Consider the following 65,247-nt stretch of genomic DNA (forward strand, 5'->3'; position numbering starts at 1 on the left):
AATTCCGCACGTTGCCAGGCGGACACCAAAATTCCGCCTGTCTGGGGCGGACACCAAAATTCCGTCTCTCTGGGGCGGACACCAAAATTACGCCTCTCTGGGGCGGACACCAAAATTCCGCCCCTCTCAAACGGACATTTTATTTACGCCTCATCAAAGTTATGAAACATGAAATGAAAATTTTCGAACGTTAGAATGATAAATTTTTCGAACGTTGGCGTTGGAGATTGCGTAGCAGATTTTTGACCGTTGGTAAGATATTTTTATCTTTCGAACGTTTGAAATTGAATGTTAATAACGGGTTTATTTTATACCTATATATACCAGATGAATTCCTTTCACATTTTCATATCATTCGTTTGTATTCGGCAACAAAAAAATAGTATCAGGAAGAAAAAATAGTTTTCCATATTTCAAATCATTTTGAGAATTTTCATCGAATCGTTTTTAATGTCAACACCACGAATAGCAAGAGGTCCAAATTTTACGACAATCGAAGATGTCACGATGTGTAAAATTCATTTATCAATATCTCAAGATCCCGGCGTTGGAGCCGATCAATCAGAGATTGCGTTGTGGACTCGTATCAAGGATGATATTGAAGCTCATTTACCGGATAAACCAGAGCGGTCTTGGAGTTCCTGGCAAAAACGATATCAGGGAATAAGTAAAGAAGTGGCGTTGTTTTCGGCAAAACAGGCGGAAGTGGAAGGTGAATATCATACGGGATGGGGTCCGGAAATGACCGTGAGTATTCTCTCTGTTTTGAAACAATTATTTTCTAATATTGAGATGCCCATGAACCTAATTGTTTTTAAAAACATTAACAGCTCGAAGAAGTAAACAAACGGTTTAAGGAATGCAATCATGGAAGAAAATTTAGGCACGAAGAGTGCTACCCAATTGTCATAGAAATATAAATATAATCGTCGATCGACTTTGTTGTTGATACGACGCACGATTTGGATATAGCGTGATACCGAGGAAGATGGCACTCAAGTCGAGTCCGGTAACGACACAGATAAAGGAGACATAGAGAATACATACCTTCGTCAGATGGGAAAAAAAGCAGCTAAACGATGAAGAAAACCGGGCGAGAGAAATCCACGCCAAGAGGAATTGATGGGAATAATTATTACACAGCAAGAAAATTTCAATTCTCATTACCGGGAACAATCAAGATTCAAGATGGAACAAAAAAAGGCCGAGTTTGCACAAAAACAAGCTGAGCATGCGGCTAAAATAGCCAAGGAGGTCGCAGACGATGAATTTCGCATCATGATGATGGATCTTTCCAAATTGGATCATGTACAAAAGGAGTACTTCGAACTTCGAAAGGCTTTAATAGTACGGGACAAAAGGAGCCAATTATAATCGTCAAAACGGGATAGTTCGAACCTTAAGTATTAAGTCTAATAATAAGTGATAATAGTTTTAGTAGTTTATTTACGTTTTAATATGTATTAATTTTGTCATTAGTCGTATTATTATGTAATATTTGGGATTTAATTTTATCTTCATTTAATTTAATCAACTTTAACTTATTTTGTAACATCTTACTTTAATTTACCAAGTGATGAGTATATGAAATAGAGTTAATACATTTCAATAAATTATTCGTTAAAATAAAATCACATAATTTTTTCATATGGGAAACAACATTTAATTCAATATTTTGTCCTCGTCTCCAACCTTTTAATTCCCATATTCTGCCCATATATGTTCGATTAAGTCATCGCGCAAGCGAATATGCCTATCTTTGCTGCGCATATGACGTCGGCGTTGCTCAGCTCTAATTTGGGAAAACTCCTCACTGTTGCCTCTTAATATATTAACCGGTGTCGGGTTGCTACGATGATCATAAACATGTGGCCATTCACCGGGTAGACGCTCATCCTCGACTATCATATTATGTAAGATAATACACGTTTTCATGATATAGGCAAGCACATCTGGATTCCACATTCTAGCAGGTTGTTTGATGATTCCAAACTGTTGTTGAAGTACACCAAATCCCCGCTCTACGTCTTTTCTTGCACCCTCTTGCATCGCTGAAAATATCTCTTTTTTCCTACCAAGCGGATGTTTAAACGCCATAATAATAGTAGCAATTTCTGGATATATTCCATCACCTAGATAATACGGCATGTCATAAGAATGACCGTTTACCACATAGTTCACCGGTGGTGCTTTTCCCGTGACCAGACTTCGAAAAACATATGAACGGTTCATCACATTAATATCGTTGTTAGAGCCTGGCATACCAAAAAATGCATGCCAAAACCATAGATCATACGACACCACCGCCTCCAACACGATACTTTCGCTCCCTTTATACGCGGTGTAAGCCCCTGATTCGGCAGACGGACATTTATCCCATTTCCAATGCATGCAATCTAGGCTACCTATCATCCCTGGAAATCCTCTATCTTTGTTTTGGTTGAGCAACAACTCAACATCACCAGCCGTAGGTTCACGCAAATATTCTTTCCCATACACATTGACAATCGACTTGCAGAACCTCCGAGTTGCTTCCAACACCGTGGTTTCGCCTATGCGTAAGTACTCGTCTATTGCATCTGCCGCACATCCATAAGCTAACATTCGCACCGCTGCAGTTACTTTTTGATGAGGGTTTAATCCTAAAACTCCACACGCATCGGGCCTTTGCACAAAATATCTGTCTTCGGCTGTAACACCTTCCACTATTCTGTTAAACAATTGTCGACGCATCCTGAATCTTCTGCGAAAAACATTAGGTGGTTGGTTTGGATACGGAGAAAAATAGTCGTTCCACAGAAGTTCAGCACCAGTCTCACGATCTCTTGGTATTTTGATACGAGTTTGAGGCCATTTAGAATTGGTAACAAGGACTCCCATACTAACGGCCATGTTATTTTGCATAATTGCTATTGAATCATCATCCGAGGAATAAAAACTACTATTAGAAGAAGAGAAGAAGAAGATGAAACAGAAGAACAATAGTGAGCGGTATTCTCATATGCTTCCATATTCTATCGAATCAGAATAAGTGTGTGATTGTAAAAAGAGGTGTGTTGGTATTTATAGAGTGAGTGACGGAGATCACATGCTTCCATTTTGTAACATCTTACTTTAATAAATAAAATAACATAAAGTATTTGACAAATTTTGTAAACTGTTTGTCAGTGAGGTGTTTGTCGTATTGAAATGACTAGTCGGTGAAATTTGATAAAGTATTGAACTGACTACTCGCTGAAATTTGATTGCCTATTGAAATGACTACTCGCTGAAATTTGATTGCCTATTGAAATGACTACTCGCTGAAATTTGATAAGGATTCAAATACCACTCGCTGAAATTTGATAGAAATTTGATTGAGTATTGAACTGACTACTCACGGACTACACATAACAAAGATAAATAACATAATAAATGTCTAGTATGACTACACATAACAAAGATAAATAACATAATAAATTCAAAGCTAAACCATATAAATAGTCATCACCGGCTAAACATTTCCCGTATCCGGAGGCGCCGATCGCGGTGGGATAAAAGCCGTTCTCGGAATGGGCCTGACCGAGGACGTTGAAGATGATCCTTGACTCATAGAACTCCACACTTGTGGGGGCAATGTGGGGGAAAAGGCGCCGAATCCAATGGAAGGTTGGATGGTGTGTGGCGTTCGGAAAAGAGACAGTTGATACTCCAATTCCGTGATCTTATTATTCTGGTTTCCTATAAGTTCATCTTTCGCTAATAGACACTCCATCCTATCTTTCGTTTCTCGTAATGTAAAATCTCGAAATTGTTTAGTAAAATCAGCATATTCTTGGAATAATGCATAACTATCGCCCTGTCATGAAAAAATGAGATAGATGAGATTTTTTTTTTTTTTTGAAATAAGCAATGTAAAGTTGAACGAACACTTACGGGCGATAATTGTTGTTGCGGTGGAATAAGAACATGTTCATCTGGTTTTCCAAGTTCGGTAGAATAGAAGTCACCGCTGTACCCAAATGTTTGGACCTCCCAATCAGGATGTGTCACATATTTTCTGAAATTAGTAACCTTTTTCCAATACTCTAAATATACTTCATACTGCACAACTTGCACCACCTCGGTTGCATCAACAAAACCGTCCGCTAGCAGGAGTTTTGCTTGGTCATCACCCAAATGCCCAATAATTACATGTAGTCTCATGGGAACAGCAAACGAGGGATGGTTTTGCCTCCAACATCTTTCTCCTAAATAAACATTATGCTGTATAACCAAAAAGGAATATAATTGTAGTGAGTACGTTATTAATTAGATAAATAACGAAAAATAAAAAACTATGTTATTGACGATTAATATTAATGATATAATATAAAAAATCATGTCTAACTCACAACGCCATTCCAAGAAAATATCCATCTCGAGTCCGACAGCTTCCTAGCAGACTTTCCCATCTCAGAACTGAGGACGTCGGTGTATGATTCCCATGGGTGCCATGTCACTTGGTCAATCGTCAGCTGATTCAGTAAAATCCTACAACGAATAATATCATTCTGACACCTCCTTCCATTCCATCTGGAAATTACAGGCCATTTCTGTTCATTACCGTCATTGAGATGTCTGGTCGACATATGCCTAGGTATTCATACCCCCAAAACTAGTCCATAAAATTAATGAATCAAATTAATATATCCAAGGAAATAAACTTAAATGAAAATATACTTTACGTTGAAAATTAAAATAAAATCGATTACCAAAATACCTCTAATATTTGGAAGGGCCCGCTTAGTGCCTTCTGTTGTTTCCTACAAGCTTGTCGGAGACCTGCATACAATCTCGAAAAGGCACTACCGCCCCAGTCAAGGTCTTGTATTTTATCAATTTCTTCGAAAGCAGCTAACCATCCAGCATCAATATAGTTCTTTGCATTAGGAAAGAAAAATTGACCCAAAACATACATAAAAAAGGCAATTGCTATTCTATGGGCGAGGAGAGAATCTTCATTAGCCGCCACCAACTTATCTTCTTTGAAGTATGAGCTTAAATATGTAATTGTAATTGAGTTTGATATCCACGACGCGCCTCTTGTTCCCTGTGTGATATCCGGAAAAATCTTCTCACGGACATAGTCAAATTGGTATAGGCTCGAATCATACGGAACTACATAACCATCACCGATACTCAGTCCAGTTAACATGACCCAATCTAATGGCGTGAACCCCATCTCACCAAATGGAAAATGGAACGTGTTGGTTGTATCCCAAAACCTCTCAACAATATAATCAACAACGGCATGTTGGGTAACGTTACACTCTATGTTCAACAATTTTTCCCACCCCGCTTTTTCAATCAAATATTTAACTCTAGGACAATGTATTGAAATAAATTTATAATAATGAATTACCGATGCCAGACATCCACGATGTTTAAACTTAAATGTTGGTGCGTCTGAAAATGTAATGTCTTCAGTAGCGTGCGGCTTATCATCTTCCACTATAGGAAACCTCCCTAACCCGGGGACGTCGACCTCCTCAATTTGACCGGTAGAGATTAAGTTGTAATCAGCTTCGGTAGATTTTTGTCTCTTGTTGGTCTTTTGGCGACCACTAAACCTCGATATAAACTTGTTCATTCTACGCACAAACATGTTAAATACAATTTCATAATTAAAAGACCAATCCACGAACCATAATAGACATAAATTTAACCGAACAAAATTTCAACATCATAAAATTCCATAAACATAAATTTAACCAAAAAAATAATTATCCAATTAACTATATTTATAACTATTTATAATTAACAAAAAATTCAATTAAAATACGAAACTAAATTAACAAAAAGATAAATTAAATTAAATCACGTAACTAAATTAACAAAAAATAATTATCCAATTAACTATATTTATAACTATTTATAATTAACAAAAAAATAAATTAAATTACGAAATTAAATTAACAAAAAAATATATTAAATTAAATCACGTAACTAAATTAACAAAAAATAATTATCCAATTATTAATATTTATAACTATTAAATAAAACAAAAAATTAAATTAAATTACGATTAACCCAATTTTAATAACATTTGATTAACCCAATATGAATATCCAATTAGTAATAAAGTCTGATTCAATTTTCAACGTAAAAACCCTAAATAAATTCGAACAAAAAATACAATACCTGCGCATATTATTACACAAATTGAAATAAATTCGAACAAAAAATACAATACATGATATTATTATTACACAAATTGAATAAAGAAAGTAGAAAATACATACCTTATAATGGAGTTTTTAGGGTTTTTGTGGAGTTTTTAGGGTATCTGTACGGTTGGTAGATGGGAATGGAGAAGAAGAATATGAACTGAAGAGGAGCGGTGAAGCAAACAAGAATATGAACTGTGTAAGAATATGAACTGTGGAAGAAAATGAACTGAGAAGAAGAAGGCTCGTGTAGAAGAGATGGGTTGTGGTTGGGAAGGAGAGGCGGTATTGGTGGAAGGTGCGGTTCATTAAGATTACGCCCGATTTGATCGGACGGAGAGGAGAGTACGCCATAACCCTAAACCCTAATGAAACGGAAATTTTGGTTACGCCCGTCTCAGGCGTAATAATATTTTACGCCTGACAAATTCATCACGCGGACAGAAGATGTCCGTCCGTACAACTCATCACGCGGACACCAAAATTCCGCCCGTCTGATCTCACACGTGCTGTGTGACCGTGTTTAACTCGGACGGAATTTAGTTTTACGTTTCTTCGAGCGGTCATTTGGAATCCGTCTGATCAACGGGCGGAATTTAAGATTCCGCCCCTTACCAAACGTAATTTTTATTTACGCTTGATAACAAACGTGATTTATATTTACGCCCGTTTGAAACGTAATTTATAATTCCGCCCAGAAATGAAACGTAACTAATACTTCCGCCCGTCTTCATGCGTAAAACTGTTTTACGCGCGACCAAATTTGGTCTTCTCCCCATAACGTCACAATACAGATTAAACTCATATTTAGTCTTTTTTTTTGGTCTTTGATCTTTGAGTTTAGTCGTACCATTGCAGTCGCTCTAAGGTCGACAAAATCTGGACCAAATTGATAAACTTTAACATCATCCAACTCCAACGAAGACTCCAAGTTGGAGTACTGTCAGGATGTCAAATCAACACAATACTCAATTCTCCATTAATTTAAGAGTGGTGCTAGAATCACTGAAGCTTTCCACCGAGAAAGCCACCGTGAACAGATCTACATTAAAGAAAATTTAAGCATGAAAAGTTCCATGAAAAAAACAGAAATAAAAAAGTATTAGAAAAGTTTAGAGAATTACTTGGTTCAATCGGACGAAGGTACATAGAAAATATTACCATTGAAGACAATTGAATGGTACAGAGAACATTCAATTGGAACCAACTGCTTTCGAGAATCTTCAGAACAATCCAAGACGATCGTTGACCGTGAAATCATAAATTATTGGAACCAACTGCTTTCCATGTTCTCATTGACGATGTAACCTATGAACATTCACAACAAATATTAGTTGAAGGGCTATCAATTCAAGAAGGTAGGAACGTTATAAATTTCAGATATATTACTTTAAATTTGTAATTTCTAGATATATTACAAATTCAAGATATCCCTCCTTAACTATCGCTTTTTTTTTCCAGACGCACGAATTTTTAAATGTCTGTTAAGAGCCAAGATATCTTTCGTTCACTCTCTGGTTTTCCTGACCTTTTCGAATTTGGTTTCTGAAGTCATCTAATTCCTGCAAAAATATACTGGGACCAAATATAAAGACTGATGCAAAATCATATGACATGCAAACATTTTTCTGCTGAAGCAATTTCACGAATACTTAAAATGCAACAGCAAAAACAGATCTGCATAGTAGGGGGAAGCCTTAATCCTATACCGACGATAGTTCTAATAACAGGGAGAAGCACTAATCATGTATCGATGATAGTTTCAACTAAAAGCAGAAAAACCCAAAATTTCAATTAATGAATTTTAACCCGGCGAGATTGGATATGCTCAAATTAATTGAATATATTCAAATTTAAATGGACATGTAAACTAATTGGGATATACACAAATTTAAATGGACATGTGCCCTTATTAAGGAGGGTCAAAACACGATGAAGTTACTTTAGTAGCCCTGCACTAATTAACCTAACATTAAACCCTAAACTTAAAAACTAAAAACTGATTAATCTTCCTCTAATCTATCTCTCTAATCCCTCTTCTCTTCTCCTTCCTTCATCTTATTCCATCAACCAAAAATCAACCAAAATTTTCAATTTTGATATTCTACCAAAAATGGTTCGATCCAGTAGCAAGAAAGATTCAACAGGTAACATGAGAAGATCCAAATCAGAAGGAAAAGGTAAGGAAAAAGTTGGAAATAGCAAACCCGAAAATCCAATCCCTGTGAAAGTTGAAAAAAACCCTCCACCGGTGAAAAGAAAACTGTAAGTGATTTCTAAACTCAAACCCATTATTGTTTAGTGTTTTCTGATTGTTATATTAGGTTAGAAATCGAAAATCATGATTTTCAGGGATTTTGGTCGGCAAGGTCGATACTTTAAAACCACGCCGACCGTTGTTTGTTTTGTAAGCGCCGGCATGGTATTAGGATGAATAACCTGCCGACTTTTCATAGCAGCCATGGCGACTGTTAGACAATAACCAGGGTCGGCAGGGTATATTAACAAACCATGCCGGCTTACATCTAGCCGGCATTGTCTTATACTTGTACCATGCCGACTTTAGGTCACAAAAACCTTAATTTAGATTAGTTATAGCCGGCATCTTTCTTGAATAAGACCCTACCGGCTGTGTTTTGGTCGGCTTGGTGAATGATTATTACCATGCCGGCTACGTATTGGTCGGAAATGTATATATTCTATACCCTGCCGGCTGTATTACCAGAACCATGTTTCAATGTTTAGAATTTTCATATCTCTTATTTGTGTATTGTTTAGGTTCCCAGAGCCAAAATAGAAGATACCCCTTGTCTTGTTAACAATGAAGAAGAGTTATTATAATTTATTGACGCAATTTATCCCAATTTAGAAGATCCTAAAGATGAAACTGAAAAGAATTGCCCTGTAAGAAAGTTACTTCTGAGAGATAACGAAGATCCTGAAGAATTTTTAAGGTTTATGGATAGTCCCAGGAATCCCCTCAACTATCAAGAATGCACATCATCAGAGGAGGAAGAAGAAGAGGTTGATCCAAGGACTTTTTCAGGGCATGTGACTTTTCTGGAGTGAACCCCTATTACAATGAGTCCGGTGACTACATAGGTCCAGATAAGGGAAAAACAAAAGTTGATGCTGCTGAAAAAGCTAGTGATGGTGAAGAAGCTAGTGATGTGGAGGAAGATAACAACAACAAGAAGGATCCATGAAATTCTTAAACTTTATTATGTTTCACTTGGTTTAGAAACTTAGATTATGGGTTGAACTCTTTCATTATGTTTTGAACTCTTAGATTGTGATTTTAGACTTGTTAAACTTATGGTAATTTTCAGTTTCAGTTGCTTTAGAACTTATTCTTTTTTGTGCAGTTTTAGATAGTATTAGAGTTGCAGTAAGTCGGCATGGTTTGTAAGCTCGACCCTTCCGGCCATACCAGGATTTATATGCCACAATGCTGTCAGGGAGTGGTGGTCGGCATGGTTAGAAATCTAGACCTTGCCGATGTAGATGTTAGTTGCACTTTTTAGGTACAAAGTACAAGTCATTGAATGCTCAACGGCTATAAATTTCAAAATCAAGAATGCTCAACGGCTAGAGTATAATCATTCATAGCTTCGCAGTTATGTTTTCAATATAGCACGACTTGAAAGATACGTTAGGAATGAAACAGTTCAAGTCAAAATATTACTAACCTTAAGAGGAAGGATGATGTCGTCGATGTAGATCTTTACTTCTTCACATTCTTCAAGTCTTCGAGTAATACTTGTATGTCTCATATACTAATAACTTTCTAGCTAACCTATACGAAGTTGACTCTAGTAAATAATCAAGCGACTCTTTAAATGATTTTTGGTTCACTATAATATGACAACCAAACTTTAGATAACAACGCTTGGTGGGTTCAACCGATCAATGCTCTAACAACATTGACATACAAGACTAAACTTGTGTCCAAAGGATCCAATCAACTAGAAGGTTTATACTACACATATACATTTAAATCTGTTGTGAAACCTACTACAAGCAAACTCATTTTATCTCTGGAAGTGAATCCAAATTGTACTCTCAATCAACTTGATGTGATCAATGCCTTCTTACATGGGTCTCTTAAAAAAGATGTTTTCATGACTCAACCATCATGATTTGTTGATGCAGAACACCCAGAATATGTCTGCAAGTTGTGAAAATCCTTGTATGGCTTGAAGCAATGGACTTGGTATGAAAAGTTAGTTGATGCTCTTTTGGAACTGGATTTCAAAACTTCTTTAGTTGATTCTTCTTTGTTCATTTACTGCGTTGAATCTCAAATCACGATTATTCTAGTTTATGTTGATGACATCACTATTACTAGTAGCTCAACTTCTTTCTGCAATCACATTATCACTCAACTTCAATCTTATTTCCTCTTAATATTTACATGCTCTTCATTATTTTCTCGGCTTAAAGGTGAAAAGATCCTTGATGGAATTTTTTTGTCACAAACCAATATGCTTTAGAACTTCTTGAGAAAACAAATTTGGTATTAAATCTTGTTCCACACCTTATCCTACTTCTTTCAAACTTACCAAGGATGAAGGGGAATTATTATCAAATCCTACTGAATATAGATTTATAGTGGGAGATTTATAATATTTGACTTGGATTAGGCGAGAAATTTGATTTGTTGTCAATCAGTTGAGTTGATTCCTGCATTCTTTTTTATCTTCAAGCTGCCAATAGAATCCTCAGATACATAAAGGGCACACTTGGTCATGGTATTTTCTTTAAAAAAGGTTTCAAAGCCCTTTTAGGTTATGCCGATGTTGACTGGGCTGGAAAATCTGAGGTCCACAAGTGGTTAGTATGTCTTCTTTAGGGGAAATTCGGTTTCTTAGTCTTCTAAAAAGCAAGAACCTATAATTAGATCAAGTACTGAAGCAAAATATAGGTCATTTGGCACCCAGTGCAGCTGAAATAGTTTGGTTATGTCAGCTTCTGAGATATTTACATTCTTTTGTTTCATGATCCACCTTTTATTCTTTGTGACAACAAGAGCTCTGTTGCCAAGCTTCAAATCTTGTCTTTCATAACAGTTTGAAACAATTGGAAATAGATTTTTTTAGAGAGTTGGTTCACAACAACACTTTAAAGGTTCGGTACATCGCCACTGATGCTCAGATCATTGTTGTCTTTACTAAGGGGTTGTCTTCTCCAAGATCTGAATTTATGAAGAACAAGCTTCAAGTGCTAAATCCCCTGAAGCTTGAGGGAGAGTAATGAAGACAATATTGTAGTAGGAGTTTAGTATCTTTTTTGACACTTTTGTAACATGTGCCAGTTATTCACCTTAATTGTAGCTCATAGAATACATATGTTGTTTCCTTAGTATTCAATTTTCATTCTCGTATGATTTTTTTTCCAACTGGTAACGTCTTCTTGAGTTACCATTACCTGTCATCTATATCATCTCCATAAAACAAAAGACATTGTACTATTTTCTTCTCAAGTAATTAAAGTTTGTTTCTCTCATATCAACTATCAACTGCCTTGAGGAGAATGCAACATCATTCTTCAACTTGAACAACTAGGATAAAGATTACAAGTCTTGAATATTCAATGGGACTAAAAAATGTAATCATTACTCAGCCATATGAGTCTTCAAATAAGCGCTCTTGCATCTCTTTGCTTTGTCCCTCATTGGTTTAGTTTTTCAACATTAGTTATATCCAGTTTAGAGCAAGGGATACTTCGAAATTAAGTGATATACCTAAAATGATCAAACTGGGCGTCGTAGGTGTAATTGTCTAGTCCATCACAACTAGTGTATGTAGCGTCTTAATACAGTATGGTGTTCAAACTGGACGAGGTCCCAAGGTTTTACTGCTGGATAGCATTCCTCGTTACCAAAATTTATGGTGTCTTGCATTTTTTTCTCCTCCGCATTATATTGTTTATCTTTACACTTGAAATATCACAAGGTAGTACGTTAATTAACCTAAATAGGTTTCATCTTGATAGTGAATATCCTACACGACTTGTTTCTTGTTGAATCCAGGTCTTGGGATAGAGAACATACAAGACTTTGTTTCGATTGAATTCAGATCTTGGAGATTCACGTACATACTAAGTTGACCTTGTAAAGACAACCAAGTTTAATTCAGGATCTTCTTTGTTGAGTTGTATATGTATTTATTGTACAAATATTGTCCATACAGGTTGACGAACGAAAAAATTAGTGGTGTACTAGGTGCCCAATTTTTTTCAGAAAGTTTGACATATGTTATGAATCATACAATATCATAACATACTCAGTTAGTAAACTTAGTAGATATACTAGTAATCTAGAATGGGTCAATGAAAGGAAACCTTTTGATTCCCGATGTACTTAAGATATACAAGGAACTATCGAATATTATATACAAGATATCCACGATACCATAAGGACATGTCGATGCTAGTTGGATTCGATACACTAGGGGTGCTTATCGCCTAACCAATTCCTTCCTGCAAATATGACCTCGTAAAGACTTATGGAGTGTTTGGTTCGAGGAAAACAAATCCCTTCCATAAAATACAACTCCATCCCTACGTATGGTAAATAGAAATAGGAGATATAATAGGATATAATATGATTCCTCTGAAATAAGGAAATTGAAATCCCACGGGGTAGTTGGTTGAGAACTCTCGTTCCCGAGGGAGAATATGAGTCCTGGAAATTGGATTCCCTTGTTAGTTCTTACCATCCAAATGCGTGTAGTATAAGTAAATAAGCCTATTATAAGGATTCCAAGTTTTTGGTTTTGAGGTCTCATATGGATTCAAATATCCTATTTGTAGATAAGAGTGGACCTAATCTGTATACAAAAATACAAAATTACTCCTTAGTAATTTATTTAATTATCCTTTAATAACTAACCTAAATCTAACTTGAAGAAAAAAAACCGTTTCATCCTCTCTTCCTCTCCTCTCTCTTCATCTTCTTCAATGACGATTACTGATTTTGATAAATCCCAAGAATAAGATTGAACAATCAACCAATATGACTTCAATAAGGTAAGAATAAAAAAACTCATCTTTTTAATTGCATGAATATATCAGATTTGATCAGATTAGAGATTTAAGATTAGTTTCAGATTTGTTTACGGTTGGGAATTCATGTTTTCCCAGTCGTAGAGTTGATTTATGGTTGGGAAAAAATAAACTCCCAACCGTAAACCAATTTTATGGTTTACTATGAGTTTTCCTACCGTTGGATTTCCAAAGACGTAGATATTTTTTTACGTTAGGAAAACATAACGCCCAACTGCATTTATTGTTTACGGTAACAAACGCAACCTATTTTAGATATTTAACTTTTCTTTTTACCCTTGGATCTGTATACGGTTGGGAACATATGAACTCCGAACTTGATAATTTATTTACAGTTAGGAAATGGTTAAGTTCAATTTCCAGAGGAAAAAAAAACAATTTCTTTTTTATCTTTGATTTTCTAACACTAATTATAAATGTTATTTAGTTTTGTTAATCTAATCATTAGAACTAATTAACTGATGGTGTTCTAGCCATTAGCAAAATTAGGAGGATAAGGGGTTTTGAAGATTACTATTTCATGACCCAAATTTGTCCTCTTGTGAGCCCTTAAAATCAAAAACTTGGATCCATATAATCCATTTTCTAAGGAAATGTGGTGTGTATGTATGTGGCTCAAAGAGCGGTTGAGATCGTTTGTGATTTGGATGGTAGAGATTATGCCTTGGCCCAACTATATGTAACCTAACCTTAACCAAACCAAACCAAACCGCATGTCTCTGCCCCTACGACCCAGATAGACGAGCTCTAGGAATGGGAACATCCCTCTGACGGTGAAACAACAACTCAAACTCTTCCCACCTCCTAGGTATACATGTTTTTATTAAGGAAAGAAATTCAAAACTTGATTGAAATATCGTAGTCAGGTTTACTGTCAGAACACCTCTAACTAATTTCACCAGTTGATCAATCAATTTTTTGTTCCCATAAATTGATCAATCCGACCCCATGCTTGAATAACCAAAATAAACTACCAACTGTCTTTCGAACTGTATAAACGAAATGTATAACTTTAAGTATAACTTTTGTGACTATAGTTGTATTAACAATTCTCTCATTATTTCATTTCATGTTATATATCCAGTTACGTACATAATTTTTCTGATTCACTTCGAGGGAAGTGCTTAATTTGCTTATTTTTTATGTATTTGGAGCGTGAAAGTCCTAAAATATAGAATTAATATTTTTATGTTTAAGAGAACTATTATAGATGTATTTTTCTTTTTAGTGCATGTTTCATAAACACTAGAGTTACATTTGTATGTGAATTGTTAGTAAATTTTGATGTTATTTTTTCTCATGTCGATTTTACATAAGTATGGGCTTGATGAGTGCAGCTAAGATGCTAAGGGAACAAGTAAAGGATACAAGTAACATATTACTCAAATAAACCACGTTACGACGTTTCTAAATCATTGAGACTGGTGGTGCATTGGAAAGGATTGAATGAAAGCGGCATATCTAGAGTATGCTTTTAAGTTCACAGCTAGGTGAATGAGTGATAATAGTTGTAGAGTAAAATCAGTACAAGAAAACTCAAAAGTACTAAACATACTGATAATAATTTAATTTTGGATGCAATAAATTACTCACCCCATTAGACTTAATAGATAAACGGAGACATGATTAAATGTGATCGTTGTAGTTGTGAAGCAGGGAGACCACTGAAATATGTAAAGACTAATTTGTTGTTCTTATTCCGTGATGACCATATAACTAACTAATAACTACTCAGGCTATGAGGACATCCTTCATTATGTACTCATTCCACAATAATCAGGAAATGGGATAAAGCTTTGGTTTTAATATGCAGGATTGACAATATGTTGGTCACATATTGCAATATATGCCACAAAAAATCAAATTCAATTAAACCGTAATAGTCTAGTTTTATGGATGCAAAAAGAATTTATTTTATTAATCAAGCAAACCTCTAACAGTGTTTGCATCCTTCATTATTGCATTAGCAGTGAAGCTTGGAGGATGATTAATCCAACATTTCGAAACTTTAAAAACTCTAGTGTGCCTTGCTAATTTATCTGCAGGCTTATTACAATCTCTCTTGATGAACTTACATGTCCACAAGGGTTGTTTTTAAATCTAGAAACGACATCTAAAATTAACGCTTGTTTTCCCAACTGCAATCTTGTAATGTTTATTAACTGCATCCACTATTATCCTTGCATCGAGCTCAAAACATACGGATTGCATTATTCCTAGTTCCTCTGCCCAAATCAAGACTTGTAGTAGACCCTCACACTCAACCTCCTCTGAACTCAGATGTCCATCTGCATACTTGCATCTGCCTTGTATGAAGGTTCCTGCAAAATTACGCATGATTAGTCCACGACCAGTTTGAGTATAACTATTATACTTTTTAAAAGACGCATCACAACAAATAGATAAAAGGGGAGATATAGGGGGTATCCATCTAGGCTGGATCATTGGAACTCTATCATATGTTAGGGTTGTATGAGTAGTAGTAACCATGTAACTACCAGTTGAAGAGTTTAAATATTGATCCAGTTTAATAACAACCACAGGATTCGGTTTTATGTTCTCAAAGGTGCATCTACATCTCGCCTTCCAAATTTCCCAATCAGTGTTACCCATCTTGACAACCTAATTTTCATCAAACTGGCACATATTATTATCAAACCAGCTTTTGATCCAGTCTTGCAATGATGCATTAGTATCTTGCATACTCCTTTTTTTCCCTGGAATAGAAAACCAAACTGCTCTAGAGAAGGTGCAGCCACACGGCCCACACATAATATGTTTAGTACGTTGGTTCGATTTCCTGTTTACACATAGGACATAACTCCTCTGAATAACCTAAAACTCAGGCCATGCGTTCATTAAAAGGAACTATGTCATTCATACACTTCCAGATGAAGTGTTTGATACGCGGGAGAGTATTAAGCTTCCACAATTTCTTCCAGAACTGAACTTCAGAGGTAGCACTCTTATTAGTGGAATTGTTTTTTATCTCCACTAGCTTAGTGTAAGCTGATATCACCATAAACTCCTCATTTCTTGTTAGTGTCCAGACCAACTTATCTTCCCTTGAAACTGGTATTCTCATGCTCAGAATTTTTGATGCATCTCCCTGCTAAAAAAGGTGTCTCACCATATTTACTTTCCATGACTTTGTTTGCTCATCAATCATATCTGACACCCTCAAATACATATGTGCTTCATTTAAGTTACCTGCTGGTGTTAGTGGGGATTGGATTCCAGTGATCCAATTATCCTGCCAAATTTGGATGTTGTTCACATTCCCTAGAATCCAAAAGCCATCATTACTTGTAAACTCTGTCATGCCCATGTTGATTTTTTTTTCTTCGCATGTAAGGCTGATGTAGTCGAAAAGTACCTCTCCTTGAGAGCTGAACCCCATAGCTGTTTTGTAGAATGATATAATCTCCATACTGCTTTTGCAAGGAGTGCTTGATTGAAACATTTGAGATCGCGAAAACCCATACCACCTTCAGATTTCTTATTACATACTCTTGGCCATCCAATAAAATAAAATCCTTTTTTCTCATGTTTGTTCCACCAGAAATCACGTTGCACCTTATCCATCTCTTTGATCGTTGCATCTGGAATCTTAAATATACTCATATTATGTGAGGGAATAACATTAAGTACATGTTTAACCAGAATTCCATGACCTTCCTGATTCACAAACTTTTTTTTCCACTTTGTTAGTCAATGTTTCATCTTTCCAACAAGAGAAGAGAAAGAACAAGTCTTCTTTCTTGTTTAGAAAATGTGGAATACCTAGGTATGTTTCATCCAAGCTCATCTTCTTCATCTTTAAACTTCTCAGTAGAATTCTGATATGTCTAGGATGGACATTTCTTGAAAAGTACACAGCTGACTTTTGAAAATTAATCTGCTGGCCAAAGATATCACTGAAGGAATTAATCACTTTTAGGAGATTGTTCATATTATGGATATCTACTTTGACAAAAAGCAGACAGTCGTCCGCAAACAGCAAGTGAGAAACTTGAGGAGCTTTCCTTGCTATCTTGATACTTTCAACCATACCTTCTTGTTCTGCATGTGCAAGTGATCTTGTGAAAACCTCCATAGTGAGAAGAAAGAGATACGGTGAAATTGGATCTCCTTGTCGGATTCCACGAGTGGGTTTGAAATCTTGACATGGTGATCCATTCAACAAATTTGAATCTCTGAGGTGCTAATGCACTCATGGACAAGATGACATCATTTATTGTTAAAACCCAGTCTCTTCATTCTGGCATCCAGATAAGACCATTCAACTTGGTCAAACGCCTTCGACATATCGAGTTTTAGGGCCATATATCCTTTCCTAGACTTTTTCCTCTTCATGCAAAGTATTATTTCTTGAACAAGAGTTATGATATCACTGATTTGTCTTCCAGGTACATAAGTCGCCTGCATTGGAGAGATGAACTTTTCTAGGTGAAGCTTTGATCGAGTTTCCAGGATCTTTGTAATCAACTTATAAGTGGTATTGCATAAAGCAATCGGCCTATAATCTCCAGGTGATTGTGAAAGATTACATTTTGGAATTAGGCATAAGTTTGTTTTATTCATCTTTCTCAACATTCTCTCACTTGCAAAGAAGCTCTGCACCATCTTGATAACAACATCTTTTAATGTAGGCCATTGTGTTTGAAAGAATCCAGGAGGGAAGCCATTTGGTCCCGGTGATTTCCACGGCTGCATCATCTTGAGAGTTACTGATATCTCTGCTTCATCAGGAACCTTAGTCAAAGTTGCATTATCTTATTCAGAGATGCAAGGTTGTAGTAGATCAAGCAAATTGTTGTTGGATGAAGGATTTGTTGTAGACATTATTTCACTGAAACGTGAGTTTAATAATTTCTCCATATTTTCCTTTTCACTGCACCAGTTACCACCTGTGTCCTTTAATGATTCAATTTTGTTCCTAACTTTCCTTTTATTAGCTTGTAAATAGAAATGCTTTGTATTCTGATCCACTTCTTTGAACATAGTTTCCCTAGATTTTTATATGTAAAACTCATCTTCTCTGTTATGCCATTCTTCTATCTGTTTTTCAACATCTTGCACCTTTTGTGTGTTGTCTGTCATTGAATTTGGTTGTTGTAGAGTCGTCAGTTTTTGCTGCAAGGACTTGATGTTGTTTTGTATATTCCCATAAGTGTCCTTGTTTTATCTAGATAGAGTCCATCTAGTTTCACTGAGCTTTCTATCTAACACAAAACCAGCTGAACCTTGGACATGCTTAGACCAAGCATTAGAAATCTGCTCTTTACAAGAGTTTTCACGTAACCAACATTGGAAAAAAAATCCAATTTCTAGAGCTACAAACATCATTAGGCGACAAATCAAGAAAAATAGGACAATGGTCTGATCCTAGAAAAAGTAAGTGTTTAAGATTAGCATCTGGAAAAGATAACAACCAGTCAGCATTAATTAAATCTCTATCTAGTCTAGTTCTGATCTTCCCAGTACCATGCCTATTACTGGTCCAAATATATGGATTGCCAGTAAAACCTAAATCATTAAGCCCTGTATCTTCAATTATTTGGACAAATTTAGAATTATAGGAAGTGCTACCCCTACTATTAATTCATTCATCAGCATGCAAAGTTATATTAAGGTCTCCTATGAGAACCCAAGGAGCATTAATATTGAATTGTTCACAAACATTTTTAATAAAATCATATTGTATATTCCTTTCCTGTGGATATGGAGAACCATAAACACAAGAAAGAAGCCAATGAGGTTTAGCAGGATCACTATGGATAAGGAAATTAATCATATTTTTGTCATGATAAACAATATCCAACTCAAAGCCACCTTTCCATAGAAGACATATACCTCTAGCCCTACCAACTGATGGTACACAAAAATAATTTGGAAAACCAAGTGGTCTGATAAAACGTAGAATTTTATCAGAATTTATTTTGGTTTCCTAAAGAAATATAATATCAGGGTGTAACATCTTATTGAGATCACACATATAATTTCTAGTATCCTTAGCTGCATACCCATTGCAATTCCAAAAAGTTATTTTTATGATGTAAAAATAGAAACTTGAAATTAAATAACAAGAAACAATAGAAATCAAATGATAAGTAATTACCTCAGTTGCATGGTTCTATTGATTCCGGGGGTTGGTTAGCTGTGTTCCAGTATTTGATACATCCTTCTCAATCATTTATACTCCATCCATGAAGTTAGAGTGAGTATTCATAGTACCAGTTTTGTCATTGTCAATTGAGTCCCTTCCATGAGCACCCAGTATAGGACCTTGAATAGAAGGAAGATTTCCATTGGTAAGCATGGGTTGGTTCCTGGCTCTTTCAGTGTTTTTGTTATCTTCAGCATCCGTCATTTCATTCTGGATCTTCTCAACGTGTATATAATCCTCGATTTGCTCTTCATCTTTTTCTTCAGATTCTTCCATATCAGTTTTCCCTTTTTGCATACAGTGTTGCTCATATTCCTCCATTGTCATAGCTCTTTCACTTAATATCTCATCTGCCTCCTCACATATGGCATCATCATGATCCACTATACAACATTGATCACATAAGTTATGGGGTTATTTAACCCAATGATATCTTATCCATACTGGTTCTCCTGAGTTTGAGTTCCACCAATCACCTCTCTTAAGTGGTTTTTTGAGATCCACTTCAATACACGTAGTAATCATGTTTCCATAGCGAGGTCTGCAGTTTTTGGGATTTGTAAAAAATCTTCTTCCCCAAATTTTCAATGGCTTTATCAACTAATGCTACATGGTGATGTTCCAATAACAGATCTTTGAATTGCACACTTCATTCTTGCTTTATAAACTCGTAATCTTTATAAGCTTTTTCAGTTTTATACTCTTGAAGAGCTAACAGGCATTTAAGAACATTCCAGGGTGATTTTTTCATGACATCTTTCATATCTTTTTGAGAATTAAACTTGGAAACATATAGGTTTTTCCCTACTACTTTGACTTCCCTTCTTTTGAAATTCTTCTAGAGAAGATTCAACTCATGTTTCACCTTTATTGGTTCAAATTCATCATCTTCCTCATTTCTAATCATCAGCTTACCAATCAAACTGTTTGACCATACATTAGCAACTTCATTGATAATTTTTTTCAGTACCAATAGCTCCTCTATTCTTCTTGAGATTTGCATGCCTCATCTTTTCAGTTACTTCCATGGTTTGGCTACTTGTAGAATCCATAAAAACTAGTATGAAATCAAAAGAGGTTGTTCTAGGGTTTGAAGGAAAGCTATATGAAAAACTCTTGTTGCAAGTAAATCTTCTTATGTATCATTTTGTACTTAGGGTTAATGTAAAATCCATTAACTCATAAAAAATTTGTTTCCTTAAAAGATGTACTGAATAATACCAGAGATGGAAATAATCTTTTCTCTTAGGTGTCAAATGAATGGAGAGCGAGCAGAGCTGGGATTTCCAAGAATTACAGATAAATTAGGGGGAAATTTTGGGATTTGAATTTTTTGAAGATGAATCAGATGGTGAATCGTTTAACCCGAATGGTGTTTCATGGATTCAAAACAATTGACTAGGAACTTGACAGAGAAACTCATACCGTAGAATACTCAGATCTGATACTTTTCTGCATTGCAACACTGCTGGACGAAGTAAAATTAGCAATAGAAATAATGCTTGGTTCGACAACTTTGTCTTGAAAGAGATACAATACCAGAACACTTCAATCCAATATTGCATGTAAACCATATTAATCAAGAGAACCTTCAAAATAAGATATTAGAAATCCATTAAAGAGAAGATCAAACTACACAGGTAGGGAAAGGGAAAACAACTTAAATGAACAACAGGGAAAGACTGATGTATTAAGATCAACTTTTGAAATATTGGATATCATAATAAAAGGAATAACGAAATAATATGAATCTGAAGTTAGTAAATTAAGACAAATCAGAATAAAGGAAGAACAAAACCAAAAACTATCATGATATTAGAGAAAGAATGAAAGACTGATCTAAGTAATAAGTAACAAGAGAGAAATCATTAAGCATTTAGTGATTGAAGATAAAAAAAAATCTGAGTTGACTCGGTTAATCTCCTCGATTTGCACAACTCGTTATTTTTTTAGTTTTCACCAATCTAGTCATTTACTTCAAACAAATCTCCAATATGATAATACTGATTATGAAGATATAATAGTTGTTCATTATTTGAATTCTTGCATCATTGTTCCTATAATTCATGTTGCACATGCTCATGCATATTGACTTGTCACTGTTATGAGCATTAATGATAGTGGATGAACAATGTAAAGGAAGCGTAATAGTCCGATATATTGGACTATGAGCCAACGACAATATATAGGAAATCGGGGTTGGCAAATTTTCATCGTGCGGCCATTTTGATTGGAACCCAACAAAGTCATTTTAGCGATTATGTTATAAAAACACTTCACGGATGTTTTAAAATTTAATACTCTTTTTTTTAACCTCTTATTTTCATAAAATCATTTAAACAGAAAAGAAGAAAATTGTAAAAGAAGTATTCAAAGACAACTGTTCCTAATATTGTTCTCATTGCTAATAAAATAAAATTCATTAAAAGAAAAGATATTTTGGGGGATATTTCATCCCAATAAATATAACCTGACAGGAACGAAAAAACGAGTCGAAATTGGTTACCTAAAGAAGCCAAAAATCAAAGACTAAGTAAAAGTAATGCGATATAATAATATACGCATTTTCTTCTCAAATTCAACTAAAAGAGCATGGATACTGATAGCTAGGGAATTAAATCCTAAAACTATGGTTATATTTACACCTGCAAGTGCACAGGATCTAAAGTAGAAAGTGAATAAGCAGGGGTTTGTCCACAGGGACTTGGAGGGAGATGGTGTTGTTTTCTAAATCTTTCTAGTGACAGTAACTAAAAGCACTAGGGCATTTGAATCCACCCAATAATCCTAAGCTAAGGCAATACATATTCAACTTATGTTCTTGTTCCTTTCCAGGGAAGGATAAAATGGATAATATGCCAACCATTCTCACTAACTCACCCCTAGCATAAACTGTCTTCTTACAGTACAGCCTATCACAGGTTCATTTGATCAATTTAGTTAACTATCATCCCTAACAGGATAAAATGGATAATAATTCTAGCTATGTTATCTAATTCACTCCTAGCATGAACTGTCTTCTCACAGTACAACTCATCACAAGTGCATTTGAATGCTTTAGCTAGTAATCATCCTACAACAGTGAACATCATAAGAACATTAAATTGAACAGAAATTTTCTCAACATATGACTAAGGGTTTCATCTACACCCTAGCAAGAGTAATTAGAACACACTAGACATGGTGAACAAATACAATTGGAATTACTGAATTTGAAATTAAACAAGAAGTAACAGTAGAGAGCACTGGCTAGTCCAGGCCTCTAAAGTGGTGCTCTGGCTAATCCAGGCATAACCCAATTCGTCACCCAAGCATTCAATTTATACATGCAAGCTCAAAAAATCAAAAACCCCCAAATCAGTGAAACTAGGGTTTCACCAAATACGAAATTCACTCACCTAACTCTCTGATTTCTTATTCTATTTCGTCGACCCATGCTTCCATATCTTCTTCTCTATCTTCCCATACCTTTGATTTCTTCTCTAACTAACCTATATCATCAACCCCTAAAACTAGGGTTTCAGAGAGAAAGAAAGATCGAGAGGTTGATGTAATAGGTAGGTAGAGAAATGGGTTTGGTTGTTATACGTGATGATGGCTCGAGTGGTGGTGGTTGTGGCAGTTGAGAAAGGTGGAGGTGATGATGGTGGTGCGGCAGGGTATGGTGGTGTTGCAGAGGGTGAGGGAGAAGATGGAGTCGATGGGGTTTGAGGAAGGGGCTGTTTGTTTTGCGGGTATAGGTATTTGGTTGTTTGGGTGTTGAGCAGGCTCATCAAATCTTGATGTTTCGCGAAGCTGAGCCGTGTGATGCGGAAATGATAGATCAATCTAACGGCGAGATGGAAGGGAGAAAGGAGCGACCGTTGGATGCTGAAGTACAACGAAGCTGACGGCTCAAGATGGAGTTAGGTGCTGTAGTGTTAGACAGGAGCTTCAGACTTTGATGACTGGCGATGCTGCGACCGTAAGATGCTGAGATGATCCAATCTGACGGCTAGAAAGGGAAACGGGTATGGATATATGAAATGGATTTGGGTGAGGGTTTTTGGCCTTGGGTATGCCAAGCCCATATCTTCTTTAAGAACAATTCTTCCTCTTCAAGCCCACTTCTAGCCTTTTGATCTTGTGCACAACATTCTTCGCGGCTTCCTTGTGTAATTCCTCCCGGCTTTTCACTACTTTTCTGCTCTTTTCGCTCCGCTATTCATCCAAACTTTATTTATTACCTAAAAATGCAAAATTAATTAATAAAAATATTTATTCTTGAAAACAATGAAAATACAGAATATGGGATAAAATGTAGAATTAATGCACAAAAGATGAGTTAAATGCCAAGAAAAATATATAGAAATATGCACTTTTTAGCACTCATCAAATACCCCCAAACCTGAATTTTACTTGTCCTCAAGTAAAACAAACTAAGGAAATCCTACCTATACCACTGTCGCTTGTCTCTCGAATGCATTTAGCATATGCACTAAGCCTTTTAAACCACTAAGTGTCCCTAGTGGACGAGTGAAGTCTCGTGAAGGTTTGCTTAGAACGTACCTACAAAGTTCTAGGACAAAATATAAGCTCAGATTCCATCAAATGTGACATGTGCAAGACAGTTTAAGCTCACAGCAAAATGGAGATGTCAATCTAGCTATCTAAGGCACAATCCTAGCACTGATAACAAATAAAGACATGTGATAAGAGTGTAAAGTGTATCTACACATGTGTAAAGAAAGATCGGATGTTATGACTACTAATCACCAAGAGATAGTTTCTCAGGCTAAGAACCAAGGTCGAAATCTAGCTAGCTGTCCGGACTTTACGAGAATTGTGATTGAGTAGGAGGTATTTCACAATTACTCGCGTTGTACATCAATGGCATACACCCTTCCTTGCTTATTACAATAAAACAAAAGATGACTCTTTACATGACTCTTATTTACATTGACTACTCTCTTTTATTTTTGGAACAAGAGAGGATGGAATTGATAAATACTTGATTTTTATTTTTTCTGAATTTTCTGAATATAACATCGTCTTTTTTTTTTTTTTTTTTTTTTTTTTTTTTTTTTTTTGATAAGGAAACACTTTTGATACATATACAAAAGGAAACAAAAATTACATGACACTTGCAAGAGGTAGCCCTTTTTGATGCACCCAGTTAAATTCGATGGTTGTTTTCTTAATGTAACCTCCACCTTCTATCCCAACCAACCAAAGAACAAGCTAGTCAAGTTTCGTTCAGTATTCTAAAGTGATTGGCAATCGTGACTTCCTATCAAACACCTTGAAGATCGAGGCTATACATGTATTGGTAGATCGTGCGCGTGCAAATTTCTTATCACTATGTGAATTGTGCTAGAATCAGGGTGCCTAAATATCTAGACTAAGACTCCTAATAATTACAGATTTGCACAAGAGTCAACATTTCAAGGTAAATGAGCTCCATTTTTATGTTTTTTTTTTTTTTTTCAATTTTTAATTTTTTTCAAAAAGAAGGAGTTTTGTTTTCAATTATGGCATATTATCAAAGTATCTACTTTTCACCCCCAAACCTAAACTAAACATTGTCCTCAATGTTTCAAAATATGAACAAAATTATAATACAACATATGAAGAGGATCATGTTGAGTAGAGAAAAAGGAAAGAGAATACCCGATTTCGGCGAAAGCAATATTAGAACTCCGTTATTCAAGGCAAGAATCCAACATATGTCAGCCGAGATCAAATTGGATTAGCAAAATATATACAAAAGGAACAAAAAGGTTTTTAAGAAATTTTATCTACTGGATTATATACAAAAATTCACCATACACTAACAATCTAAAGAGTTGAGGATCAACCCAAAAGACAAAGTGTAGAGGTTTCAACAGCTTCGCACAATAATAATATGATAGGCATGCAAGTGAAGCTGTGAAACAAAATGAGCTACCCCCAAACCTGGATTTTTCAACAGATAAAATTTTGAAAACAAAATCTCGCAGTTTTTGGGGTTCATCATGCACAAGGTCTAATTCGAAATGAACTTCGCTAGGGACGGGTACACATGCTAATTCCAACTGTGGTTCCTCAAAGATATTATACTTAGATGCAAAATAGTCCAAAAGGACTTGGGAAGCACACAGTTCCAAACCTAGATTAGGGACTCTCAGAAAAATTGGTTTGACAATATGGGTACAAACCAACTCTAGGTTGGGTGGAAGGCTATCAGATTGTGACTTAGGCAAGAAAGTGACATCTAAGTGTCTCACATGCATGAGATCAACAGTATCAATATTATCAGTCACATCAGCATTATCTAAGTCACACTCAAGATGTGTAGCATGCTCATCATCACAAAAAATTTGCACAAGTCCTAATTCAGAATCATGGTTATCCGATATATTCAAATTATCATCAACAGAAGCAATATATTGTGGCTTAAGTATGGAATCAGACACATCAACTATGTTTTCATGCATAGGATCATTAGTGTCAACAGAAGATTTACCTAAGTCATGCTCTTCACAGGATAATTGCACAATATCTAAATCAGTATCAACATCACATGCATATGGAATATTAGAAGAAATATCATTCATGAAGGTCGGGGCAAAAAGCCTATTGTATTTGAAACCAAAGGTTCCACAACATTTTCAGCATAGACATGTTCTTCTAACATAACATTATCATTATCATCATCATAGTAATATGCATACTTGTCCCTATTAGCAGTTGTGGTGTCATTAGTCAACTCATGTTCCTCTAGATTAGGTTCATATTCAATATCATACACATGAGAAGGACTAGACATGCTATTTTCAAAGTTCAATTCATTACCACCTATATCATGTGATAGTGTCTCAGTTTCCCTAATGGATTCCCATTGACGGGTTTTCTCCGCAATCTCAGCTAAAAATTTCCATGCATCATCCACAGTTTTATCAAGAAATTCACCATTACACATACACTCAACCATGGCTCGATATTTAAAGTCTAGTCCCTCATAGAGGATAGCGACAAGTCTCCACTTCTCAATTCCATGGTGTGGACATTCGCTCAACAAATCATGAAAACCTTCAAAATAATCAAAAACAGTTTCCTCATCCAATTGGACAAAACAATTGATACTTTGACGAATAGCGATGGTCCTATGATGTGGAAAGAATTTTTTGGAAAATAGATCTGTGAGTTGGTCCCAAGTGTTGATTGATTGTGGGCTCAAACCGTAAAACCATGTTTTGGCCTTTTCCTTTAAAGAAAAAGTAAACAAACGCAATTTCAGAGAGTCTTCGGACATATGTTCAGGTTGCATAATCCGGCAAATTTGTTCAAACTCTCTTACATGAATGTAGGGGTTCTCAGCATCGATCCCTCGAAATTTTGGAAGTATTTGTATCATGCTTGCATTTATTTTAAAAGAGTTATCGGTTTGAGGTAAAACAATACATGATAATGGAGTTTTTATTGTGGGAAACATGTATTCATGGAGAGCATGAGGTTGGCCCATATTTGAAAAAAAGGAAACTAGTGTGACACAAAGCCCACTATTTGGTTGATGAAATTTTGGTTTTTAAAGGCAAGGGGCAAAGCCCATTTTGGTTTTTAAAGATGGGGAGCAAAAATTTGGTTTTTGAAATTAGGAGCAAATTTTTTTTATTTTTTAGCCCAAAATTTAGTTAAGTTTGGTTCACAAAAGAGGCAAGCCCAAAATCCAAAAAGTTAAGTTTAGAGCAAGCCCACTATTAAAAAACTACAAGCCTAACAAACAACTAAATTACAGGCCCAAATAAAGAGAGAAATAAAAATAAAACTAATTATTACAAACCCACAAAAAAAAAAAAAAAAAAATTATTACAATCCCAAATAAAGAAAGAAATAAAATTAAAATTAAAATAATTATTACATGCCCAAAAAGATAATTAAAATTACAAGCCCAAAAGAGAATAACAATACAAACCAAAAAAATTACAAGCCCAAAAAAATTTGGGTTTGGGTTTAGGCTTACCTTTTTGGAGGGAAGCCCAGTTGGGCTTTTATCCCTTTTCTTAAGTTGCACAAGCCCAGTTGGGCTTTGGATCTTCCTAAACTTTTGTTGGAGAGGCCCAGTTGGGCTTTGGCTTTCCTTTGGCTTTACAACAGAAGCCCAGTTGGGTCAACCCAACAGCACCAGGCAGCTTGGAGAAGGCAGCACCAGCAAGAATGGCTAGCTGCACCAGGTTCACTCCAACTGCACCAGGGCAGCCTAGCAGGCAGCAGTACAACAGTTACAGCTCCAGCACCAACATCTCCAAAGTTCCAGCAGGTTGCACAGCTGCAAGTCCTCAGCACCAGCAGCTTCTCAGCACCACAGTAAAGTATCAACAGCAGCAGCAAAGCTGCAATGCAGGAAAATGCAAGATAATGTAATAAGCAAAGTGTGCAAGAAAATGCAAGAATGATGCAGTAATAACTTAAGGTGCACTAAAGATGCAGGTAACTTAACCTAAACAAGATGCAAATGTAAAATACTAGGATGCAGTGCAAGAATGCAAGAATGTAGTGACAGGAAAATGAAAGTAAACAAAAAGAACTGAAAGAATGTAGATGTGCAAGTGATATGCAAGATGATGTACCTAAAACAGAATGTAATGATAGAAAGATATGCTAAATGCAAAATATGCTACAGCTATGAAGTTATGAAATGAACTACAATGCAAAATATGCTAAATGCACAATATGCTAAATGCAACAGCTGAATGCACTTACAGCTAAAAATGAACTGCAATGATGAAACAGACAGTAAATGAGGAAATAACTTGTAAGAGTGACAGCAGGAGTGACAGATGAAGATGCAAGAATGAGGTTATGTGCAAGATATGCAATGAAAGTGCAGATATGCAGTGACAATAAAAAGTATGCAGTAAAATGCAGAAAATAAGAGCAAAGATAAAGAGCAAACAACAACAGCACCGCTACCGAGTCCCCGGCAGCGGTGCCAAAAACTTGATAGCTAGGGAATTAAATCCTAAAACTATGGTTATATTTACACCTGCAAGTGCACAGGATCTAAAGTAGAAAGTGAATAAGCAGGGGTTTGTCCACAGGGACTTGGAGGGAGATGGTGTTGTTTTCTAAATCTTTCTAGTGACAGTAACTAAAAGCACTAGGGCATTTGAATCCACCCAATAATCCTAAGCTAAGGCAATACATATTCAACTTATGTTCTTGTTCCTTTCCAGGGAAGGATAAAATGGATAATATGCCAACCATTCTCACTAACTCACCCCTAGCATAAACTGTCTTCTTACAGTACAGCCTATCACAGGTTCATTTGATCAATTTAGTTAACTATCATCCCTAACAGGATAAAATGGATAATAATTCTAGCTATGTTATCTAATTCACTCCTAGCATGAACTGTCTTCTCACAGTATAACTCATCACAAGTGCATTTGAATGCTTTAGCTAGTAATCATCCTACAACAGTGAACATCATAAGAACAATAAATTGAACAGAAATTTTCTCAACATATGACTAAGGGTTTCATCTACACCCTAGCAAGAGTAATTAGAACACACTAGACATGGTGAACAAATACAATTGGAATTACTGAATTTGAAATTAAACAAGAAGTAACAGTAGAGAGCACTGGCTAGTCCAGGCCTCTAAGGTGGTGCTCTGGCTAATCCAGGCATAACCCAATTCGTCACCCAAGCATTCAATTTATACATGCAAGCTCAAAAAATCAAAAACCCCCAAATCAGTGAAACTAGGGTTTCACCAAATACGAAATTCACTCACCTAACTCTCTGATTTCTTATTCTATTTCGTCGACCCATGCTTCCATATCTTCTTCTCTATCTTCCCATACCTTTGATTTCTTCTCTAACTAACCTATATCATCAACCCCTAAAACTAGGGTTTCAGAGAGAAAGAAAGATCGAGAGGTTGATGTAATAGGTAGGTAGAGAGATGGGTTTGGTTGTTATACGTGATGATGGCTCGAGTGGTGGTGGTTGTGGCAGTTGAGAAAGGTGGAGGTGATGATGGTGGTGCGGCAGGGTATGGTGGTGTTGCAGAGGGTGAGGGAGAAGATGGAGTCGATGGGGTTTGAGGAAGGGGATGTTTGTTTTGCGGGTATAGGTATTTGGTTGTTTGGGTGTTGAGCAGGCTCATCAAATCTTGATGTTTCGCGAAGCTGAGCCGTGTGATGCGGAAATGATAGATCAATCTAACGGCGAGATGGAAGGGAGCAAGGAGCGACTGTTGGATGCTGAAGTACAACGAAGCTGACGGCTCAAGATGGAGTTAGGTGCTGTAGTGTTAGACAGGAGCTTCAGACTTTGATGACTGGCGATGCTGCGACCGTAAGATGCTGAGATGATCCAATCTGACGGCTAGAAAGGGAAACGGGTATGGATATATGAAATGGATTTGGGTGAGGGTTTTTGGCCTTGGGTATGCCAAGCCCATATCTTCTTTAAGAACAATTCTTCCTCTTCAAGCCCACTTCTAGCCTTTTGATCTTGTGCACAACATTCTTCGCGGCTTCCTTGTGTAATTCCTCCCGGCTTTTGACTACTTTTCTGCTCTTTTCGCTCCGCTATTCATCCAAACTTTATTTATTACCTAAAAATGCAAAATTAATTAATAAAAATATTTATTCTTGAAAACAATGAAAATATAGAATATGGGATAAAATGTAGAATTAATGCACAAAAGATGAGTTAAATGCCAAGAAAAATATATAGAAATATGCACTTTTTAGCACTCATCAGATACTAATGAAGGTACCAATTTACTAGAATGGGATCAATCCCTGTATAAGACAAAACACTTTATATTGAACACATATATGCACCGTTTGAAAATTCTTAGACAGTTAACCTAATCGTTTTCGGTTTAACTTCCGGGCCAGAATCGACCTACTATTTCATGACGAAGGATGGTTAGAATCAATGACATTCGTGATACCACGGCCCAAGCAAAGCTAATTAAACCTTAAATGTGGACGAAATTAAACTTCAGAATCTTACAAAAATCCTAACTAACAAGTCTTATAATAGCGTCAAAAAAGGTTGAGCCCGGCCATGGCCGGGTGATGCCTAATAGACTTCTAAGTAAGAAACCTATTATAGAGGCTCCAAGAAAAAAGTTTTGAGGTCTCCTAAGGATTCAAATATCCTACAATAAAGATAGGGGGACTTAATTCAGAAGAAAAATGCTAAAATATCCTTAACCTATTAAATATTGAAACCTAAAACTAATTTGTTTTCATTCCTTTTCTTTTAACTATTCCATTTTCTTCTTCCCGTCACCTCCATCGTCTATTTCTTCGATTAATCGTTAATTCTCAAAATAATTCATTATCGATTAACACCACTTAATCCACCCGCAATGACTTTAATAAGGTAAAAATAATAAAAAAAACATCTTATTTCATTGGTTTCAATGCATGGATAGGGGGAATCGACCGAATTAGGTTTTTGAAAAAATAGTTTCAGAACTGTCTACGGTTGGGAAGTATGAATTTTCCCAACCGTAGACAATGCCTACGGTTTGGTTTCCACGCCGTAGACAATACTTACGGTTTAATTTCCCAACCGTAGACAGTGCTTACGGTTTGGTTTCCCAACCGTAAGTAATCTACGTTTTGGAGTTCTTAACTTCCAAACCGTATACTCTGGGTTCAAAAATCCTACGGTTTGAAACAATCATACTTACATACCGTAACTTCTACTTACGGTTGGGAAGTATGAATTTTCCCAACCGCAGGTTAGGTTATGGTTCGAATTTGGGGGTTTTCAAAAGTAAAAATAAGTGATGGGTTTTCTTAGTTTTTTCATTTTGTGATCTTGTTCTTCATCGCGACGGAGAATAAGAAGAGAGAAAGAAGAATAATAGGGTTTTATTTATGATCATCATCTTCATCATGATTTATGAATGAAAAGAGAAGGAGAAGATAATAGATTTAATTTTTTTGTATATGATCATCATCTTCATCATGATTTATGAATGAAAGAGAAGGAGAAAGTAATAAATTTAATTTTATAATTCATGGAGGATATTTTAGCCACTACAAAAAATAGTTGGATATAGGATTTTGTTGATCACTATTTCATAACCCGATTTTATCATCTTACGAGCCCTCAAAACCCAATGTTTAGAGCTCCTATAATAGATTTCCTAAGTAAAACCTCGGGTGTTATACAACATGAGTTGGATTCGGTTTAAAGTACCAATAAATCTGGCTCCAAAAAAGAAAATGTGTGCCGTCGAAAAATACTTGAGCACACCCTACCCTTTTCCTTTTTCTTTCATTTCATGTTGGAAACAATTTACAATATCAAAACGGATCTCAAACAGCTGAGTCGGGGACTAGGTCGCTATCTTTAAGGTGTTTCGCGACTCTGCCTCTTGATTGTGTGCTAGCAGTCGATTCTTGTCGAAAACCCTATGGGATAAAACAACTGATAACTCTCTTGTTCGATTTCTCTGCACTGTGAGAAATCGAACCAACAACAACTCTTTCTACACTTGCTTAGAACTCAAAATAGATGAAAAACAATTGTGTTTTATCTTCTCCATAAACTGTTCTTTTATAACTCAAAAGAAATTAATACGGTTTTAATGAAAATCAATTTTGCAAATAGTACTCACTGAAAATCCTCCATAACAGTCACAAAACGGTAACAATATAATTACCAAAAATTAATAGAACTAATTGGATAATATTAAATTGAAAAAACCGTTTTTGGAAATCAAGAGTTAAATCTGCAAAAAATCAATTTCTGAATCACCAGACCTCCAAGACTTGAACCCAAATCTATAGTATGGGACCCCAAAATAATACCACCACACTATTTTTCTAAATTTGATATAAATTAAAAAACTATATTTTTAAATATATATATCTCCCAACATTTCATATATCTCAACCTTTCGGTGGTCATCTCTTCTATTTCAGACACAGAGAAAAACTTACAGATAAAAAGAAAGAATTTAGAGATAAAACTTCCTGCCTAGAAAAATGGATGAGAAATTGATACAAAGACTTGAAGCAGCAGTATCTCGTTTAGAATCATTATCTTCATCTGGAATTCAGTCAAGAGGTTTACCTAATGTAGATGCTGATGATAATGCTCCAATAGATCCGTCGATTATTGCTTTTGATGATCTACTGAATCAATATTTTGTTAAGGTTTCTATTGTAGCTGATAAGATTGGTGGGGAAGTACTTGAAGTCACTAAGGTTCTTGAAGAGGCATTTTCTGTTCAGAAAGATCTTCTTATCAAAATTAAGCAAACAAAGGTTAGGTTTTTGAGCTTTAGTAGTTGAAAGTTGATTGATTTGAATTGCATTTTGATAAATATGGTCCGAATTTATAGGTTGACTGTACAATTTGAACTGATTTAACATGAAATAAGAGGGAAATGTGGCACCTTATGTTGTAGGAGGGGATCTAGGGCTTTTTTTTGTTTGTATGTGTAAAAGGAAATTCGATCCTCAGATGTTTGTAAATTAGTCAGGTAGGTTTAGAATTAATTTCCTTAAAACCGATTTGAAATGCCAAGTCAAACTGAGCAACATTTGTGACTAAATTAGTTCACATGTTCACTGCAATCTTCTTTGTCAACAATGTTTAACACGCGGAACTAGCACTAGCACTACTGTGAATATTTAGTTGTAGTACATCTAAGGTGTATTTGAACGTCGGACTCCTGAGTAGCTTTGATCTCTTAGGAAACATTGATTGGTGGTCCTGTGTAGGCACATACATTTTTATTTTTAAGAACTGATTGACTTTTTTTATTATGAATGCAAGAGTAAACTGGCGTTTCTCTTAATATCTCTTATTTGCAGAAACCTGACCTTGCAAACCTTGGTGAATTTTTGAAACCGTTGAATGAAGTAATTATGAAAGCAAATGCCTTGACGGAAGGAAGGAGATCTGACTTCTTTAATCATTTGAAAGCTGCTGCTGACAGTCTCTCAGCTTTAGCTTGGATTGCTTATTCAGGAAAAGATTGTGGTGAGAGAAATTTATGTTAAATTCATATCTGTTCAAGTAACACAGCCGAGTTTTGTATGAATTTTCATATCGGAAACACTTGACACGTGTATTAGCTTACAATGTATTTCATGTGGCATTTAAGTAGCTGCTTAATGAGAATCAGTTTTCTAAACTAGTGACATTGTTAGACTGATAAAGTACATTTCTCCTAGTTTTTTGTGTTAAAAGATGATTCCTTAAGTTAATGTCAATTTTTTGCTGTTTCAAGGAATGAGCCTTCCTATTGCACATGTCGAGGAAAGCTGGCAAATGGCTGAGTTCTATAACAATAAGGTACGGGAAAAGTAACACACTTTTGATGTCAATTTATTGAGTTTTTAGGTTCCCCACTGTTTCACACAAGAATGTAGTAGATGCTATTAATGGTTCAGTAGGAACTGTCAAATGGACTTCTGTGGTGTAATCCAAGATTGTGTTTTCAAGTTAAAATTCTTTGGTGATTGGAAATGGTCTTCCATTAGAAAAGCAGCAAATAGTGCTGCTGTTACTTCATCTAAATATGCCAGTCGTGAACCCATAATAAAGTTAGGAGAGACAGACCATTCACTACAAATTAAATTAGAACTAACATATTTAGATTAGAACTCGAGGAGGATTACCAAATGAAAGACTTTAATTTCAATCAATTGACCTTTCTATCCTATAAAGAAAAAAGGTCAGATTGATGATAGGGCCTGTTTGAACCAGTAATTTCTATTTCAAAGTCAATTTTTTTCTTCTTATTTTTTTGCAATCAACCTTACAGGATTGTACATTTATCTCTAGACTGCATAGTTAGTGACATTTCATATTTTGAATCAGATACTTGTGGAATACAGAAGTAAAGATCCAAATCATGTTGAATGGGCCAAAGCTCTGAAGGAGCTTTACCTACCTGGTTTGCGTGATTATGTTAAAAGTAACTATCCACTGGGTCCTGTATGGAGTACAACTGGGAAAACAACTGTTTCTCCCCCTGCATCAGCCCCATCAAAAGCACCAGCACCTAGAGGCCCTGCTCCTCCACCTCCTCCACCAGCTTCTCTCTTCACCTCGGAATCCTCTAATGCTTCATCATCACAGCCGAAGAAAGGGATGGCTGCTGTGTTTCAAGAAATCAGTTCTGGGGAAACTGTGACTGCAGGTAAACCAGGCATCCATTTAAGCAGACAAAAAATATGTCTTCTAGCTTCAGATGACGAACTTTCTTTATTTTCTGATTTTAATGTATAATCTTTATCTATGCTTCCTAGGTTTGAGAAAGGTAACTGCTGATATGAAGACAAAGAACCGTTCAGATAGGACTGGTGTTGTTGGTGCCAGTGCAAAAGAAAAACCGACCAGTACATCGTCCTTTTCCAAAACAGGGCCTCCTAAGCTGGAGCTTCAAATGGGACGCAAGTATGTATCATTTAGACACCAAACAATGAAGTTGTCTCGAATTTAAGGAAGTCCTCCTTCCCTGTTTGGCTTGACTTCATGGCAAAGGTTCTTATGCTATGTTTTGTGTTGTTCTATTTATTCTCTTTCAGGTGGGTTGTTGAGAATCAGATTGGAAAAAAGAACTTGGTTATTGATGACTGTGATGCTAAACAGTCTGTTTATCTATTTGGATGCAAAGATTCAGTTTTGCAAATCCAAGGTTCTTGTTGCTTTAAAATCTCTATAATACTTCCTTGCTAGGCTAGGCTAGCTCTTTTATTTGGTTTCGACATTCGTTATATGCAGCACATCTGGTGTAGGCTTTGTAAGAGAAATGCAGATAACTGATCACTACGCTGGTTATTTGCAGGGAAAGTAAACAACATAACTGTTGACAAGTGCACAAAAATGGGAGTTGTTTTCACGGTTAGAGTAGATAGTTTCTGGATCCATACTTTTAGCTGACTTTTAGCTGTATATGATTATTAATATACTCCTAGACCGTCTGATATTTGGTTCTTGGAATAACAGGATGTTGTAGCAGCTTTTGAGGTTGTAAATTGCAACGGCGTTGAGGTGCAATGTCAGGTATCCAATCCATTCTTATTCTTACAGCAGTCATTATTAAGTACAGATGGGTTTTACTTTTCTTCATGCAGTAAGAGAACTTATCACCTATGACTTCACCCTTAGATATTTTAAACCTTTATCGCGGAAAGAATATATATCTACCTAGTTTGCTATGGCATCCTGATCATATATCATTTTAATATTTTCAGGGGACGGCACCAACCATTTCGGTTGACAACACAACTGGTTGCCAGTTATATCTGAGCCAAGAATCTTTGGCCACCTCTATTACAACAGCAAAATCAAGTGAAGTCAATGTATTGGTACCTGGTTCTGGTGCTGATAGTGATTGGGTATGTGACTCCAACATAAATATTATTTCCCTTTTCCATGATAGATAACATTCAGATTCCTTACGATTTTATTTCGCAGGCGGAGCACTCATTGCCACAGCAGTTTATTCATGAATTTAAGGATGGTCATTTTGTAACATCTCCAGTCTCTCACTCCGGTGCATAATTAGAAGGATAAGATTTCTATACATCCTTCTGTACTATTTCATGGGAGGCTGAGAGCTGATTGTCAATACTGTATTCTTTTCATTCCATTGAGGTTTGTCTTTGCATGTGGCCTGAATGGGTAACTGTTGATATTTATTCTACACGTCGTCTTTTAGGTTGCATTTGTGATTGTCTTGCTGCTTGTGAAATTTTCACTAAGAAATTGTTTTTTTTTAGTAATATGACTTTATCTTGTATAAACATATAACGGTTTCATCCTCCTTTTTAAATCTAATTACAAGGAACAATTTGATTGTACAAAGTTGGTGTGTTTCGAAACGTTCATTCCCCTGGTGGATTTCTTGCTGTGCACCTATGACCACTCTGACTGGCAATAACTGTCAACCCCACAGCAGTGGCAATAACTGTCAACCCCACGGCAGTGACATTCTATACGGTTGGAAACTTTTCTGCCTTGTAGTTCAATTATTTGAACCTAAGCGGAAATATCATTATGTGTAACCAGGTTGCCATATCGCGTAAATAATACTCCCTCCGTTTGTTGAAAAGAGATTTTACCTCTACGAAGCAGTCATGGATTAGTCTAGAGATCATCAGATTGAGTATTGCCATCGCTAATTGAATGGGAAAAAAGATTCTACAACAGGAAAGCATAGAGCTCAGAGATCAAAATTTGATTAAACAAAAACATAACTGAAGAACAATATTAGTATGGTCAACTAACCTAATACAATTCTCTCCGGCCAAAACAATTAAAACTCAATACATTAGAAACTAAAACAATTAAACCTCATGGGTAAACTAGAAATTAAGAGAAGTGAATGCCTGCTTTGTTGAACAAAGAAAGAAGGTACAAAAAATCCACTTGTGTAAGCTTTGAAGACCTCTTCTCCTCAAAATCTCCTTGCTTAAGAATCCCAATAATCTTAGCCTTAAAATCAGATCCATCTCCCCCAGCATCATCATCCTCCTCGACCTCCATTTCATCATCATTTCTATCGTCAATTTCCATGCTCATATCTTCACTAGTATCTCCTAATTCCGAAACATCCATTTCCCCTGCCATGTCTTCAGATGATCCTTTCAGTGCTTGGAGTGTTTCGTAGTTCTTCTCCAACAACGATAGTACAGATTTCTGCCTGAAAACTGAACCTAGAGTTTTATTCTTGCGGTTAAAACAAAGGCGGATCAACCCATCCCACTCCTTGAAATTTACAGGAGGAAGTGGTTTTCTAGGTTCAATTCGGACCACAGAAGAGTCAACTTTAGGTGGAGGCCGAAAATTGTTTTTCCCTACTTTGAGGAGATGGGAGATACGGGATAAGAGTTGAGTGTTAACTGAAAGGCGACAATATAGATTGTCACCTGGCTGAGCTACCAATCTCATGGCAAATTCTCTCTGAAACATAATAACTGCACACCTAAACACAGGTCTATGTGCGAGTAACTTAAAGGTGAGAGGAGAAGAGATTTGATAAGGAATGTTAGCAACACAAATATCGAAGTACGGCAAATCGACCTTAAGCACATCTCCTTGTATAACCTGTAAACATAAGAAGTTGCAAAAAGAAAAGGTTTAGTTCCATTGATCCTTCACAACCCAACCCACGCCCTTTCAATAATTTACCCATTAAAAGTAAGAGGTTTAAATATCATTTATATATATGCTATCAACACCACAATAGAGAGACAGAAAGCAGAGAAGAAGATACAGATGATGTCGGACTAAATTAAAAGACCGAGTTATATAAATATTCACTTCATAACATTTGTTATTCAGCTAATTGAGAAGATACTAAGCTACAACGCATCAGGACAGCATTTTCACTCGTTCAAAAATATATATCATGACTGCTGTTTTGACAATGAATGTCATTTACTTGTGTTAAAAACAATAAATTCAAATCTACTATAAAAGGAAGGTCTAGCAGACAGTTTAACTTCAACTGATGTTCAAGCTAGCTGAATTAACTTGACTACACTGATAATAAATTTCCTAATCATGTTTATCAATTGGCCAATATGTAGCAGATATACTTAGTTACTTACTGATACAAAAGGGTATGAGTGGCATGCAAGAGTTAAAGCACCAATGGGACTGATAATATTCATAAAGAAATTCCGCTAGCTATCAAGTTCTTTACTTCATTTGCAACTCAAGTTCCCGCATGTCTTATATTACACCCATTTGATCGTAATTGCGAAGGTTGTAAACTGGTGATTGAGAATTCCAAAACATACATGAAAGATAACTTAAGAAGCAGACGACTATAAGATCTCACTAGTCAGCTAATATATAATTCAGCGACAGAACTTCTTTGGTACATGGAAATACCTCTTCAGGTAATATGTAGGTTGCTTGTCGAAACACCATTTACGCGTATATAATAAATACATTGAATCGCGTGATAAAAAACAAAAGCATTCAACTGAACTGCTAAGGCAACAGAAACATTTCTGGACTTTCAAAATCCTAGCTGAGCATGAGATAAAGGTTTCTTATTTCATCGTTTTGACAAAAGACTAACAGTTCGATCACAGAGTCCAGCTCCATACAGCCTTGTAAGTGATGTTATTTAATTTGAAACTATATAAGCTTGTAAATGTGAAAAGTGAAGAATCTGAGTACTAGTTGAATTGATCAAAATTTGAAGAAGAGTATTAAACGGAATAGTGTCCCTATTCCTGTCTATCACAAAATAGTGTCCCTAAGCAAGAAGTAACCACAATTTCTTCCTATTCGCTTCATTGTCGCATGGAACTGGGTCAAAACTTTGACTAACCCACTGATAGTAGAAGGTTTGCATTCAAAATACAAGTACTGTTCTCTGCAGAATGCAACCATCTTAGGAATGAATTAATAACAAAGCTACTGCTAAATGCTAAGATGAAATCATGTGTTTTCTTTTCTCAAACAAATATACTGATTCCATCGTGGTATGCCATGGTGGAGGTAAGTTGGATTTCACACATTTCTAAAGAATATCCTCTTGACAATAGCTTAGCATTTAGCATACAAAATTGTACTGATACCGAGAATACAATTAATCAGATAAAAAATCACAGCAGTCTGAAGTGGAGATACAGAGAATTCTAAATCAGATACATTCTCACACATACATCTGCATTCTATACAAGCAATTTGAAGCTAGGATCCACCATCATATTCAAACGAAGACATTAAATCGGACGAAAAGTAGAAAACACACAGAAATCTTAAAAATGACACCCTAGACGTGTATGCAATCAAACTGAATCGGGGGCAGCAAGGTAAGTGGGTCATGTAGACATACGTGGGCTGTACATACCATGAAAATGGTGAACTCTCACTATTTGTATTGAACTTTGGTCAGCATTATCTATGGGTCAGTTATCTGTAAATCGAATTCACAATAACTTTAACAACACAGTAAAGCTATGAGTAGAAAATTCAACCAACTATCCGCCAAAATCCTAATTCCCTAATTGTGTGGAATCAAACTGAATAGTGGGAAGGGAAGGTAATGGGGGTGAGTACATAAACTGGTTAACTTGGCTAGACTCCTTTCTCACAGCAAAGTTATGAAACTGGTTAACTTTGTTTTCTCACTATTGTAGTGAACATGCATAGAAAATGATCCATGAAATGTTCAAATATCCATTCAAACTTAACCTCCCTGTAATAGTTTAACTTCCTTAAATTTAGTTTGTGAATTCTTGTTTGCAGGAGTTTGGCATCAAACGGATTTTGGGAACTCTTTAAACTTCCATCACTAAGTTAAAATATCTGGTTAGCTTGTAAGTGTTGATGTGGTCACTTTCACTACGTAATTGGTTGCACTTATGTCGATAGAATATTTCCAAAAGACCTATTAGAAGACCACGTATAGAATATTTCCAAAAAACCTATTAGAAGACCATGTTTCGAGTCTGTTCATTTTATGTGTGAATTCTATTGCATGCAGGGAATTAAATAATAATCAACTGTCTGGAGTAAATCCTGAACCTGGAGAGCAATAACATAACTGGGTCTATACTAGCTTCTTGGAGACAACTTGCTAAGCTAAAGAGCATTTGTAAGCCTGCTGGTTATTTTTCCTAGTGCTAATGCCAATATGGTCATCCATCTCATTTTTACCCCACTTAACCGAACTTCACACTGGTGTACTTTTCCTTCCCTCCCTCTCTATGTTTCTGTAAGGTAGTTATTTCTTCTTTTTCATATATGTCCATCATTTTATGTTTAGTACAGGGATCTTTCATCCAACAATTTGATTCCACCTGACTCCAATTGATGCCAATGTTTATAAAAAAAACTAAACTACGGATACTTAAAAAAAAATCACCAAACAAATAGTAGAGTATTTGTTTACCTTCAGTTGATTGGAAAAGGGAGTTCCTTGAAACCGACGTGTTAATTCAAGAACCATCCGAGGATCTAACTCAACAGCAATCACAGATTTACCAGCTTCAAGTAGTTTCTTTGTAAGATTTCCAGTACCAGGACCAATTTCAAGAATAATATCAGTACTTTTAATTCCTGATTTTTGAACTATAGTATCAACTAATAATGGATTCTTCAATATATGTTGTCCTTTTGATTTGTGAAATGATATCCCACCTTGGTATTGTTTATTTGACCCTGCAGCTCTTGACGGTTTTTCTTTCCTCATTTTACCTCCCGCCATACCCAACTTGATGTGACAACAAAAAAAAATTAATAAGATTGTAAAGCTGAAAAAAATATTTTTCAAAACCCTAATTCGGCGCGTCAAGAGTGAGACAGAGAGAAGAGAGGTTGCTGAGAAACTATATAAATTTGACTTATAAAAAAAATCGGCACTCCTCCCTATTTTCCTCCCTGCAATCCTCCCTATTTTTCTCCTTACAATCTAAACCCTGCCCTGAATGAGAAACTATATATGGGGTTATCGTGGACCATTCGATTGATCAGCAGCCGTCCGATCTCGATGCACTGAGTTAATTTTCCGAGTAAACTCAGTAAGGTGCTGTTTATTTGTTTTTTTTGTCGTTTTTTGAACGGGTGCTTCACCGATGACCGATGACACTTTCGGATGGGAATGTTGTCCTAAGAGAGCTAGATACCGTTGATCTCAGTCAGGAGCGTTGGTGAAAATGACAAGATAACAACACATTATTGACAACTAGAATAAAAATTAGTTCGTTAATTTTAGAGTAAAAACAGAATAAGAATCCACAACGTTACCTTTTCTTTCTACAAGATAATGTGGTTTCAGAAACCCATTCAAAAGATAGCATCGATTCAATTTAACCACTTCTCAGTGTTTTACTAAGAGAGCTCAGTATTTAGACATTTCCTTAACCATTTACACCAAAACAGAGAACCACTAGAAAGAGCTATTTCACAGTTGATACCTGATACTGCTTCAACACTGACTCCCCCGAAAAGAAAATAAAAGAAAAGAAAAGATGGCCACATATGACAGCCTTGCTTTCCTAGATAAGCAAAATATGGGACCCACACTCCACATAGGCACACACTCAGTTATTGAGTGCACTAAGCATGCCTCCACCTGCAACCGGTAGAATCACTTCCCAGCCAGGACCTTTAAGAGGAAGAACAAAGCCAGTACAGGCATTGGTGTCTTCTTCTGATTTTGGGTCAGCAATCAGATCGGTGCGGTCCATGACTTTGTCGAGACTTTCATCACTGATATCAGTCTGAATCATCTTCTCCTCGGGATCTTCTACATCTTGGAGCAGAGCCAAGATATCAGTTTCCTGAAACATAAACTTTTGTTAGCATAAAACAGGAGAACTGTAGTAACTCTGATTCAGCTATGCGAGTTATGACGTTATACCAGTAAAACCCATTTGAGTACTGATTGCAATAGCTGGTACTAGATATTTTTTAGTAAATGAAAAAGCTAGCTCAGAAAATGGTTCTCCTGCCAGGAAGATATGAACAGAGCAATTTACAAACCTCAATGGCTTCCAAAGAAGTAGGAGTTCTTTCCTGCTGGAACTGTCCTTTTCCAATCACAACATGTTCAAGCTTCAATTTACTATAAGCCCTCTTCAACAACCGACCCTGTTAAAAAAGAAAATAAAAAACTCTCTTCAAAATAATCTAGTGATACTTGAATAAATATGGTCAGATAACTATATAGATAATGCACCTCAACAGATTGGGCAGTTGCGAGCCTGTAAACATGAACAGGACGGGTTTGGCCTATCCTGTGGCATCTATCCATCGCCTGCAAATCTGCTTGAGGGTTCTGTATAATATAAAGGCGGATACAAGTCAGACTGTTATCCCAGGAAATTTTTTAGGTAATGGGCAGGATCATAAAAGAGCGAGGTAATGGGCGGGATCATAAAAGAGCATACCCAATCACTGTCATATAGAATACAGGTATCTGCAGAGGTTAGATTTATTCCCAGTCCACCAGCCCTAGTGCTGAGTATAAATATTCTATAACTGCTATCGATGTCATTAAACTCCTGAATCTGCTCAAAACAAATGCACCTACCTTCAGTTAGAATAGCCGATGCGTAGAATTTAAAAAACATTAATCAGTAGTGTAGAAAACATGTTCTAACAAATGAAGGTAGACAGCTACTGGGTGTCAAGGTAGCCCAGGGAAGGGGACACTGCTTTCACCAAAAGGATCTCATCTTAAGAAATGACTTACGAAAGAAAGATAGCTTCAAACAGTTGGTTTAGTGTAAATCTAAACAAAGACTCTTTTCTGAGCATTTCTTAGATTATTCGACTAGATCAGCCTTCGTTGTAAGCGACAGAACCCCGCCACTCTAACTAATTTGATTGGTCGACATATATCATCCTGAACTAACAACCTTACTGAAGTTTAAATAACAAACCATTTATCAGGTAACCTGATTTATAAACAGCAATATATTTTTTGACAAAACAAACGAGATCCAGAGGATTTCCTACAATATAGTAGCACAGACCTGTCTCTTTCTTTCATCTAGCTTTACAGAGCCATCAATCCTACAGACTTGAAGCCCTTTTTCACTGAGATAATAATCAATCAAGTCCAACATTTTAGTCCACTGGGAAAATATGAGCACCTGAAAAAGAACAGTAATTTAACAGGTGAATTGGCAGAGGCAAATATATAAGCAAACAAACAGATGGTAAACTATCAAATTTTTAAAAGTACTTTGTGCTTCCGAGCAAGCAGTTTCTCCAATAGCCTGTCCAGTAAACGGAATTTACCGCACTGCTCCACTAATTCTTGAATAGGCGGATAAAGGTCTGGAGAAAACAAGCAAAAGAGTTGAGTAGGAAAATCATTCATGACATAATGAAGTTTAGAGATAGTGAACTGAAGATGCATACTTGTTACGTCATAGGTTGATTCTAAAAGATCGGGATGATAGCAGTTTTTCCGAAGTTGAAGAAACAAATTGCGCAGCTTGCCCTTCACGAATTTATCTACAGTATTACAAGAAATATATTAAGAATGGAGCAACAGCATCAGAAGGTGCTAAACAAGCAAAGTACAGGCAGCCATCTACAACATAATATAAGGTACCCATCTTGGAAAAGCTAGTTACTGCTTCACATCCCTACATGAAAAGGGTCAAACGATGGCAGATCCAGAATGGGAATTTTGACACTAAATGTTTACATATGACGGCTGTATTGACTTTTCTTGTTGCACTGTCAAATGTACTGTTTAAGAATGCCTCATTATTGTAAAGCAAGAATCACTCATAATTACTTTGAGCTGGAGATGTTTGGCTGAATGGTTCCTACACACCTTTCTGTTCTATGTTTTTACTACAATGACACAGGGTAGAAACCATCCTAACAAGCAGCATGATGGGTAACTTAGCCCACTCGGATATTATTCAACATGAAGATTTGCATCTAATGGATGCTTTAAGGTAGCTCAGGGAAAAGTAATGTCTTACTCTGCTCTCCCTTTTCCTCTGCCATATAGGTCTCAAATGTTTTATTAATCAAATGATCTTGCAATTTCTTTTGGTGATCAGTCATAGTTGCATACAAAATGATCTCTTTTTTTCTAGGGAGCATCAGCTCAACATCTGACTTTAGTCTTCGCAGGAGAAATGGGCGTAAGATTGCATGAAGCTTCGACACCACCTGCAGATAATCAATTCCCAGATTACATAAATGCATAATTAGTGATAGTGAGTCACATGATGCAAATCCCAAAAATACATGCCTGAGCCCTTCTTCTCTCTTCCAACTCTTCCTTCTCGGCTTCAGTGCTGCACTTTCCTGATAAATCAAACCTGCATATTCGGCTCAATTTTAACCAATTTTGCATGATAAATTGCAGCCTACACTTAACAAACAGTTAAAAGTGGAAGTAATTGTCATTTCGTGTTGTACCAAACCACACTGAAGTTGAAATTTGTAATATGTGCGTATCTTACTACAGCAAACAAAATATGCATCCTGCTGGAAGTTTTCAGATGATTGGATAAGCCTTAATGCATGAAGAACTATATACAAGAACTTAGTTTTAGTCTGGTGGTGTTGCACCATATAACAAGAAAATAATAAATCTGTTGACAATACAACAAATGCATTAAGTGTAAACAGAGAAAGAAGAAAAAAAAACGTAGTTCAAAATTAACTCGTACAAAATTCAGCGTGCAAGCAAGCTTCAAAGTCCCCAAATTAAAATACTGCATTTCCACACAGGTGGCCCAGTACAGACTGGCCAGTTTAGAATTGCCATGAAGACTTATGATATACAGTATAACAAAAACAATAACCCAAAAGATAGGAGAATTTATCCTAATTCTCCTTCAGCATGTGGCAAACTCTCAATATTCCCCTCAACCAGCAAAAACGAAATGGTAATTCATGTTAACAGTAACACCGTATCCAATTATCCCCTATAGCACAGGAATTAAGAGAACAGACAAATATACATTTGATACTTACCATGATTCAAATTCTTCATGGGAATTGAAAATATCAGGCAAAAGGAAGTTCAGAAGCGACCACAGCTCGGCCAAGTTGTTCTGCAGTGGAGTTCCTGTGAGAAGAAGCTTATTTTCCATGGGTATGTGCTTCAGTTCTTTCAGGAGTTTGCACTTTGTGTTTTTCAGCCGGTGCCCCTGCATAAGAAACATGATCATTCAATCGTATAAGCAAAAAGAACATGTTTCAAAGGCAGTTGTGCTTGTGTGCAAAGAAAACCATGAACTGATTTGAATAGTTGACCACTGACCTCATCTACAACAACATATTTCCAACTATATTTCCTCAAAACTCTTTTGGCATCATTCATTGCAACCTCATATGAAGTGATTACGATGGGAAATTTGGGCCCAATCGTAGTAGGCATCTGCTTTCGCCTTATCTCATCTCTAGCTTTCGCATCTCCATGATATACGACAGCATTTATCGAAGGAGTAAACCTATAATGAGGATTAGAGTAAGAGAACATCTTCGCAAATCAATTAAAAGAAGAAAAAAACAATACTTGATTTGATCTTACTTGGATATCTCACTTGCCCAATTTGACAAGGTAGAAAGAGGAGCTATTACTAAGTAAGGTCCATGCATTCCCTTCCCTTTCAAATGAGCAAGAAATCCAATGGTTTGAATAGTCTTGCCAAGACCCATTTGATCTGCCAGAATACCATTAAGTCCATTCTGCCACAGTGAAATCATCCATTTCACACCTTTGATTTGATATGCCTTCAGAGTTCCACCAGTTAATAGGGGGACAAGTCTAGCCTGTTCTTTCTCAGCCCTCTGCTCCACAGTAAGACTAGCATCTTCTGGTTCTGTGCCTTCGTCAGATCTTGATAACATGGCTGCAACTGCTTTCTGGGCCTTCTTCTGTGAAACAGCACATTAATTATATCTGTTGTAGATAAAAACAGCTATTTACTGAGTTGTAGCTTCTATTATTGTGTATTCTTAATTATAAATAAAGATGTACCTATGATTAATATTCAGATTTCAATCTCATATTTTTCAACATTCTCGTATAACAACCGTTCCATACTGGTCTACATAATTATGCAACAATGATCTCATGCATCTTCTTCCTAGAGTGCTGTCCTAATTAAAACTATAAAACCAGTACTTGGGTATTACAACTTCCAATTGAAAAAATCTCCAGTAATAAGTATTATGTGCTCATGTGTTTTAGTGTGCACTAACTAAGCATAGGCGGTAAAAACAGCAATTTGAAGACATAAAAACATCAGCACAAGAAAATTACAGTGTTATATTGATTTCCAGCCTTCCTCTTTCGACCTCTTTTCTTGGTAACAACAGGTTCCTCTTCCTTAACCTCCTCCGCCCCATTCTGCAAAATCACATTCGCATTAAAAATCAAAAAGAAAAAAAAAAAAAAAAAACTAATTCCAATATCGCAAAATCCAAACTAAGGGGTACTCGGTGGAACTTACAAATGTGATATCATCCATCTTCTCTAACAAAAACTCAGAGTACAACTGTGTTTGGGTGAGAAGTTCATCCAATTTATTAAACTTGGTGTCATTCATAACCTCATCTACTTCCTTGACATCAGTTTCTTGTAATTTATATTCTTCTTCTTCCACCAGTTTTGATGAAAGTAAAGATGAATCACCATTTTCAACTCCATCAGATCCATCTCCAGTTTCATCCTCGCAGATCTCCTTGAAAAAAAAAAAATCAACACAGTAAGCAATAAACCTTGAAAATGAAATGGAAGAAATTAAAAAAAAAAAAAAAAAACTAACCTCATCTCCGAGTACGGATGTTGGTGAATCTGCAATATCCTCATTCTTCTTACCAGTTTCCGGATCCATTGATAGGAAACGAGAAGAGAAGACGAAGGAGCGAAAATGGTTTGGGAAAAGTTTGAGTATTTTAGGGTTTTTCTCTACAGGTGCAAAGGGTAAAAATAGAGAATATTTTAGTGGGTTTTAATAAATGAAAGATGAAAAGGCGGAGTGGGTTAAAAACTGCAACAAAGTTTTGGCGGGAAAGTTTGAATTTACTGAGTGAATCGATACGGTATTCCCGTACACTCTTTTTGTTTTTTGTGCCGCTTGGATTTAACTTTTTACTCTCGAGGGAACCTATTGGAGGTGATGTGGTGGTGTAGGATGGGTACAGTTACTACAGTACCTATGCTTTTTTGGTTCGTGTCTACTGGCCTAGATCTAATACAAAAGCTGGGCGGTCCAACTGTCGAAGGTTTCGCACTAACACGGTAACTCCCTAAATACCCCTGCCACCACCTGCCATAGCCCTGCGTATAGGGGTTTTCATTTGGGCAAATTGGGTCTTTTAATTTTTAAACATAGGAGTCATATATTATTACATACGCGCGAAATTAGGGTATACCTAGATTAATTGTGGTATACCTAATGAGATCAAACCTAGGTTTGAAGTAAAATATGACATTCCTTAATCATGTATTTTCTAAGGGTGGTGTTATTCAACTCCCTATTCTCCACCTCCCTACTCTGCTCCCTCCAATCTAAACCCCATATCTGGGAAATGGTGAACCCCACTTGTACCTGAATGTGATTCAAATCCTACATGTGTGGTGTAGATTGGAGGGAGCAGAGTAGGGAGGTGGAGAATAGGGAGGTGAATAGCATTTCCGATTTTCTAAATAACTAATATATCCTTGTTTAATTAACAAAAAAATCTGATTAGCTTAATTAATTGAGTTTAGATTGATTAAGAACGCGCAGGGGGTATAGGAAAAGGACAAAAACGGGATCCAAATATCAAATCAGGGTCACCCCTTATCTAAATATTTTATGTAATTCCTAATCTACCCCTCACTAATCAGGATTAGTGATTAATAATAATTAGTAAAATCTTAAGATTTTTGATAAATGATTAGTGTGTGTTATTATTTGTGTTTGGGTGAGTGAGGTGAGAGTAGAAGGAGGGAAAGAAATTTTGAGAGGGAATTGTGAAAATGGAGGATGATTGTGAAGAGAGAATTGATGCGGCTGAATATTTAGCTCAACTACAACAAAAAGCATATCTTGAATCTTCATCCAATGACAACAACTCACAATTGCAAGTTTTTGTGGAACCAACACCTTTGGAACATGAATTTTATGAGCATGAAGTGTTTCGTGAAGAACCAACCCAAGAGAGTAACTAGCTCAACATATAAGCACTCCCAATACTCAGGTAAAGTTGCGAATATGTTGAAAATTTGATTTTTTTTTTCTTCTTTGAGTCCACCATCGTTGTTGCTGTAAAAGCTCGGTACCAGCATGGTCAAAGTATGAATACCATGTCGGAACCACAAAATACCGGCATAGTATTCATATTACGACCATGCCGTAACCTTGATATCCCCCATTTTGAAACTAAAAGCGGCGTAGTTTGCAACCAAAAAACTATGCCGGTATAGAAGTTACTTTTTACCTACCACGAAATATTTTATCGAATACGCTACCGGTATGGTTAAATTCTAAGGTTACCATGCCGGTACTGCATGAAAAATATACAGTAAGCAGTGTCTTCCGAAGCTGAATACCGGCATGTAAAATTAATTAACTACCACGCTGAAACTGTGTACCGGCGTTGTTCAGTTTTAACGTTACCATGCCGGTACCTACAAAAAAACATACAAGAAGGAGTGTTTTCCAAAGCTAAATACCGACATGGTATATTAAGTATGGGCCACGCCGGAACCTTCTACCGGCGTGGTAACTTAGATTACGAGCATGTCGGAACCTGTATTTCTGGCATTGCTTTCAAATATATTGTTAATGCCGGAAGCATCTCAAAATTGGTCTTCAGTTTAGGTACAGTTCGACTATGCCGGGACTGTGATCGAGCATGCCGGAACTGCATACCGGCATAGTATGAAATTTTTCTTTTTTGGAACTAATTTATTTTCTTTTCGTTCGATCCTTAGGTTGTGACATATATTGATACAACAAATGCAAAACCGCTCGGTCGGGATACGACGAAATACTATAAAATGCCTCCAGTATGTTACCAAAGATTTCTTTTCACCTAGTATATTGAATATTACCAATGGATTGCTTGTAATGAATCTCATAATCTCCCATTGTTGTCCTTATGTAGGGAATAAAAAATCCAAAGGAAGCAATTGCTTGGGCTAAAGAGACTGCTCTTAAGAACATGTGTGTATTGGTGAGGAATACCCAAGGTTCAAAAAGCCGTTTTGAGATGGTTTGCGAGAGAAGTGGGCAATACAATGAGAAGAATAGCCACAAGAGAAAGGATCATGTATATCCAAAGAGGACTAATAGGGTATACAAGACTCATACGAGGAAGGATAATTGTCCCTTTAAGCTTGTATTTCGTTTAAATAACAAGAAAAATGAATGGGATTGTGAGGTTTCGTTCGACCGTCATAACCACCGGGATCCGAAAGATTTTGTTGGTCACTCCCTAGTTGCGAAGCTAAAACCTCATGAAATGGAGGATGTAAAGAGATTGACCAAAGCATTTATCAAACTCAGACAAATTCTCAGAGGCTTCAAGGAACAGGATAAGACGAACGTGTCTTCTCTAAGTACAATTTATAGCGCACAAGAAAGTATTAGAAGGGCGGAATGGGAAGGGAGGAGCGTTATGCAAGAATTTGAGAAGATAGTTTGGGATTACAACTACACGCGTATCATTAAAAGAGGGCCGGAAAACAAGCCCCTTCAAATATTCATCTCGCATCCTTTGCTTTCACAATTGGCTCATACATGTTGTGGTGTTCTTATGATGGATTGCACCTGCAAGAAAAACAAATACAATGTGTCGTTGTTGAACATCGTGGGGAACACATTGGACAAGGTAACATTCACATTGGCTTGATGTTTAATGGAAAAGAGAGGGACTATAATTATCATTGGGCATTACGTCAATTAAAAAGATTTTTCCGGGAAAATCAACTTCCGAGGGTTATCATAACCGATCAAGATGATGCATTAATGAATGCAATATCCGACATCTTCTCGGATGCACAAAATTTCCATATACCATATACGTAATAATGTGATAAAAAATTTTCATGCCTTGTTTGAACCCACAAAGGCAGATATTAAGAAGAGAATGATTGTTCAACTAGAGGAAGATGTTCGCAAGAACAAACTGTCACCCGAAGAAGAAGAAGATGTGAGAGGCAAGATCAAAGAGCGAGTGGACAAAGAACATGAGGAAAATCATAAAAAGTGGTTGGAATTTTTAAGAGATTGGGATAAAGTTTATTGGTCTCTTGCCGAGTATATGTATTAAAAGAGATTGGACAAGTTTATTTCCGATTGGAATGAAGTTTATCCGACTACCGTCTGGTATTATCGGACTCAATAGTTGGATAAGTTCAAGGAAAAATTTGTGCGTGCATGAACAAACCGGTATAGACACTACGGGAATGAAGCAACTAGTATAGCGGAGGCCGTTCATGGGAGATTTAAAGATCTAATCCGGTCCGGCCAAGGAAATGTGGTTACGGTCACCGAGGTAATGGATCAATACTTTAAGAGTGATATTGATAGGATCAAGAAGGCTTTTGAGAAAAGCTCAATGGAAAGGATGGCTTCATATTCACCATATGTTAAGTTGCTCCAAGGGATAGAGTTCAACGTCTCTCAATGGGAAATAAAACATATGATGAGACAAATGATATGGGAGATACACTGCGGAAAACCGGGTGATGTGTGAATTTGTTCCGACTTGTCTTCGTTGGGGCTTCCGTGTCGTCATATGCTTGTGAAGTATGAAGAAGTGATTCATATTGAGGTTATCGATCCGTTTTGGAAGCAACTATCTTTCGACCCTCCCCCTACGAAAGATCCCGGACAATCACCTTGGAATACAAACGAAGCAAATGAATTATACGAAGCTTACTCGCGTGGCAACTCGGTTAGCCAGCAAGTCTTGTTGAGCCAACTAAGGCTAATTACACGCCCATGGACATCACAAAGTGAAGAGCCAACAAAGGGAGATCCTCCCCGTATACCACAAACCAAAATAGCAAGGAGAAAACAAATGAAAGAATTGAAAGAAATGAATCAACGTGAAAATGAACTCAAGGCAAGTAAGAAACGAGATCTAACCGGATGTGAGATTTCAGAAGCAAGGTCCGTGGAAGCGCCGGTTCCAAACAAAAGGGGTAGGCCGAGAAAGGAACCGCTATCAAGTCAACAACAAACGACGGATTCTGTATCCACACCAAAAACCGATAAATCGGAGGTTCCAAAGAAAAGGGATAAACCGAAGAAGGTACACACATCGATCGAACAAGAACAACAACATGAAAATTCTGAAGCCCCACCCATAGTCGTTGTAGCGGAGGTTCCAAAGAAAAGGGGTAGGCCGCCAAAGGTACCAACATCAAGATACCAAGAACAACAAGGTGAGCATTCCGGAACCACACCCATAGTCGATGTAGCGGAGGTTCCAAGGAAAAAGGGTAGGGCGCCAAAGGTACAAACATCAAGCTACCAAGAACAACAAGGTGACGAGGCGGGGGTGCCAAACAAAAAGGGAAGACCGAATAAGTAACCTACATCAAGTCAAGTAAATCAAGGTGAAAATTCCGAAGCTACCCCAAAAATAAGTGATAGCAAAGGTAAGCGACCCATATCTAGTCAACAACCACACGATAGTGAGAACTCCGTAGGCATGACCAAAGTTGATGTAATTTCTGTTCCAAGGCGAAGGAGTGGGGCAAAGAAGTACAAACTCCCAACATATACTAAAGACATTGGAAATATAGAGATTGCAGAGGATGAAATGAATATAATTAAGCTAAAAGTTGGTAATATGAAGATGTTCAAGGATTCCAAAACAGGTAGGACTTATAAACATTACCATACCAAGATAGAGTCTTACGTAGACCAACTTACTGAGACTATTCGTGAGTTTATTGTGTATACGGATGATGTCGATGGAGATGGAAATTGTGTCTATCATGCCGTGACCGAACAATTAGGAATCTTCGAGGCGGCGGTTAGTAGAAGAATGACACTATGCCGATATGCTAGAATGAGGATGGTCGAATAACTTGTGGAAAAGATGAGCTTTTATGAGCAATTGGTTGGTCAAGGCGAGGGGTTTGATAATATGTATGCTCAAGTGTTAGGACCCGAGCAGGAGATTAAGTTTCTTCCTTCTGAATATTGGATGAGAATGCCACTTTGTGGGCATATAGTAGCGGATATATTTAATTGTGTTGTTCATTATTTTACCCCCACCGTAGAATTAACATATGCACCAAAGTGGCAAAATGCGAAGGATCTCTTAAGAAGAGAAGAGTTTTTTTGGCGTTTGTGAACGATAATCATTTCGTTATTCTAAAACTCAAGGAAAATTGTCAATTGCCACCTGTTTGTGGGATGGTTAAAAACAAGAATCTATATCCCAATATCTGGAAGGGATGGATGGCATTGTATGAGGAGAATCACCAATTTTGGGATGTGTTGGCCTTATCAAATAAACCTCTCCAAGAGGAGGACATGCAACTTCATACGTGTGGAAGCGATGATGAGTAATTTGGATATGTGTGGTTCACTAATACGCAAAATTTTGTTTTCTTTTTGGATGTATGAATTGTAAACATTAAATCATATTTTGATGCCAATGACGGCATGGTTATCTTTCATTATTACAATACCGGGACTTAGGTGCCGGCGTATAACTTACCTTTTGAAACAGTGCCGGAAATTCAACATCCAGAGATATTAGTAAATGTGTTGGCATTGTAAGTAGAATAAAAACAGTGTCGGTACTCAGACAAAAATATTTTGCACCTGGAGTTATAGACTGCCGGCATGGTAGGACAAAATACATTCAATGCCGAAACTCTGCAATTTTTGGGATTTTGAAATTTTTAAGTGTCGGCATTGATATTACGCTTTTCGAACATGCCGATACTTAAGAAAACCTTGGAAATTTGTTAAGTCTTGGCACATTCAAACTCTGTAAAAGAGGTAATTTTACACTGGTTTATCAACATAATAAATCAAATAACAACACTAGATTGTATAAAAAGACAAACTCCAATTTAAGAGGTTCCAAACCTAAAACAAATCGAACATAAACCAAATCAAGCAAAGAGTTTAGCAAGACACACAAAAAAACACATTTTTCAAGACACACAAACAAACATAAACCAACACTAGATTTTTCAAGACCAAACTAACACTATAGAAGAAACACACGATTACTTGGTCCTTGGATTCTTGTGTGCCCTCTTCTTCTTTTCTCCCCGCAATTTTTTTGCCTCTGGATATTCTATTTTGTCCATCTTTTTCTTGACTTTCTCCATTTCTTTCTTGGTCAACACCTATCCTTTCTTGTTCTTTTTCTTAAAGAACGTTGCCAAATTTCCTATCCGCTAACATTGTTGTCATATTTTTAAAAATGTAATTAGTATGTGTAGACTTATATAAGTTCATAGATATAAATTGAAAGAATAGAAAATGAACAAGAAGTACATACCAACAACGCAAGGATATTTTGTAGTCCGGGTACAGTAATTTCTGCCGCAGTTGTGGAAGGAGGTACTTCTTGTGGAGGAACTTCTATGTTAGCCGGGCGTACAACATAAGGATGCGAGTACTTCCAATGACTTCCGAAAAAGGTTGATTCGGTCTCATAACCGTTTTCCGTCAATTCCCGACCAACCCTATCCAACTCCAATGTGTAAGAATGGGTTTTGGATCGTAAACTATCAGAGTATGGTTCTCACTTGCTTCGCATTGAGGAAAGTCATGAGAGAATTTTTGATAAGATGTATCCGTAAGATTTTTCTGCTTGTACCCAAGTTGGCGCATTACACGGCGAGGGTTGTGCATAACAGATCCTTTTGGATAAAATAACGGTCTGTTGTAGAATGAAACATTGTCACTCCTTTCAAAGTAAACTCCTCTGACATTCCTATATAGGTCAAACACAACATCTTGTACAGCCACTGAGTCCAGAGACAATCTCATTGTGCATAACCGTTTCTTGTTATTGGGCTTCGGGGCAATGTTGAAGAAGTATTTCTGAGCTAGATCCTGATGCTCTAGATAATCACGGAATTTCTTCAATCCTTTATACCCAATGAACAATTTTGGAAAGTGTTCATAATCCCACACCTATGCCAGTGCGATGTATAAGAAAAAATACTAATGACAAAATAATTGGAAACATCCGCTTCTATCTTCGCTTGTTTTACACGTTCGATTATCTCTTTAGTTTCTTTGCGATATTTTGCTTCTATTGTTTCCTCTTCTTCTTCTTCTCCTTTTCTTCTAAGTATCTCTTCTTCCATTACGGCAATTGACTTGGTGGTTTGCTCATTCCTTACAAGTTTTTATAGTATAATGGCAATTGAGTTGGTGGTGGATGATGATTGATTTTCTATCAGAGTGGATAATTTGTTCTTCTTAAGTTTTTCTTTTTCCATGGAAATGATGAAATCGGTAATTGGTGATTGATTTGCCATCAAAGATATGTGTTGGAGCTCGCCTATTTTTTTTTTTTTTTTTTTTTGAGGTATCAAGTGCAATGGGTGTATCCATTCCTTTAAATAGATGAGGACACAACGGCTCTTTTCCACTTTATCATTCCGGCATTGTCAGTAACTTAAATCCCACGTCGGAAAATCTCTTTACTGGTTTATGTTTTAAAAAATAGCCGTTATGCATTGAATGTTCAATTCCAGCGTTGTACAGAGGATGTTCGACCATGCCGGTAGTTGGTGCCGGCACTCTTATGTATATACTTTCAATGCCGGAACATGGTTTATTGTATACATAATTTTGACACTAAATTCCGGCATAGGATAATATATAGTATCTATGCTGGAATCCTGACGGTATTGAATTATGTTAACAAAGTAAGCCGAAACTATAATTTATTTCAAATGTAATCCTTGTCGTAGGAAGCACGAATGCACTTAGCACGTGCATCAAGCCTTTAAACCACTTGTTGACCCAAGTGGACGAGTTATAGTCTCGTGAGGGTTTACATAGGGATGTACCCACAAAACCTTACCAAAAACTACCCTAAAACCTAATCAAATACCACCAAACCTATCAATCTTCTTAGGAAGAATCCGTATCCGATTCACCCAGCTGGTGGTACTCCGTGAATTTGTTTACAATGTGGTTCATGTTGGCATCAGACACGAATGCTTCTCCCGTTTCCTGTAAGTAACGTGTTTTCACGTCTTCATGCTACAAAAACAACACAAAAACTTAGTTTGTTACATAAAAATTGAAAAAGAGTGGATTGTGTCGAATTAATCATAAAGATACTTACAAGTTGTTGAGGGGACAATCTATTGCGGGTAGCATGCTCGATCTGGTGTTTCATTTTTAGATACTCAACCACCGCATTTAGGATGATGTTGTGTCGTTGCTCGATTTGTTGAGTAGTTCTTACTTTCGGGTTACCATAATCGTGAATAAATTTGTTAAAAATCTTCAACCACATGGAATCCCGCATGTTGTTATCTATAATTGAAGGACGAGTTTCGGCGTACCATGCTTGGGTGATTGCTAAATCTTCCTCGGAGTCGAACGATGACATTTATTATATGTGGGAGTAGGTTTTATATATAAGTTCAGGGTGTGGGTTTCCTAAGTTATTTATAGATGACTATTCTAGGGTTTAGGGTTTCCTAAGTTAAGAGTCTCGAGGATATATATAAGAACACACGAGTTTTGGGCAATTGTGTCAAGTATTAGCTCTCTTTATATAGAGAAAAACCTCAACGGATAGTTTTTTTTTTGAAATCACCCAGAGTGCCAGCATTGAATTTCATTTGACATAAGATGTCGGCACCGAGTTCCGGTATGGGTTACGGTTAGATGTTCATGCGGGTACAGGTGAATTTCTTCACAGATATTGGGCCAAATATGCAATCATAACCGACATAAATTAATAACAGAGGTCAACGCCGGTATGAGCTACCGGCATCGTAAGTATTCCTGCGACCATGTAGGTATAGGTGAATTTATTCACAGAGATTGGGCCAAATATGCAATAATCACCGGCATGGTTTAATAACAGAGTTCAACGGCGGTACTTGGTACCGGCATCGTAAGTATTCCTGAGACCATGTCGGTACTTGTGAATTCAAATATGACTGTTGGAGCTTCATTTGCATATAATACCCCTCCTCAATTCCTTTGGAAAAATATACACAAAGCCCCCACCAAATAACAAAAATCCTTCTCTCAAGAAAGCAAGCCTCAAAAAATAGATCAATCAAGCACGGTTCAAGCTTCACAAGCGATGGGAGATTCATCATCAAGCTCTGTTTTCAAACCACCATCAATCTCTACCTGCAAAGTAAGTAGATTCAACATTACTAACAATATATGGACAGTTAAATTCTTCTCTACTATGACGTATCACTAATATAATCTTCTCTTACAAAGTCACCATTGCAGTTGTCAAATTTGCAAGTCACCTTCTCATCTAGCCATGGACTGTCCTTTTATTTATTCAAAGTGTAGAAGCTGTGATGAGACACGCCGGTTTTGGATTGCAAAAACTGATGATGCTGAAAATGGAAGAATGTTTCTAAGGTGTTTGAATCACCCAAAGTGCGATGAGTTTCAATGGTTTAACAAAGCTGTTGAACTAGAAGAATCAAGAGAAAACCGCAAGGGCCAATACAAGCCTATCGATGGGTGTGATGGGTGTTATATGAAGGGAAAGGAATATGTTGAAAGAGAATAAGAACCAATGAAGATGGTCCTTGAAACCCCCATTCCGGACGATGTCTTCGAAGAAATTCGCGAAAGGCTCAAAGGTTCCGCAATTGTTGAAAAGGGATGAAAATATATTATGAGATCATCTCTAACCAAAGTTACTCCATTCCATGTTTTTTAGTATGTTTTAATTTAAAATTTCAAATCCAGTGTAACAGATTACTTAGGAATGAAATAAAAGAGCATTCGGAACGGATTTATAATCAATACCGGCATTGTAGTTTTATCAAAACCAATGCCGGTTTTCTAGAAAAACTATAAGCGTATAAGAAAATCAGAATTCCGGCATAAAGTCAATCAAGATTACAGTGCCGGTTTTCTGAAAAACTATGAAAGTTTAAGAAAAACATAATTTCGGCATAGATTTTATAAAATACTACAATGCCGATACCTGCCAATATCTATACGGGAACTTGGACCCTTTCAACTTCTTATTCCGATATTGTTTTATAAAACAATTCTAATTCCTGGAATTATAACTACTCTTCCACGCCGGAATCTGTACCGGCACTGTATTGCCTAAATATTTCAATGCTGGCACCTGTTGTAAAGAAAACTTTCAAAGAAAACATTTCACTAGAAATCTAAACATGTTCAACATAAACCAAACAGCTGGATTGTGCTTAAATGTTATTAATCCAGGTATCATAAACCAAAATCAAACCAAACAACTAAAGAGTTAACCATAAGGAATAAACAAAAACAAGTTCGGAATTGTTCAAGACGTAACAACCACCATCCAAATAAATAAACACAACTAAAGAGTTAATCACTTGGTCTTTTGCTTCTTTTAGGATGGTTTCTTCCTCGTTTCCCCGAACAAATCCTTTGCACTAGAGTCGGTTTCTTCAATTCTATCAAGCTTTTCCTCGACTTCCTTCATTTCTTCAAGGGATAACACCTCTATTTCCTGGTACTTGCAACCTAACATCTTCTTCAACTTGCCAAGCCGACGCCGCTAGTTTCATACATCAAACACATAATTAGTATATGTATGTTGATATAAGATTATATGTACATTAAATGACTAAGCAACTAACAATACTTACTAGCAATCCAACGGTCTTATTAAGTTGGGCCATCGTAGGTGGTGCCTCTGCAGGAGTTAAGCATGTTTGTCAATATTAGTGATCAAAACTATATGTCTTGATTTCTAGTTTACTTATGACTAAGTCTCGGTCTAGGATAGTTAAATGTAGTTGAGCTCCAAACTCCATGGCGATCATCTTACGAAGACGAAGAACTACTCGAGGAACAAGTGAAACTTCATCCGACTAAAAGGTATGTGGAGACTTGAACTTATCTACCACTCAAAAGTCTATTCTATCTCCTACTCTTGAGACAAAGTCGTATAAGTATGATAGTTTTCATACATACGCATTTGCTATTTCGAGCCGAGTTTACTCGTTAATCTTTTTCTCGAAATACGTGTTGGTAAGCTTTCGCTTTAACCATTTTCATCTTTACCCATGACGAAAGTCATGATGGCGTTTCAATCTTGAAAATAGCTTTGATAACGATAGTCGTGAATAAAGATTGTTATAACATTATAAAAGAATGTTTCAATTATTGAAATGTGGAGTTGAGATTACCATCTATGGATATAAGAATATATAGTGTGTTCGCACATTAGTGTATCAATCCATGTGTCGGAAACCAAGTGCGTGCATATGTGTGCATGCGGTATTGGTGAAGGAGACAGGTTGAGTACGCGTACCCGTATGCGTACCAGCGGAAGTTTTCATACCAAATTTTTTTGTTGAGTTTGTAGTTTGCAAACTAGTAAACCAGTCACCTTAGGTGCGCATACCCATACGCGCACCCACGGAAGTTTTCATACCCGAAAATTTCTTCTGAGTTTGGAAACCAAAGCCAATTCAAATCCGGTAGCTAAGGTACGCATACCCAGGCTGGTTATTTCTCAAACCGGTAGTTCATGAACTTAAAACAATAAATTATAAGGAATGCAATCTTTGCAAACCGTGGGTATATTGTTCATGAATTGATTCAAGTGGATCAATCCGATTTTGTTTCAATTGTGTCTATGAATAAAGACCTAAGAAATTGAACAACTCTATCAACTAGTTCTTATGAGTCATTTTAACTAGTTGTGAGAAAGATGAACACGGTTAATATGAAAGATCTCATATGGCTAACCATTGGTTAACTATTTGTGAACCAACTAAGTGTACATGTTTAGGTACGGTTACTCAAACCTAAATGAATACATTTCATTTGTGTGTGACAAACTAAGTTTTGATCTAACGGTTAAAAGATATTATCTTGGTTGAATCAGGTTTTTCATCTAACGGTGAATATTGAATGTTTGTTACCAAGGTAACTTAGATTGCAAACCTTGATTTGAAAACTATATAAAGGAGACATCTAGCAATTGGAAAAACTAATCCCCACACCTCATGTGTGATATTGGTTGGTTTGCTAGAGTCGATTCTCCTTTAACCTTAGGTTTCTTCTCGAGACCCTGTAGGTTAACGACTGAAAGACTCCATTGGGATTGTCAAGCCAAACGAAACTACTTCTCTTGTAGTTGGGCGATCTGATCTTGCCATTTTATATCGTACGAGTTCAATTGAATAATTGACTTGAGATTATATCTCCGATATGGCAAGATAAAAAGAAATCACAAACATCTTCGTCTCATTGTTTGTGATTCCGCAATATCTAGTTTCGCTACCATACGATTCAGATTATTGTGAGGTGATTGATAATTCTAGGATGTTCTTCGGGAATATAAGTCTGGGTTATCAATTAGTTCATGTTCACCTTGATTTATCAAAAGATGGAACAAAAACTCATAGGTTTATCTATGGGAGACAGATTTATCTATTATCATAGACTTTTCTGTGTGATACAAATTTGTTTATTAAAGTCTTCGACTTTGGGTCTTAGCAACTCTTAGTTGCGGGTGAGATCAGCTAAGGGAATCAAGTGCGTAGTATCCTGCTGGGATCAAAGACGTAAGGGGAGCAACTGTAACTTGAATCAGTATGATATTGATTAGGGTTCAACTATAGTCCATACCGAAGTTAGTTTGTAGTAGGCTAGTGTCTGTAGCGGCTTAATACAGTGTGGTGTTCAATCTGGACTAGGTCCCGGGGTTTTTCTGCATTTGCGGTTTTCTCGTTAACAAAATTTCTGGTGTCTGTGTTGTTTCTATTCCGCATTATATTTTGTTATATAATTGAAATATCACAGGTTGTGCGTTAGGATCAATCAATTAGAATATCCAACCTTTGGTTGTTGATTTAAATTGATTGATACTTGGATATTGGTCTTTGGTATAATCCAAGTTATCTCTCTAGTATTTGATAAAGGCTCGCAGATTTCTATTTGCTTGAGTGTAAATCAAATGGAGAGATAGAGATATTAACTCCTTGATATACTTTTTATTAAGATTAAGTCTGACTGTCTAGTTGATTCTCTTAAAAATATATTAGAGTTAGTCCATACAGATTTCTAATCGAAATATTGGGTGAGGTTGTTGAACCCCCGCATTTTCAAATACCCTGTCGGCGGAATGATTGAAACTTAACATAGCTAAGAAAACCATTCATTCAACAACTAGAAATCCAACATTTGTCCAAAATAAGAAAACATGTGTCCCATAAACCTTAAAAAAATATTTGTCCAACCATTAACCTTAACATTTGTCTAACACATAAAGAAATAAACTAGAAATGTATTCATTCACGACCACTACCACCACCATGGCCCCGTTTAGAATTTCCACGACCACTATCACTACCACCACCATGGGTACGAGGCCTCTTTTGTTCAACATTCATCTTGGCTTATGCTTCCCTCTTGGATTATGCTTCCCTCTTTAGTTCAGCATTAGCTGCTGGAACATTTCGGTGGCATTTTCGTTGTCAACATTGCTAGCATAGTCAATGTTATTAGTTTGCTCTTTAATCGACAAAGGCTGTCCTATTTCTCTCGCGCAACACATCATCTTTACAAGGGTCTTCAAATGCTATTGTTATTTTCAATTAAACAACAAACAATTAATATAATGATTCGATAATGTAATCTTAAAGCAACTCTAAAATACTTACAAAGTTCTTAAGACTTGTTGCTGGGTCTTTCGGTGGCATCTTCCTCTTACGAGCCGGTTGTTCAATATTCTCTTCCCTAATCGAGTAGGACGAGAAAAACCCAAGTACCACGGCATGTAATTCTCACGAGCTTCATGACCTTAGGTCACCTCGTCCAAAAGACTCGTATCGATTTTATGGTCACGTATTTCGTCCCAACGAGAAATCTCTGGTGCTTGAGCGTAATGGACGTCAATATTTTTTTGGGACGTGTTGCACTACTCCCTTACCACTTTAAAGTGAGGTTTATCACTGGGACGGGGTTCTTGTTGGACGTAACCCACTTGTCGCATTACCCGGTATGGATCGTACATTGAAAATCCTTGGGGGGGTAAAACAAGGGACCGTAGTACAATGCAACATCATCTCTCCTACGATTATACCTTCATTTCTATCATCTCGATACGGTCAAATATTACCTCATCGGCAGTCAATTTGTCTAAGGCTACTCGCATGTTGATAAGTTGTTGTGGCATATCCTTCTCATGAGCACCAATAAAACTGTATCGTTGTCCTCTTGGCAGGTGACTCGCAAGCTTAGTGTTCACTTTGACGTGGGGGTTTCCTTTCACCAAAGGAGGGAAATGCTCATATATCCAAACCTATGAAAACACAAAGTTTAGTAAGAATCTTATCTTATAAGAACTTTGCAAATATAAATGATTTAGACAATAGAATTACCTGGAAGAGACATAGATTTTCGTTAACTTGCTTAGTGAGTGCCCTTTAAGCCTTTGTCAACTCTGCATTCAATAAGGCAACTACCGCAGTACCCCAAGAATACATATGCATCTCATGAAAGGGATGCAATAGTTGAAGATACTTGTCGTCGACCAAGCTTCCGGAACTGTCGGGGAAGATACAGTTGCCCAAGATGTATAGCAAATAAGCTGACGCAGTGGCATTGATTTTCACCATGGACAAACTTCCTTCCCTATCAAAGATTTTCTAGGCCTCAGAGTATGTGTCCCTTAACATCTTCAGACTTAACTTCCTGCTTATATAACCATCCTAATTCACAAACAAAGACTCTGACTGCTTCTCATCCAAACCGAACAAGATTTTGGTCAATTTGAAGATCTTCTCCCAAGAAATTTCATCTTCGTAGCCATCTTGGAGTGCTTTTCCCTCAATCTCGAGGCCTAGAATTTGATGAGCATCATCGGTAGTTATCGCCATCTCATTGAATGGGAATAACATTGTATCGGTCTCTCCATAGAACATCTCACATAATGCAGATACGGTAAATTTGTCATACTTAACAATCGAAATCTCCACCGCAGGCCACAACCCAGAGTTCTTGATAATCGCTACCACCTCGACGCATTCCCATTCAAGTGGCCATCTCTGCATCGTAGTGTTTGAAGATTGGTGCCTCAAAAGACGCATGACACGCTTGTGATCCTAAATACCAAAAACACAAAATTAAAAGAAATACAAACACTTGAAGCGAATTTAAGATAGATAGATACACTTAAATAAAAATAGAGTTTCATTGAGATTACTTATGATAGCATTATGTATTTCACATGCCCATGTGTCTTTATATCCAAAAAGAACATGTCCACCATCTTCTGGGGTCCCTAATGGAGGCTGACCTGGTTTAAGTGTGACCTTAAAATGAAGGGGAAGCATGTGGGAATCAACCGGTTTAGTGATAACCCTCTTCGGTCTTCCGGTAGCGGTTGTAGTTGCAGTTGCATCTTTAGTTTGTTGATCGTTACCTGTTTTTGATCCACCTTTTTTTTTTTCTTCTTCTTCTTCTTCTTCTTCTTCTTCTTTATCCTTCAACAATTTCACCATGTTCATATTTATATTTATCTTCATTATTGTTATCACTATTACCATTACCTCCTCCAATAGGTGGCATGTCTTGATCATCATCCTCATGTTCATCATCTCCTTTAGCAGCCGAAGTTCTTTCAACACCATCATGATCATTACCTCTTCTACCAGATGGATTTGATTGGTCTTCATATGGAGTTTCATCTGAATCACTTGGTTCCGTTTGTGGTTGAGAATCATTCCGTTCACAGACCTTAAGCGTTCTCGGCTCAACTAATGCCCCTCGATGTGTTGCAGTCAAGAGTTTGTCACCAACACGAGGAGGTCTTGAAGGAGGAGTAACATTTTTCTTCTTTCCCTTTTTCAACCTAAACACATATAGTCGGCAGGATCGACAACTATAATCTATGCCGGCCAAACAATAGTCGACATGGCCGATAACTATAATCCATGCCGACTAAATAATAGTCGGCAGGGTCTTATTCAACTAACGTGCCGGCTTATAACAACTCTGAACACAGTAGATACAAGGATTTTCCACATAATTAGTCGGCAGGGTCTATAACCCATACAATGTCGGCTAAAATGCAGCCGGCAGGGTGGTATTCAAATACCATGCAGACCTTATGACTTTAGGCATCAGGAGACACTTACATTTTCAAAACACACCGCCGGCAGGGTAAAAAATTATAACCCAACGACTGTAAAAAACATATATTGTCGGCAAGGTATTAAGGTTGAATACCTTTCCGACCCTGTAAAAAGCAGTTACAAATATTAAACAGTCGGCATGATATTCAACCTAAGATCTTTCCTACTAACCCTAAATATGAAAAGTCGACATGGTCGTGAATCAGAGACCCTGTCGGCTGAATAACTGCAGATTCACAAATTTGATTTTTCTGACCTAATTTGACATGCAAACATAAAATTGAAGTACTGGAGTGAGTTTAAGTAGGCCCTTACTTTCTAAATCGCGCCATTTCTTCGGTTTGAGCGGCATTGATTTTTTCTTCTTCGACGGATTTTTTACTCCGTTTGAGTTGAACTAAATTTGCAATTCCAGGGTTATACTGATTAGGTTTTCTATTTGTTTGTTTGAAACGACTAGCCCTCGGCGGATCCATGTTTGAAGATTAATCGACGATGAAATTTTCGAATCGAAGAATTAATCGACGATTTTTCAGTCGGTTTTTGATGAGGGGGGATCGGTTTCAGCCGACATAGTGGAGGATAAGAAGAGGAGAATATGAAATGAAAATGAAATGAAAGGAATTAGGTTTAGTTTTAATTATAATGCATAAGGGTATTTTTGTATCTTTGCTCATTTTAACACCCTCCTACCCCTTCAAATGAATCCCTTTAAAATGTGGTATACCCCAATTAATCTGGGTATACCCCAATCTCGCCAGGCATATTATATAGAAAGATTTGTTACATCATTATTTATACGAGGGATTAACAAGTCAAAAACTAAAGCTCAACCTAATAATATGAAATTATACCTTGTTCATACTAAATATCTTAATTTTTGGTATTACCCGGCTATTGGTCTTTCTGGCGGAATAACGCTTGCTTGGGAAAATGGAGTGGACTTAGAAATTATGCATGCTACTTTGGATACTATTCATGCCATTATTCATACTCATGATAACAACACAGATTTTTTGGTAACCTTTATGTATGGTGCTCATAATTTTGTTGATTTTGATGGTCAATGGTAATATCTGATAGACATGAATTCCTATATAGATATTCCTTGGGTTCTTATAGGTGATTTAAACTTTACTATGCATGATACTGAAACTAATAGTAGAACTTACCATCCTTGTCATACTAGTCATATTAGAAGTATTGTTCATAGTGACTATCAACAAGAGCTGACAACTTCAGTTTTGGGGTTCTCTTGCTTATCAATTTTCTAGCAAGCTGAAATTTACAACAACTTCAACTTCAACAATGGAAAATATTATCTTTTAGTAATATTAAGACTTTAATTCATAGTGTTCGACAACGACTTCAACTTTCTTATGATAACAATCTGCACTCTTCTCATCCTGATGTGAAACAGTTGAGTAACTCTTTACAGACTTGGCTTACCATTCAAAAAGAATATTTTATGCAACAAGCTGGCGATAAGTTTCGTGAAGCAGATAAAAATACATCTTATTTTCATTCAGTGGCAAATTTTAATAAGAGAATATCTAATATTCATTATATTCAAGGTCCAATGGATATTTGGTATGACACTAGAAACGACATTGAAGATGTATTTCTTTCTCATTTGCGTTCTAAAACTGCTACTTCAAATCCACTTGTTGCTTCAGATATTCTCAATTTGTTTCAGCCTTGTATTTCAGAAGCAGAGAATTGCGTTCTTATTCAAGTACCTGAGGCTCAAGAAATTAAGGAGGTGGTTTTTAGTATCAGACCTTGGGCTTCACCAAGAAATGATGGGTTTCAAGCTGCTTTTTATCAACAATGCTGGGATACAATTAGCTCTGAGGTAATTTCTATGGTTCAACACTTTTTCATACATAAACACATGCTCAAAGCTAACCGTACTTACCACGTTCTAATTCCCAAAATTTAACACCCCCAGACCCCTGCTGACTATTGGCCAATTAGTCTTTGCAATATAAGTTACAAAATCATTTCAAAAAATTTGGCTAACCGATTGAAACCTTTTATATCTAAAATCATTTCTCCAACCCATA

General features: G+C 36.6%; 3 protein-coding genes across 3 annotated transcripts; 1 reads left to right on the top strand and 2 right to left on the bottom strand.

Annotated features, from left to right (window-relative positions):
- The first annotated feature begins 32,310 nt into the window (after window positions 1-32,310).
- Window positions 32,311-36,242, top strand: LOC113349837 (cyclase-associated protein 1-like). Its single transcript, XM_026593877.1, has 10 exons — window positions 32,311-32,690; window positions 33,243-33,411; window positions 33,662-33,726; window positions 34,255-34,576; window positions 34,686-34,833; window positions 34,965-35,074; window positions 35,225-35,280; window positions 35,386-35,442; window positions 35,634-35,777; window positions 35,857-36,242. The coding sequence occupies exons 1-10, from the start codon at window positions 32,409-32,411 to the stop codon at window positions 35,941-35,943; spliced, it is 1,440 nt and encodes a 479-aa protein (XP_026449662.1). The 5' UTR covers window positions 32,311-32,408; the 3' UTR covers window positions 35,944-36,242.
- Window positions 36,243-36,598: 356 nt separating this feature from the next.
- LOC113349838 (ribosomal RNA small subunit methyltransferase-like) lies at window positions 36,599-40,792 on the bottom strand. The gene is made up of 2 exons (XM_026593878.1): window positions 40,298-40,792; window positions 36,599-37,488 (listed from the first exon to the last, which is right to left on the bottom strand). The coding sequence occupies exons 1-2, from the start codon at window positions 40,610-40,612 to the stop codon at window positions 36,754-36,756; spliced, it is 1,050 nt and encodes a 349-aa protein (XP_026449663.1). The 5' UTR covers window positions 40,613-40,792; the 3' UTR covers window positions 36,599-36,753.
- Window positions 40,793-41,079: 287 nt separating this feature from the next.
- Window positions 41,080-46,826, bottom strand: LOC113349839 (ATP-dependent DNA helicase DDM1-like). The gene is made up of 15 exons (XM_026593879.1): window positions 46,659-46,826; window positions 46,344-46,574; window positions 46,154-46,240; window positions 45,419-45,765; window positions 45,149-45,338; window positions 44,860-45,035; window positions 44,129-44,198; window positions 43,854-44,046; window positions 43,276-43,371; window positions 43,097-43,191; window positions 42,885-43,004; window positions 42,297-42,416; window positions 42,086-42,184; window positions 41,890-41,997; window positions 41,080-41,687 (listed from the first exon to the last, which is right to left on the bottom strand). The coding sequence occupies exons 1-15, from the start codon at window positions 46,725-46,727 to the stop codon at window positions 41,448-41,450; spliced, it is 2,241 nt and encodes a 746-aa protein (XP_026449664.1). The 5' UTR covers window positions 46,728-46,826; the 3' UTR covers window positions 41,080-41,447.
- Between the last annotated feature and the right edge of the window lie 18,421 nt (window positions 46,827-65,247).

Source organism: Papaver somniferum, chromosome 2 (genome assembly GCF_003573695.1).
Source record: "Papaver somniferum cultivar HN1 chromosome 2, ASM357369v1, whole genome shotgun sequence".
Lineage (NCBI taxonomy): Eukaryota > Viridiplantae > Streptophyta > Magnoliopsida > Ranunculales > Papaveraceae > Papaver > Papaver somniferum.

Excerpts from the sequence above, each read along its gene's own strand:
- LOC113349839 (XM_026593879.1), bottom strand. The coding sequence starts at position 46,727 with ATGGATCCGGAAACTGGTAAGAAGAATGAGGATATTGCAGATTCACCA. Across the intron at positions 45,036-45,148 it reads AATATGTTGTTGTAGATGAG|GGGCACCGGCTGAAAAACAC; the intron begins GTCAGTGGTCAA and ends TTTCTTATGCAG. Across the intron at positions 44,047-44,128 it reads AAGAGAGAAGAAGGGCTCAG|GTGGTGTCGAAGCTTCATGC; the intron begins GCATGTATTTTT and ends GATTATCTGCAG.
- LOC113349838 (XM_026593878.1), bottom strand. The coding sequence starts at position 40,612 with ATGGCGGGAGGTAAAATGAGGAAAGAAAAACCGTCAAGAGCTGCAGGG. Across the intron at positions 37,489-40,297 it reads CCTTTTCCAATCAACTGAAG|GTTATACAAGGAGATGTGCT; the intron begins GTAAACAAATAC and ends TTATGTTTACAG.
- LOC113349837 (XM_026593877.1), top strand. The coding sequence starts at position 32,409 with ATGGATGAGAAATTGATACAAAGACTTGAAGCAGCAGTATCTCGTTTA. Across the intron at positions 34,577-34,685 it reads TGGGGAAACTGTGACTGCAG|GTTTGAGAAAGGTAACTGCT; the intron begins GTAAACCAGGCA and ends TATGCTTCCTAG. Across the intron at positions 34,834-34,964 it reads GAGCTTCAAATGGGACGCAA|GTGGGTTGTTGAGAATCAGA; the intron begins GTATGTATCATT and ends ATTCTCTTTCAG.